Genomic DNA, 72,089 nt, shown 5'->3' with positions numbered 1-72,089 from the left:
TCTGTAAAGCCTAAAGCCGACGTTAAACACTAAATCATCATCATGTTGGACACTTCAGTTGGCATCCAACCTCGAGACAGTACCAACAGAAAAGACGTTCGTGCTGAAACAAGAGTCGACCTTATTAGTACAACATACTCAGTATATATTTGAAGATGGCAACCCAATTTGAAAATGATAAGAAATAATATTTTTTACGAAATCGATATCTTTTGACATGTTAACTGATTGTTCAGTTCACAATTACGTATTATCAAGTTTGTTTCTTCACTGTGAATTCGAATTACTTCGAAAATACTCCCCGTATTTCCCACACACATTAACATCCAATTAGTAGTGTTGAAATTACATTAGTGAGAAAACGCATGTGTCCGGTTTAGCGAGGTTCACTGTATACGTACATTTTGTTTGAGCGTTTGACATATTTCAAGAAGTTCTGTTTCAATCTCCTTGAACCCAGACCATTCACTCATCCAGATTAATTGACTGCCTAATCAAACATGTTATTGATATTTGAAACCTCATATCTAAACTGACTTTCTACAAGATACTAGTATTGATAATCTGTCTTATTATAAACGTCTCGGCGAATACAGTAATTCCACCTATTGGATGCATCTACACGAGAGCTGGGTGATTCCGAGTTACGTGACATTTGAGCAGAGAAATGAGTGTAGACTGTAGTTATGTGAAACCGTCTGATAAAACAGAGAAGTGTGGTTCACATATCTGACGCTGATTCTGAATCACTTCTTAATCAAGAAAAACGGATTTGTGTCATTGAATCATTATTTCTCGCAGGGTTTCGGTTTCAGTGGCATTTTGAATGTTTGTTGTGGAACAATACGAAGATGTGGTTTAATCTTAGAATGGATTAAATGAAGAAGAACGCTGTAAAGCGGATCATATCCTTAAGTACTAGTTGGCACCAGCAATACCTAGTGAGTGAGTTTAGTGTTACGCCGCTTTTAGCAATATTCAAACAATATCATGTCGGGGGACACTAGAAATGGGCTTCACAAATTATTAAGGAATCGAACCCGGGTCTTCAGCGTGACGAGCGAACGCTTTAACCACTAGGCTACCCCACCGCCCCTTCAATACCTAGAACATAGGGAGTGAGTGAGTTGTGTTTTACGCCGCATGGAACAGTATTTCAGTTATGTCATAGCGTGGCAGTTTCATGACATATGAACGCCGGGAATGATGTAAGTCTTATATATTATGTGTGGAAATTGGTGGAAATGCGTTGGAGTTTCGGCTAATATTTTGGGCGATAGTCACTTATCCTTGACAATATCTCAACCAGATGTGCACCAGTGTCATATACGTTTTAGGGCTTCAGCTTTCGTTGCTGATTCTATGCACGTTTTATAGGTTCTATGAAACCATGAATCATAAATCTGCTACATGAATATGTAATGAAGGTAGATGGGTTGTTATTAAGGTAAATTTAAGGCTTGCATGTGAACATTGGGAATGAACAATATTTAAGTTTGGAATGCGAATGTTATAATCATGTTTGCCAGTTGTATTAAACATCCCCCCACCCACCCACACACACACACACACCCCAATCCAAATACGTATAAGTTAAACATCTTACTGCAAATCTCCAATTACATGGAAGGTAATGGCCCGTATAATAGCTATTGCAGAATTTCTCTCTCCCCATAGTACTTCCCCACGACTAGGTTTGTTAAAGCTGACTCGTCGCCGCCCCTTGCTCTCCATCCCGCTCGTTTGCTATGACGTAGGAAGCTCTCTTTATTGCTTCAGCCACGATGCACCTGCCCTAAAACATAAATATAGACTTGACAAGATCTATTTAATGAATAAATATAACATTTATTTCGCGAATATGACTTTCGATTGATTAACATCCTTCTGAACTTAAACAAGATGTAATGAAAAACGTTTTTTATGTCAAGTGATCCAGTGACTTAACAATTTCTAGGTATATATTGGCGGACTGACTTACAAGGCCTGAATCCAAATGACAAGAAATGTGCAAGAGTACAGCATTAACATGGGTGTACGTATTCCGGACACGTTTATGACCTTCCGGCCATCATTAGTCTTCTAGTAGGACCCTCACAGGACACCTGGAACCTGCCCAGGATCAGAATACATGCTGGGTGTAGAGATACAAGTGATAAATGGGACTTAAAGGGACGCTAAGCTAAACTTTTCCGCTGTATACAGAAATATTCACTCTGTCTCTCTCTCTCTCTCTCTCTATCTCTCTGTCTCTCTGTCTCACACACACACACACATATTAACAGTTACATCTTTCGGTTTCAACAGTGATCTTTGTCACCCTGTTGTCAACGCCCCACCCTCCAACCACCCCCACTCCCCACCACCAATAAAAAAACAAACAAAAAACAACAACAAAAAACAAACAAGCAAATGAAACCCCAACACAACCCAACCAACCAACCAAGAGAACAACCCACAAAACAACCCAACAACACCCACAATGTACCAATAAGATATAACTTGATTATCGATGCATTTGTATGTCTCTCCTTTGGGTGTCCCGGACTACCGAGCTTGGGATTATCAAGGTTCTGTTGTATGGAGGTGTAACTGCAAACACACTAAGTGTATTACGGCGAGGTTTTAACGTGTAGAAATGAGCCTTCAGTCTGTATAGTACAGTTGAGAAAGGCGGCCTCGACAGGATCAATAACTGCTAAGAACGAGAGTGGTTTTATCCAGCCTGGAATCTCAGTCTGTATTGAGTTGCCAAGTAAGTGACACGCAGGGTTTGAGAGATTATACCCGTCTGTTAGCACCATCGACTGTTTGCCAAATACTTCAGCTCTGTACACAGTTGGCTGAAAGTACCATTGTCTTGCACAGCTTGCCACGCTCCGACTTTGGTGCCATTCATTAGCTGCATTTACTCGGGGTCAAAACGCGTTCATGGACGATTTAAGTTTGGATCGAAACTTAACGCCGAGGTATATTTGTTAACCTATGTATTGATGTGGCTCCAATTTGATTAACAAACTTGACAATATCTATCGAGGTTATTTAAGCGTAGAAGCGGTCGTAAAATCGCTTGTTTGAACGTGAATGGTTTTATTGCGTCAGTAAAATCTCCTATAGAAATAATGAGTAGTGTTTATGTCGTTTTAAACACTATCTCAGGACACTGCCGCGTGTCAGTGAGCATGAGAATCGAACTCATGAGCACCGTATTCTTGTTCAACAAAGGGAAGCAACTGTGCACTTCTGAAAGGATGAGCGTCTGGAATTATCACTAGAATCTTTGGCCTTCCTCCTGCAATAGGTTTCCGGTTGTTTTGATAAGTAACATGTGTTTGTGTAGGGAGGCCATATCCTGTCAGAAGTAAGGGCCGTAACTCAACGCATGAACTTGTGGCGTTTCACTAGGTAAGCCCGTGCCCCGACCTTCATCCGCACAAATTAATCGGGCAACAGTGGAAACATGGCAGCGTTTTGCTTTACCAAATTCGTCAACCAGACTGAGTCACGATACTGGACACGTGATGGACTTCGGCAAACAACAGTCCCTCCACAGGGTGTATCTATCAGCAGTGACGACGAATACTTTGACATAGGCGAGTGAGATTGCGACTAAAGTTTCTTGAGACAATCCCTCATATTCTGTTATTCCCTGTACCGTTTGCGCTGTTCCTCCTTCTGCTGTGTCCCCTCCGTTAAAGACGTCAACTTGTACACGTAACAACACGACGGTTTCTTAAACAACTTTTCCACTGATGGGTATTAGAATACCCCAAAGCTGAAATTGTTGGGAACAGGTTATTCATTTCCGTGTAACCTACTGACATTTAACGGACTATTCCAAAATTAATCATTTTGCAATTAATCGTTCTCATTTGGAGACGAGCGAATTGTAGTGTTCCATGTACGTTTTATAATTTGCCGAATTTTCGTTACAACCCATGCATTGTAATGTACTCGACAATCCTGTTATTTTCTAACGAAGCGCAACCGCGTCAACCATGCAGAATCCATATCATATTGCTGCAGGTGCCCAGTCCAAGGTGCTTGACCTGCCTTTACCAATTAGCTCCCAACTTGGTCTATAAATAATATATGTACCTCTGTGACATCTGGAAATGGGAAACACAGGGCGGTGGTGTTTCTCAAACGCCGTTAGGTGTTAAGGTAGCGAGGCAAGAGCGCCATCTCATGGCTGTGTGAAAGCGTTAGTCTTCATGAATCATGTATGTATATTTAACGCCGCGTTCGGCTAAATTTGGACCATATAACTCAGTGATTGATATCATGAGTATTGTCCGTTTTCATCTGTGTACCGATGACACTCACAACCAACTGTTGCAAAAGGTACTTGGCGATCTTGACGAGCGAATGTTTTACCCACGCTTGTGGGGAATATGTGTCTTGTTATAAGTTAAACGTACAAACATGGAGATTGGTGGTTTTGTGAATAACAATGTAAACAGTTCCGATGTTACTCCATTTGTGGCCATATAACGAGTGTTACTCGCCCACAACGGAGTCAAATCTGTTGACAGTTTACCAGAATGGAAACGAAAATTACCCTTCCTGAATCAAACTTTGTGGTAACACATCTAAACTTGAGAGATGATTCTTGGGAATTGAAAAGCTACATGACACGTCTCTATGACGGCTTTCAGTGAGTGAATGAGTTTAGTTTTACGCCATTTTTAGCAATATTCCAGCAATATCACGCCGAGGGACACCAGAAATGGTCTTCACACATTGTACCCATGTGAGGAATCGGACCCGGGTCTTCAGCATGACGAGCGAACGCTTAACCACCCCACCGCCCCGACGGCTTTCAGACAAAGGTATGGCTTATATTGGGGGTACACTGACACCCGATCAACCAAGTCAGCCAGCATGACCACCGACCCACGTTGCCTCATGTGTCGAGCATAGCATGCTGGGGCCTGTTCTTACCCGGAACAGTTTCTGAAGGCGGCACGATCTGGCCAATTCTGGAGGGTTTCGTAAAATCTGTATCTTTCACATAATCACGACTACCTTTATAAAGGTTTGTATTGTAGCCGAGCGATTAAGTACCAGATATAGTCAGACAAAAGATCGTTTTAACAAAAAGGTACACTTTTCTTGCTCACTCACTCACTCACTCACTCACTCACTCACTCACTCACCCAATCACCCACCCACCCACCCACTCACTCACTCACTCACTCAGGCCCCACATGACATTCCGGAGGCAATGCTGTATACCCTCTGACTGGTCCATGGTTTATAGATTATTAATAAATGTCACTCTTGACATTTCTACTTTCATTTCATTTCAAATATCTGTCGAATCCTCCACCAGCTTAAACGCTATTACACTCTCGCCCCAAGCAAATACACCCACCGTCATAGTTAATGGTAATTTGACATATAACATTTTAATCTTCCCAGATTTAGATTGACAACACACAACTGAAGGATGTCTTGTGGCAATGTAAGTGCTTAATTCACTTTACCTCACACCTAGTTATGAAACAGCAATACCATCAAATTCAAGATTTGTGCATTAATTTCTGATCTAGTTTGGATATGAATTGCAATAGAACGAAAGTGATTCGTTTTTTTACCTCAAAAGCAAGTAAATTGACAGCGAATCCCTTCCCGTATATTATAGAATTCATGACATGTTAATTTTTGTTTATACCATTGCAAATGTCGGAAGTCATTTTGGAAATTGTGTATTATTTATGTAGTATTAATGTGACATTGTATCAGTCATACAACAGCTGAGGGGTGGGACTTATTTTCGCCATCTAGTGAAATCTGACAATTTGAACGATTATATAACTCACTTGGCTCAATTTGTTTGGCCACCAAATGTTGGTATATTCATGAAGGTCACCAAATGTTGGTATATTCATGTAGGTCAACAAATGTTGGTATATTCATGTAGTATATTCATGTAGGTCACCAAATGTTGGTATATTCATGTAGGTCACCAAATGTTGGTATTTTCATGTAGGTCACCAAATGTTGGTATATTCATGTAAGCCACCAAATGTTGGTATATTCATGTAAGTCACCAAATGTTGGTATATTCATGTAGGTCACCAAATGTTGGTATTTTCATTTAGGTCACCAAATGTTGGTATATTCATGTAAGCCACCAAATGTTACTATATTCATGTAGGTCACCAAATGTTGGTATATTCATGTAAGCCACCAAATGTTGGTATTTTCATGTAGGTCACCAAATGTTGGTATATTCATGTAGGCCACCAAATGTTGGTATATTCATGTAGGTCACCAAATGTTGGTATATTCATGTAGGTCACCAAATGTTGGTATTGGTTCATGTATGTAGGCCACCAAATGTTGGTATATTCATGGTATATTCATAAGCCACCAAATGTTGGTACATTTCATGTAGGTCACCAAATGTTGGTATATTCATGTAGGTCACCAAATATTGGTATGTTGGTTTCATGTAGGTCACCAAATGTTGGTATATTCATGTAAGCCACCAAATGTTGGTATATTCATGTAGGTCACCAAATGTTGGTATATTCATGTAGGTCACCAAATTTTGGTTTATTTATGTAGGTCACCAAATGTTGGTTTATTAATGTAGGCCACCAAATGTTGGTATATTCATGCAGTGATCCAAATGTTGGTATATTCATATAGGCCAACAAATGTTGATACATTTATGTAGGTCAACAAATGTTGGTATATTCATGTAGGCCAACAAATGTTGGTATATTCATGTAGGGAAACCGAATGTTGGTATATTCATGTAGGGCACCAAATGTTGGTATTTTCATGTAGGTCACCAATTGTTGGTAGATTCATGTAAGCCACCACATGTTGGTATATTCATGTCGGTCACCAAATGTTGGTATATTCATGTAGGTCACCAAATGTTGGTATGTTCATGTAAGCCACCAAATGTTGGTATATTCATGTAGGTCACCAAATGTTAGTATATTCATGTAGGTCACCAAATTTTGGTTTATTTATGTAGGTCACCAAATGTTGGTTTATTAATGTAGGCCAACAAATGTTGGTATATTCATGCAGTGATCCAAATGTTGGTATATTCATATAGGCCACCAAATGTTGATACATTTATGTAGGTCAACAAATGTTGGTATATTCATGTAGGCCAACAAATGTTGGTATATTCATGTAGGGAAACCGAATGTTGGTATATTCATGTAGGGCACCAAATGTTGATACATTTATGTAGGTCACCAAATGTTGGTATATTCATGTAGGTCACTAAATGTTGGTATATTCATGTAGGGAAACCGAATGTTGGTATATTCACGTTGAGCACCACACGCTGGTATATAGAGAATCTCACCCGAGTGTCGTTTTGTATCAAATATATCACCACGAGTTGATAAAGTTACAAATATCCGAGGCTTGTCGAGGATATTTTTACTTTTATCAACGAGTGTTGATATAAATGTATTTGATATCAGAAGACACGAGGGTGAGATTCTATTTATCACAAAAATCACTCTTCATTAGTTTTCAATGAAATACATATGTACATATCTGAACACGGTACTGCCATTAGACTTGCAGTACAGCCATTAAATAACATTGTGACGTCATCAAGTTTATGATGTCATACCATTGTGATGTCATCAGGTTTCTGACGTCATAGCATTGTGAGTCATGCAATTGATGGGTGTCAGGGCGTTGAACAAAATCTAATGTCAAAACGATGTCCCCTAGCTCCTAGGAGATATCGTTTGATCTTACATAACCAATATCTCCTGTGGAACACACTTTTGGATGATAAATTCTTGTAGGATCTCAAATGATGGTACATTCACATAGATGTTGGTTTATTCATGTAGGGCACCAGATATTGGTATATTCACATAGGACACCCGATGTTGATATATTCATGTAGGGAACCAAATGTTGGTATATTCATATACAGCACCCGATGTTGGTATGTTCACCCAAATGTTGGTATATTGATATACAGCACCCGATGTTGGTATGTTCATGTAGGGAACCAAATGTTGGTATATTCATATAGGGCACCCGACGTTAGTATGTTCATGTAGGTCACCAAATGTTATTATGTTCATGCAGGTCACCAAATGTTGGTATATTCATGTAGGGCACCAGGTGTTGGTATATTCATGTAGGGCAACAGGTGTTGGTATATTCATATCGAGCATCCAATGTTTGTATGTTCATGTAGAATGATAAAACAGATGATATTCACAAGATAAACCACAAAATATCTTTGCCATATATATGTTTCAGTGTTGTAATAAACTTCGAGGTGACATTCTATTTCCCAGCTGTAAAGGAAATCAATCAACACAAAGTATACGCCATGTTTTCAGCATATAATAATAATAAACTAACATGTGAAGACGCACATATATACTGGACAAAATAAGTTAGGGATATTGGTAATTTTATGATTGATATTTTATCAGTGTGTCAATTAATACATAGATCATTATTCATAATTTCAAAATTTAAACATATCCCTAACTATTTTTGTCCAGTATATATCTGGACGGATAAACAGCACAGCTATTATATAGCTCAGCTCCTAAATGAGCGTCGAGTAAATATCGATGTCACTTGACACTGGCGTTTGTGGCGGCTAACGACTACATCTACACAAAGACTGTCTGCGAAACCCCAAGAGTGATCCACACGCCGGAAATACAGACAGTTTCAGTCACCTCTATATCTCTGGTCACTATTTCTTCTGTTAGGGATAGGCATCAGAGATTCGTTATGCAATGTTTAAGACGAAATGTACAATGCAAGGACAATGAAAATAAATAAACAGGTACCCGTAGAATCCCTTTAATTTCAATAATCTAGATTGTCATCGTATTGTAGACCTGCCCTTGGATATTTTCGGAAGTTTTGTTTCAGGTCTGTTTTGGAGATGACCATATGTTGATGTTCAGCGCCGCGCCCATCAATATTACAGTTACATGACGTCAGACATAATCGAGGACCAGACAATCCAGTGATCAGTATAGTGAGCAACGATCCATGCCCTCGAGGAACCATGACGCGAAACCAACCAAGCCAATGATCCTGAACACTTGTTCCACTGTGTGTCCACTTACCACTTATGACCAGCATTAGTGGATGGGGGGAGTGGCGAGGGGGATACTCTGTGATTCTAAGCTAGCATTCCTATGGTGTGACAACTTGGGCCTAAAGCAAGATCATAGAAGGTATAACAAGAATCGTGGTCTGTCATGCTTAAGGGAACAAGCATATTGAAGAATGCTTTCACTCAACCGCCGCTTGAATGGTTTTGATTGTTTACTGTCCAATTTACCAAACAATTCACAAACACATGACTCCTTTAAAACAAAGTTAGAAAGTTTGAAATTCAGTATATATTACATACAAAACCCGCTGTAAAAACACACCTTGTTGACTACACTTCATTTCATCACTGTATCATTTTCGTATGTGAAATTTAAGTTAGTATCATGTTAAAGCCACATTCGTATTCTGGACAATGTCCAGTTAATTTCTTTTACTGTCTAATTCGTTTGATAAAGAAATTTCAAATGAAATATGACACCTAATAGTATCAGTACATTTTAATATATGATAAGCCCCAGTGGACGCCATTAGAGACACATTTTGAATCCTTAAGTAATCAAATAACAGTACATATCGTTAACTGTTGTAAAATCGAGAGCTGAGATGGTTTAAAGTGTAATAAAATATTTTAGAGCCCACGATCTGCCTGCAAAAACACGTTATTAATACTGTGAAATATAGGATCAAGCCTCAGTTCTTGTTTTCAGTAAGATTAGAATGGCATTGGACTGATTACTATTGTGTTCTTTCTGTGAAGCATCACGATACAATAGTTTTAATTGTAATACGAAACCCTGAGCGGGAACGTGGGCGCGAACCAGAATTTATTTCTTCACGTTTAACAGATGTCCACAACATTGCCATTTTTCTATTCTATTCTTCATGTTCTGTTTACTAAACTCAGGGGCAAAAGAAACGCTGGTTTTATAAACGTTGACACAATTTTAATCCACACCTAAAATCATGGTTAGAGACATTATAAAAACATTCTCCCAAACGCAACAGTCTTTTCTTTGGACTCGTGGTGAATCTGCATCACGATCTTTCTGTGAAATATGGGTTGTTCGGGTTTTTTCGAGAAAATGCATAAGAAAATTCTGTGGAAGGATCGGGAATAAATCATGCCAAGAATCCTTCCTTGGCATTGAGTCGTTTGGATTTCACCAACAAGAATGCCACGTTTGACGTCTGAGCAGCGAGAGAGAGCGATAGGGATGTCGCAGATGGGGGCTACTAAGGCCAGAGTTGCACAGATCATGGGTTGCCACAAAACCACAATTGAGAGGCTGGTGAAACGTCTCAGAGATACTGGTCGGACATCAGACAGACCACGAAGTGGAAGACCACGGGTGACCACGGCCAACGAAGACCGCCATCTTCGTCTGCTGCACCTACGTAACAGGTTCCTCGCTGTGACGTCATCAGCACGTGATTCTTTACAACACCCCGTCAGCAGGAGGACTGTAGCCCGACGTCTCCGCCATTTTGGTTTGAGAGCTTACCGCCCCTTTAGGGGAATGACCTTGACCCGGCAACATCGGCTCAACAGATTGAGGTGGGCTCGTTTTGTGCAACGCTGGCAAAGACGTCATTGGGACAGAGTGCTGTTTTCGGATGAAAGCAGGTTCCAGCTTTACAGTGCTGACGGCCGAGTGCGAGTTTACCGGCGGAGAGGCGAACGAACGTCACGTTGCTGCGTCCAAGAAGTGCATCCACATGGCAGCGGTGGTGTGATGATCTGGGGTGGCATGTGTGGTGGCACTAAGACCGACCTGGTGGTTATAAATGGTACCCTCAACGCTGACCGCTACATCAACCAGGTATTGACACCAGTCGTGCTTCCATTCCTGCAGAATAACCCACGAACGCTGTTCCAACAGGATAACGCCACTCCACACACTGCACGTGTTACCAGAGAATATTTCAATGTCAACAACATACAAGTTCTTCCGTGGCCAGCCAGATCCCCTGACATGAATCCCATAGAACACCTCTGGGACCATCTTGGGAGACGGATTCGGCAACGTCAGCAACGTCCACATGACAGGACAGACGTTGACGCAGGCACTGCAAGAAGAGTGGCGTCACATCACTCCAGCCATTGTGAGGAGACTGGTAACGTCTGTACGACGTCGTGTCAGGGACTGCATACTTGCTAGAGGTGGACAAACTCGCTATTGATGACGGAATGTGACTGTTAACTGATTTGTGTAATGAAAACATGAAATGAAATGTGAACGAATTATGGACAATTCAACACCTGTTACAAGAATGCTCATTATTCTTTACAATGTCATCATGTGGTTGTTAAAGTAGGTCAACCTGATGTTAATTGTTGTGTCTGTGAAATACAATGATATCTGTTGCCATACCTTGTCATATGTTTTTTATTGGATGAGAAAATTAGAAGCCAGCGTTTCTTTTGCCCCTCAGTTTATGAATATGAAAGTACATATTATATAACAGAATTTATATATTTATCTATTTTAATAACGATGCATAACGTTTCTAAGTCCATGTTTGGCTTTGTGTTAAACATGTTAATAGTAATTATTTATAGGTGCTCTCAGCTGTATATGTTTGACGTGAGACGCAGACTAATTCTTTGCATTATACGAATGGTTTGAATAGATGGTGAATCTAGGCTTCTGTCAGCACACCATGTGACAAACATGAATCTAGTTTATAATGTAAATCGTTCATAGTGAAAGCGAGGACTACTCCCTGTCCTACTAATTAGGTGGAATCTGATCACTGGAGTCTGGGTAACGACACACGTCAGTCCATCCTGTTTACAAACGTAAAATCCATTTGATGTGTGGGTGGCATTTGGGTGTAGGGGCATTGCGTTAATGCTTGATATGAATTGTTTGAAAGACCAGTTTAAGTAAATCACCAGGCTTTCCTATTTCAGTGTTGCCAGCACACGAATCGTCCAATAATTTCAGTTAAAGTATTTATAAACCCTTTCAACAATAAACCCTCAAATAGGATTTAATGCTACGGCTGTCGCTGGATATTGTCATTTCGACAGAGTGTAAAATGCAAACTGTCACATTACATCGGCTTAAGTAGGGACATTTATTGGGCCCTTCCACAAATATATTTATATGTTTTTCTGGCATTGTAAATACGTGTTGCAAATAGGTTATGTATTCTATTTGTCATTTTTATTTCTAGTCAGGTTCAGCTTGAACACTTTCCCATGAAATTAGGAAGGAGCAAAATCGCACTAGTTAGCCAGCGAGGTTTAAACATTATTTCACGTACATTACAGCCTGTTTGAAGTGAAAATGGATAATACGTTTCTTAAATTTGTGAAATGTGACATGCTTGTGATTTTAACAGCGGATCCTGGCTAAACTAAGGCACGTAATTATATATATCTAATACATTTGTAGAGCGCCTAATATCCACCTAGTCACGATATGGCTGAAATATTGCCGACGTCACTATAAATCTTAACTCACTTATTAACATCCACCTAAAAGATGCTCAGTGGCGCTAAGGACAAATTATGCCCAAAACGGAGACATTTATATCCCGGTTAACCCAAGCAGCCTGTGAGGCGCTAGAAGGTGAACAGTCATATGATCAGCTTATCACGCCGGGTACCCATTCACTGCTAGGCGAACAGAGTTAGTTTTGAACAAATGCACTTTTCTAAGGTGAGACCACATCTGTCACATGTGAGACAGGACTGAAGTCAAATAGGGTCACCCATCCAAGAACTCTCCTTGACTTGATTTGTGATCTGGGTTCTATGGATACATATGTGTGAAGCCTATTTCTGGTGTCCCCACCGTGATATTGCTGGATATTGCTAAAAGCGGCGTAAAACCCAATTCCCTCACTCACTCTATGGCTTTACCACACTCCACCACTTTGCTTCAAGAACGTAGCGCTCCAAATAGTGTAGTGAGTGAGGGAATCTGGTTCAACGGCTGTTCAAAGCGTACGTCAGGAATGTGATAGATGGTAAATGTTTGGGAAAACGCAAAATAACACAAGGTGAAGACGCCTGTTTCAAACCCATGAACTCGTAATAATCGGACTCAACTAAGGGACGCAACTCTACTTCTCTGACTCGACGACTGCCATTACTAAATACCACGGCCTATTTTCCAGACGAGTTTATAAATAAAAGATAATCATCTGATTCGGATGGCCTAATGTCTCAACATTGCTCAAGGCAGTCACCGACATTATCATATTACTTCATGCAAACGTCATATAACTAGTAATATAATCAGCTTAATTTCGCTAGATCAATGATAATTGAATCTACATTCTTTACAGCAGATTACATGTCAGAACCAACCAGCAGCGAAAAAAATGAAACCATTAAGGACGAATGCGTAATGGTTAATCAGAGTCTCTTGCGACCTGATTCTATTAGGGCTTCTGGTGAGCGGCCCTTCGCCTAAATCATTGCATTTGTTTGATTTACATCATAATTCTATCAGTTCATGGTGTTCAGTTGAATAAAATTGCAGCTGACTGAGGGAACAGGGATTATGTATTGTAGGAGTCTGGGGGACAGAGTGTTTCAGAAGCAGGAAACCGTCACGTGAAACATCAAAATTCTAATTCTATTGCTCATCTGTACGTGTAAATATTTTATGTTTGAGAATATATAATATCTTTCAGCCCCCAAAACCTGTAACATGGACTGCTGATGTGAATGTAATTAGACACTCTAGACTAAGACTATTTTAATCTCTTCATTATGGATTTTTGCCATTGCAATGATGATTTGTGCACCGACGGTCTCTTCCCTACCGCTCACGCTCTTCTTGACCTCTGATCCAGGAATGGGGAAGGACACCACTGTCGGTCACTTCCCACACTCACACCTCGACCACGGTCCAGGAATGGGGGGAAGGAGCACCACTGTCTCTTGTTAGGGACAGCCACTCACCTCGACCATGGGCCAGAAATGGGGAAGGAGCACCACTGTCTCACCTCGCTTTCCACGGGCATCTCGACCACGATACCCACTGTCTCACTTCCCTGCTTTCCACTCTCACCTCGACCACGATCCAGGAATGGGGAAGGAGCACCACTGTCTCTTGTTCCCACTCTCACCTCGACCATGGGCAAGAAATGGGGAAGGAGCACCACTGTCTCTTGTACCCACTCTCACCTCGACCACGGTCCAGGAATGGGGAAGGAGCACCACTGTCTCTTGTTCCCACTCTCACCTCGACCATGGGCAACGAATGGGGAAGGAGCACCACTGTCTCTTGTACCCACTCACACCTCGACCACGGTCCAGGAATGGGGAAGGAGCACCACTGTCTCTTGTTCCCACTCTCACCTCGACCATGGGCAAGGAATGGGGAAGGAGCACCACTGTCTCTTGTACCCACTCTCACCTCGACCACGGTCCAGGAATGGGGAAGGAGCACCACTGTCTCTTGTTCCCACTCTCACCTCGACCACGGTCCAGGAATGGGGAAGGAGCACCACTGTCTCTTGTTCCCACTCTCACCTCGACCATGGGCAAGGAATGGGGAAGGAGCATCACTGTCTCTTTTACCCCTCTCACCTCGACCACGGTCCAGGAATGGGGAAGGAGCACCACTGTCTCTTGTTCCCACTCTCACCTCGACCACGGTCCAGGAATGGGGAAGGAGCACCACTGTCTCTTGTTCCCACTCTCACCTCGACCACGCGTCCAGGAATGGGGAAGGAGCACCACTGACGGTCTTGTTCCCCGCTCACCTTTACCCCTATATAACTCTCTACACTCTCTACCTCTTTTCAGAATTGTGTATGATATTGAAAAGGAGCCGGTCTTCAGTCTAGCTGCATTGACGCCTACACTTACGTAAAGACAAGCCGACATGGCGGGTGAAACACGTGAATATGTAACATTCAATCGTTGAAGACAAATGATGCACGACTCTGTGTTAACAAAAACTGGTTTTACCATTTCCGCTGTTTGACTATTTCGAGGCACACCACTCTGTTAAAGGCTATCGGATTCTTTGTGTAGGAGTTCCCCGGAGTCTGTGCTGAGTGAATTCCTGGAGCCGAAACACCTCTGTGTTGAGGGTTACATTTCATGCGTACCAGACCTTACTGTTAGTTTCAGTACATTATGCTTGTCGGCCTACTCTTGGAGGTGGGTGTCCAGGGTTTGTGGTGTGACACTGACTGATAAGTTCTGAGACTCACATAAGAAGATTTGAAATAAAGACACTAAAATGACCTATTTTTCAACGTAATCCGTTTCCACGTAATTTTAAATCAGCTTTTGCAAACGATTGCAAATGAGTGAGGTTGGATTTTCGCCGCTTTTAGAAACAATACAGCAATATCACTGCGGGGGACACCAGGAATGGGCTTCAAACCGGGATATCGGAGTGACGAGCGAACACTTTAACCACTAGGCTATCTAACCGACCCAAAGGTTGTTGAAGGGATCTTATCCCAGTTTCGTAGAAATCCTTAATATCCCCCAAAACGTTCTCCACGTCTCTAAAGCGTTTCACTTGGAATGGCTTGTCTTTATGACGGAGCCAGATTGAGCTTACGGTGGGTGCTGTGGGCGTTCCAAGCTACACTGTGGATTTTTGCCATGGTTATGACTGATTTGTGTATTGGCCTCGCGGAAGAGCATACGCAGTTCTCAGCTTCACTTGTCCTATTTACGTTGCCGTTATTGCCTCACAAATGTAGCATAATACCCTATAGCATATATACTCCATAATCCCAGACCACACAGTCCACGACCTTTCCGGCTGGGACAGTCTTTGCCATCATTGTAGGTGATGATGTAAATGCTTCCTCTGTTTTGATTGTTGCTGATGGTCGCACATCGTTGCAAGTACCTGTAAGGGTCAGCTTCAAACAGCTTGATTACATCAAGACTTTGTGTCTGGCGCTTTTTCTGAAGCCTTGGAACCCATCAAGATCATACTTCTTCTTGTTATTGCTATATACTGATACGCACATTGTAGAGATTTAAAAGTGCGCACTTTACACCATGAATTAAAAACTCCCCCTCTCATGTTACGCAGATTTCGCAAACCCCTGCGAAACGTTACAGGAAAAAACGACATTTCAGTGAAGAACACTGGGGACAAACATGCCAAACAAATAAAAATCCTTTTATAATTGTGATTTCAATATCCTGTTCTCGTATCATATGGTGGTGAGCTGAACAAAATATGAAACGAATATTAAAACCCTCGGTTTGAATTTCCAAATAGGTTCAGTGTGTGACACACTCCACTTCAAAACTGTGTTGGACAAACTTTACAAACGTTCGAAATGTTCCTTGGCTGAAAACGGTCGCTGAAACACTGAAACGTAATGTCAAAACCAAAACTGACTGACTGAGTTTAGTTTTACGCCGCTTTTAGCAATATTCCAGCAATATCACGGCGGGGGATACCAGAAATGGGCTTCACACATTGTGCCCATGTGGGGAATCGAACCCGGGTCTTCGGCGTGACGAGCGAACGCTTTAACCACTAGGCTACCCTACCGCCCAAAAACCAAAACAGTGATAAGCGTGTCTAATCATCCAATAATCATTTCTGATTTTTGACGCCGTCAAACATAGGTGCATATTTTCTTTTGTACGGCAGTGTAGGTCAACTTCTGGTTTGTATGGTCCTGCCAGATTACTCACAATCCCAGTGGTATCGCTGAAAATTTGGTTACCTTTTCCCAACTCAAGAGGCGCGAAAAGGATAACAGCATGTGTTTATTTCATGTTTTAGTTCATTAGCGTCTAAACACGTGTAGATCCGGGTTAGAATTGATCTTCAGCAACCCATGCTTGTCGTAAGGCGACTAACGATATGAGATGGTCAATCTTGCTAAATTGGTGGACACACGTCATCGTATCCCAGCTGCGAAGATCGAAGCTCATCCTGTTGATCACTGGATTGTCTGGTCCAGACTCGATTATTTACAGACCGCCGCCCTACAGCATGTTCAGCTTGACCTGGGCTACTCTACATATGCATGACCCGGGAGGTCAAATGGCGCAAACGGAAGGACGAGTTAACTTCATTAAATAGGGGAGCAGAGAATGTTATTAATGTTGCGTTCGTGCGAAGCATGAATACTAGAATTCGTTACAGAACCTGTCCCGGAAAACAACACTTCTGAAAAAAACAATCATTTCATGTTTTAATTGAATTGTTTATACAGTTCTATGATATCTATTTTGGTTTGCTAACTTTACAAAGTACAGACGTCAATTACTTTCACAAGCCGATTCACTCTTATCACTCTCTACACCCATTTCAGTTATCACTTTTTCTATTTCATGTTCAACTGCAATATTTCTGTCCCAGTAGTTAGGACATTGCTGACGATTTCTCGACACTGAGTTGTCAAACGGCGACCTGGTCTCCGCTGTTCGGACATGTTGACAATCAACTGACAAAGGTACACCCCTTCACAATAATAGACCCAACCAGCTGTGACACGGTCACGCAACACATTAGTATTCAATTGATCAGGTCAAGCTGAACAAGCTGTATATACAACGCCATGGCGTCATTAGTCATTCATCGTAAATGTCATCTATGTGTTTTGTTCTATGGAAACATCGCAGTTGTGTGTGTTAAGGTAGCAGTATGTAAACGTGTATGATACGAGTATGAACATTTTCTAAAGTGTGATTTGAAAAAGGGAAATGATTACAGTCATGTCCCGAGGACTGGTGAAGATTTGCATTTATCGAATATAATACATTTAAAACTAAAGAATGTGAATATTCATATTTAATCTTTAATGACAGATATATTTAGTTGGAGGTATGCATATGCCGGCCACTGTAGATTGTATGTATGCCGACCACTGACACACTTCCACATTACATACGCTACCATACAGATTCAAATTCAGTTCTATTTATAACACATGTACACATTGAAAACGGGGTAGAAAAAAACGTTTATAAAACCTATAATGTTTCAGTTAATAGTATAAAAAATACTGGATGAAAAAGGGGTACTTAATGTATTAGAAATATATTTTTCCTTCACGATACTGAAAAATGCAAGAATGACGAAAAGGCAATTGCTTTTCTAAAAGAAGAAACTGAACTGAACATTACACAATCAATTCTTCTCAGGACTTATATCATGTCTGGCAAACAATGTTTTTGTCTATTTTTTACTAGTGAGCCAATTTTTTCCGGCTATTTCCTGAACCAAAGGAAGGAAAAGAATCCACGGTATAAAGAATAAAGTCACAAGGCACTGGCGGCGGCTTAGGCTGAAATAGCTTCGGGAATACTGGAGAACAGGACGTTTCCTGAAGGGAAACGGAACCGGAAGCCTACTATGATTTGGTGCATTGTGTAGTGCACAATCAATAGACCCCCGGACAGACGCTCCATCTTGCCAGATAGTATGATAAGAGACGTGTGTGCAATCTCACCAGCGACATAGACCAGGCACAGGAACATGGATTTGTGCTCTATAAATACGGAACACACAATAGGACAAGGTCGAGGAAATAAATCTGCATTAGTTTCAGATGAAAAGGAAATATCCAGGGCAGCTTGGTTTAGGATACTTGCCACCATCAGCGGGTCCACAACACTGTATTTGATGTCTGGTAAATAACTACATAGCACTACAGAAATAGGTGACTGAGGACAGAAAGACAAAACAGTTATTTTTACCCCATTCCTATTTAGTCTTCTTAAAATAAAGTGACTGAGCAAGAGGTTTACACGTAAACGGAGGAACGTATGAGTACGAGTGAGAAAATGTACAAAATGAGGATTTACTTCCGGGAGAACGAAATTATTCCGGAATATGGAATCGACAGTATTCACAGGAAGCCGGCAGCATATCTCCACGTTGGTCATTAAGTGCGTGAGTGAGCTCGGTTTAACGCCGACACACCCTCTCAACGTATTCCGGCTATATCACGGCGTGTCAGCCTGAAGAATGTGGCAAAGATAGAAACATGATCGGGACGAAATGGGTGTCAAATCCACGATCATAGGATTCTGGCGAACTCAAGGGGCGCAACTCTTGACAGCAAATTGCATCACCTCAGGCACTGGACCACTCAAATTATCAAACGAGACCATATACCACCTTCGATGACGATATTCTCCTTACCTGAAACAGGCGGAATATTCAACGAATGAGATTAAAAGTAATCATATACTGAAACAAACCCTTTTCCCCGGACAAGAAGCGTATCAGTGAAATCATCCGAATTTTCGGTCGTGGTTAGCTGGACACGGTTTAATTTCACTTCGTAGGCATGTGTTTCCAGTCCGTATTAGCGGGGTCCGGATTAAAGAGGTTTCACTGGCCATGGTTGTCTCTTATAATTTCTCTAGGTATTTAGAAAGTGGCATACCCGTATCGTCCCAGCAACATGTTTGTATGTAAATATTCCTAATTTTGTCATGAAGAATGAGCAATGCTGACAAAGATTCTTTCCCTTGTCCAGCGTTTTCTGGACTCTTATTGTCTCTGAAACATCTAAATGTTCCACTCTTCCCTGCTAGTTATTTCCATTTCTGTAACTGAAACATCAGCGTCTAGTCTAGTCATGCAAGCACATTTTTCTGCTCTTTTTGACAACAAATCAGATCAGTCTCACCGGACAATTCTGCCCAATTGTTTACTGTCTGCTTGTTCAAATTAACCTGAGAGCGCCATACGGCAACAAATCACCCCTTGAGGTTGAATGTCACACTTGTGGTGTATGTAGTCATTGTCGTGTGAATACAATTTGCTCAGGGAGCACTTTTCCAGGGCAATCAAGTATTTAGCGCGATCACTCGGCGACCAAACAGGCCGGATTCGATTACCTTGAAGACCTTGCTTGTGCCGCCGCTTGTCAGATGGGAGTATGCGTAGAGTGCTGTAACACCACATTGCCAGCTTTCAAGCCATTCCTGGTGTGTGTATCTTTCTCTCTCTCCCTCTATGTGCGTGCGTACGTGCGTGCGTACGTGCGTGTGTGTCTTCTAGTTATCTATATACCACGTTCTCTTCCGGATGTCTCTAAGAAGAGCTGTATTACCACATTACCGCCTTTCAAGCCATTCCTGGGGTGTGTGTGTCTTTCTGTATGCTCTCACTCTCCATCCGTGACTCTCTCTCTCTGTCTTCCAGGTATTTTTATGCCACATTCTCCTTCAGATATCTCTGAGGCCCCCGCTGCCCCGTGTTTCTCTGAGAGTTCCCCTCGAAGACCCACCGTCTTTCTATCTCTCCCACACACCCTCTCTCCCATGTGCCTCTAAGACCAACCTCCTCTCTATCTCTCACACACACCCTCTCTCCCATGTGCCTCTAAGACTCACCGTCTTTCTATCTCTCACACACACCCTATCTCCCATGTGCCTCTAAGACCAACCCCCCCTCTCTATCTCTCACACACACCCTCTCTCCCATGTGCCTCTAAGACCCATGTGCCTCGACCTTTCTCTATCTCTCTCACACACACCTTTCTCCCATGTGCCTCTAAGACCAACCCCCTCTCTATCTCCCTCACACACACCCTCTCTCCCATGTGCCTCTAAGACTCACCGTCTTTCTATCTCTCACACACACCCTCTCTCCCATGTGCCTCTAAGACCAACCCCCTCTCTATCTCTCACACACACCCTCTCTCCCATGTGCCTCTAAGACCCACCGTCTCTCTATCTCTCACACACACCCTCTCTCCCATGTGCCTCTAAGACCCACCGTCTTTCTATCTCTCACACACACCCTCTCTCCCATGTGTCCCCGAGACTCACCCTTTATCGCAGGTATCTCCTTCACACACTGTCCAGGGAATCGGTAGACCTTGACGGGACGTTCTGCTACTGTGAGATTGGTAGATCTTGGTTTCGCCAGCATGTAATTATTGGACACTTTGACCTTACACTCATTTTTCTTCTGATGTTGCGGCACTAAATGTATCAGCTTATCACTCACCATCAACCAAAGGCCCGTTATTTTTGCAATCTGCGAGGAACTAATTTTCTCAAGGTTTTCTAGCACAGATCCAATGCCTTTCCATTGCTGGAAGCAAAGAATTTCTGCAGGTCAAGTACCTGTATGCTCGGGAAGTCAAGTCCTTCTATAAAATGTCCTGGAGACATATTTCAGGAATAGGTCGACAGTGTTAATTCCTCCTGTAGCCTTGTCTATTTACTCATTAGAGAGTGCCGAGGAGTTTATTGGTCACAGGTGGTTTGATAAGGTGCCTATGTGTCGTGCCCTTTGTGTTGTCGGGGTATTGGTTTAGTCACCATACGTACAGTATTGCGCGTTAAGTAGGTACCGAGACGTCTCTTGCGGTAAGTACGTCGAAATAAATGACGTTGCTGAGCGGAAATGTTGAACGATATCGCGTTGTCGACCCCAAATAAATTAGAATCTCTTTTTGAGGATAGTCAAGTCTGGGTGTTCGTAAACACTGACAATATAAATTAATCACAAGTTGCGTCTACTCAGTAACTCCACATTCGTTCACGGCTATGTCACGTAATACGTTAAGGCACGTAAATCACATTAGCAGTAGTAACTTCTGGTGACATGTCAAGATAAATACCTGTATCAATGCCTTGAAACTGTCCACTTTGAGACTTTATTTGAGAAAATTATCAATATGCAATCCATGCAATTTTCCTTTACATGATATCATGAAATTTGGTGCTAATTTATATAATATTGCTGATATTCATAATCCATGTTGGAAAGATGTTTTAAAAGCATGGACTATGTATTGTTCTAACATTACCATAGAGGAAAGCAACATTGATGAAATTTTAGCACAGCCATTATGGTTTAATCATAATTTTAAAAACCAAACTCATTATATCAGACATTGGGCAAATAAAGGACTATTAACCATCAAAGACATGTGTGATGAAGAAGGTTTGATGTCTTTTGAATCTTTGAAAAGTAAATATTCAATAAAAGGGACAGAATTAGATCATAGATATGTTTTAAATATTTTACCTGAATCATGGAAAAATACAATAACAAATCACAGATATATACATAACTATGACTTGAATCTAAATTCTTATCAAAAGAAATTTATGAAATCATTACAGGGATCAAGATTATTTTATGATATATTGCTATTTAATAATAATAACCCTCATATGTGTCATAAATGGGAGAAAGTGTTTGATGATACTGATTTTGATTGGCCAATGACTTTTATGTCTTACAGACAAGACATTAATGATGTAAAACTCTTAGATTTCCAATTTAAATTTTTACATGGTATTATCTATACCAAAAAGGAACTATTAAAAATGAACCTTATCCAAAGTGCCTCATGCAGCTTTTGTAAAGATGAGGATGAAAACTTGTGCCATGTTTACTGGGAATGTTGTGAAACTAAGACGTTTTGGAATGATCTTCAAATTTGGATTAACACCCATTTCATACAAAAAGTTAATTTGACAAAATTTTGGTGTATTTTGGTTCCTTAAGTAAAATCCCATTACTTAATCATATAATCATTTCAGCAAAAAGACATATTTATGTCTCTTCTTTGAAAAACAACATTCCAAAATGCAATAACTTTATAAAGACTTTAAAGATATTTTTTCTGTTGAAAGCTTCATTGCCAAAAGAAAGAATGAAATGAAGAAATTTGCAAATAAATGGCATCCATTATTCCCAGTATTTCAAACCTGACCTGTGTATGCAACAACCGCTTTTGTAAAATCTTGATCTTTATGTATTGATTAATTAGTTAACATATTTGTAGGTGCACTGATGTAACATTGGGAACATTTATTATAGGGCGGATATATGACGCAACATACAACACAATAAGTCGAATGTGGCGCAATATACAATACACATTGGATGTGACATAAGACGCAGCATGATATGTCAGATGTGGCACAATATACAATATATGTTAGATAAGACCTATATACAATATATGTCAGATAAGACACTATGTACAAGTGACGGACGTGACTCTATATACAACATGGTATGTCGGGTGTTGCGCTATATACAACATGATATGTTGGGTGTGGCTCTATGTACAACATGGTATGCTGGATGTGGCGCTATATACAACATAATATGTCTGAGGTGTATGCAATATAAAACATGATATGTTGGTTGTGGTGCATTATAAAATATGATAGATCAGATGTGATGCAATAGACAATGAGATACAAGGGATGTGATGCAATATACAGCATGATATGTCAGATGTGGTGCTTAAACAATATGACATGTCGTATATGATGCTATATACAACATGGCATGTCGGATGTAATTCTATAAAGCCTATATACTTTATGATATGTCGGATATGACGCTATATAAAGCATGATATCTCGGATGTTGCGCTATGTACAACATATGTCGGATGTGACCCCATATACTATACAATATGTCTGATATGGCGCAATATACAACACTGTATGCTTGGTGCTGTGCTATATACAGTATGATATGTCGGAGGTGCCGCAATATACAATACGATATGTTGGATGTGATGCAATGTACAGCAGGAAAGATCAGATGTGGCCCTATATACAATATGATATGTCGGATATGGTGCTATATACAACATGATAGGTCGTTTGATATGTTGTATATAATACGATATTTCGTATATGACACTTTATACAACTTATGTTGGATGTTGCGCAATACACAGCATATGTTGGATGTGACCCCATATACAATATGCTATGTCTGGTGTGACGCTATATGCAACACTGTATGCTGCATGTTGCGCTATATAAAACATGATATGTTGGGTATGGCACCACATACAACACCCTATACAGGCTGATATTTCACTGGTCTAACTATGTTACATCCTGGTATGTTGGATATCTGATATTTTCATGTATTTGTATGTGTCATTATGTAATGACCGCCGTTTATGACGGAGGACTTTGGTTTCATGAAAAATAAAATAAATTAAAAAAACAAACAAAAAACTTCTGATAAATTTACATTGTCAGTGCAGAAGAATACCCAGACTTGACTATCCTCAGAAACAGATTCTAATTTATTTGGGTCGACAACGCGATATCGTTCAACATTTCCGCTCAACTACGTCATGTATTTTGACGTAGTTACCGCAAGAGACGTCTCGGTACCTGCTTTATGCGTAATACTGTACGTCACATTGCAAAACGGTGCGCGACATCGCCATATACCCAAATATAACAGAAACTGTATCACTCTCACAACAGGTTTAATATAACGGGACGCGAGTGAGTTTAGTTTTACGCCGCTTTTAGCAATATTCCAGCAATATCATGGTGGGGGGACGCCAGAAATGGGCTCCACACATTGTACCCATCAACTTACTTAAAACCTCACGTCACGGTACAAAGGTTAAGCTATGACACGTCACGGCACGCGGACGCGTCATTATACGACACTTCAGATTACATGCGTCATGATTCGATACATCACATTACAAACGTCAAAATACGTTACGTCACGGTACTTACGTCAAGACGCAATACGTACATACTCACATACATACGTCAATAAACGATACATTCATATAGCATACCTTATGATACACACACGTTACGGTACATACATCAAGATGTCTTACTTCATGATACATTACGTCACGGTATTTCCCTACAGAAAATTATGTCACTGAAGTCAAACCATTATTTCTAGTCTCCATAATCACGCCTTGCTTTCCAAACAAATATAATTGTTAACTGAACGAAACATACCTGCTTTCTAAACGAAACCATTGTTAATTGAACGAAACAAGAATAGGGCTTCGCGTACAGCGCCTACTCCTGGAATCGAACCTGCCCTTCGGCGTAACGAGCGATTGCTGTAACTACTATGCTACCTCACCCTCCCGTAGTGTCAAGCTCTGGCCTACAGCTAGACTAACAAATAGTCTCTGAAATGAGCATATTTTACTGAAAAAAAGTTCATAGTAAAAAATAATAAAATATAATCAAAAAGGAGCCCTGAGACTTTCTTGATTTTAGACTTGCCACATTTTCTAGACTTACGTGGGCTTTCTTGGATATCTTTGCGTCAGGGTCTGTACGAGAGATTAGCCTACAGCTAACGGTACATTTTCTGCAATACCTCTGAGGGCAGTTGTAAACTTAAACAGTTAAAATACAACGACCAAGATGAAAAAAGTTTACAGTCAACATTTAACATACTAACATGGGTGTAAAATAACTTCAAACAGGTTACGCTTAAATTCTTGAAAGGGTTCATGGCGCGTGTTAACCTCAGACTGGGCGTAAATCTATAACTTTTAGGAAGAACTCCTTTGCACTTAGACACACTGGTTATTTGAAATCGCACTGTGTACTCCAAAACAGACGTTCAAAATAAATTACACTGCACGTTGTCATGTGCAACCACTGCAGCTGCGCTCCCAACATCCTCAGTAGTCGACACAAATCGGGAAATCAATGCAGCAAATCTCTATCGGATCCTTGTTTTAAGTTCGCTCGCTGTTTATCTTTTCCGTTTGCACTGCCGTTCTCAAATAGAAAGAAAAAGAAAAAAGAATCTAAACAAGCCTTCATTTTACGTTGAAGAAGAGAAAAGAGACTGGATTAAAATAGCACAAGGACACGTCAAGGGATTACAAAGTAATTATGAGTTTAATCCCCTTGTCGTGATGCTGTTCTGTGATGTCAGATACACGTCTCTACCTTAATAGAAATATGAAGCAACATTTTTATTAATTAACAACATTCACTGTCAATAATCCTACCTTTTTCTAAATTCTCTGCATCAATCTGTAAGACATTTAAGCAGTTAGTTAAATGGCCGATCGTAGTGTTGATACTGAGTGAGTGAGTGAGTTTGGTTTTACGCCGCTTTTAGGAATAGTCCGGCAATATCACGGCTGGGGACACCAGAAATGGCGTAATATTAATAAACCATAGTGATTTATGGAAAGAATTTAAGTCCCCAGCAACATGTGCTTGCAACGAGGCAACTAGTGAGTGTGTCGGGTTTTATGCCGCTTTTAGCAATATTCCAGCAATATCACGGCGGTGACATCAGGAATGGGCTTTACACAGTGCCCATGTTAAAAAAATCGAACCCCGGTCTTCGGCGTGACGGGCGGACGCACTAACCACTAAGCTACCCCAACGCCCCACAAGAAGCAAATAAGTGAATCGGTCAAACAGGCTCTGTGATTACATGTCATCGTATATCAGCTGCGTGGATCTATGCTCATGATGTCAATCACGTGATTGTCTGGTCGAGACTCGATTACTTACATACCACCACCATACAGCATTAAATAATAAACATTCTAAATATCAATAGCGTCCCGTTTTATTTTTAAGGTTTTAATGCATTTTATATGTGAAAATTATGTTACTGACACGATTCTGTCACAGACATTGTACATTTTGCTCAAATGTTTTCAACTGACAATACATAACTGAAGTATGTAATAATAATAATTAATTAATATAGCGCCTAATATCCATCGGACCAGTTTCTCACTGCACGCTGTAATCTGATTATTATTACCTTGGATAACCCAAGCTGCCTGTGAGGCGCTGGGAGGTTATAGTCACAAGACTTTATCCCACCGGGTACCCATTTTCTGCTGGGTGAACAGAGGCAGTTTTGAACACTCACTTGCCTATGGTGAGACCACATGTATCATATGTACCACATGTGCTTCTTACTGGTCCGTTATACATTCAGGAAGGAAGCTGGCCCACAGTTCATATGCGTTTTAAAAGTAAATTTCAACAGAAAATAGCATAGATAATATTATGAGCAAAAATCGTACTGAAAATATCTTTCAGGGCACATTTATATAAATTGTCTGTGCAATAAAAACTAAATTACCTCCTAATAGTATTCATTAAGCTAGCGTTAAAGAAAGCCAGCCCTTTCATCATACCTTTTGAGAACTCAACACAACGAATCGGTCATCTTTGGTTATCGATCAACAAAATCGGCCAAACTTTCACAGTGACAAGCTATTTTCGTAAAAACATTTCCGCCCAAGTCTCGGCTGCAGTAGCCCCGTTGTAACGAGTACACGGCAGCTTGGCAGCGTCCATGCAATGAAAAGCCAACATATTCCCAGGGGCTAGGCGGTATCTCTCCTCGCGCTCTTTCCCGCCAGCGGCGAGCTGTTGAGAGCCGACTGTCTCCACCGCCGGTTCAGTCGCTGAACGGTCTCTCATAGCCTCAGCCACGCGAAGTAGCCGTGTTATGTTTAATATGTACCACTGACTCGTGGCATTCCGTACCAGTGTAATACCTACCGCTTATACACAGCGGCGTATTGATGACGTGATGACCACGTGACGTCATTATTCCATATGACAAGTGTCTAATTGGCGCGAGACTGTGTGACCACCTGTCGCGTGGCCGTCTCCTGAAGATAAGCACTGCCGGATTACAGCCTGATCATGGACGCGTAGACATGGGATTTCTCGATAAGGTTGGTACATTTTCCCTTTATTTCATTTATGTAAACTTCCCAGAGTCCGAATGGCCAGTAGATGCTTGTGTCCGTTCATCATGCAAAACGTAAGCCTCGGGATAATCCGCCAGACCTCTTTAATGTTTACGCGAACGAACAGAAGCTGTTGACACAGTTTCTCTGTGCAAGCTGAAGTCTGGGACATGGCACTATCAGCTATTGGGACTAAAGCACGGACGTGTTGGCTGAACTCAGTCAGCACATGTACCTTCCAAACTTTAACCCTTCTTTCTAAATAAAACCCGGTCATGTGCAGGTTTATTTCAAAGAAAATGCCACGTCGCCTTACAACATTTGCAACTCTGATAATTACTGCATTATTAGCATTAATAATTTAATATTTTGATGATAATATGATGATCAATATACAAACAACGTAAGATATTTAACATCCGCGTTAGAATCCATAATCCGCTTTTATATTTCATTACTTGATAATTCCTGTTTTTGAATGAACCACATTGGGACGCGAGTTTTTTTAAAAATCGTTTTTCGCTTATTCGTTAAAGGCCATCGCATACTGTTTTATTGATTCGATGGAAGGTGAGCAAAGTCCTTCCGTAAATAAGTTAAGCTCGAGACATTTACTGATGCAAGAGCCGTTCCCTTTACAAACAAATAACTGGATTTGAAACCAACAACTATACGATGCAAGTGAGGGATTGAGGATGAATATTTCATAGCGGCTGTTTGTGTGACCTTTTCAGGAATCTGCATGCTTTTGTCGAGATACGACGACTTGCTGCCGGCTCCGTTGTATCAGTGCTTTCATTACCATCATCACAGCGTTGTAGGGTTTACGGTCCCTGTAGCACATGCATAGCGAACATGTAACCCGACTCATAATGGGTGACGCAGTAATTGTGGCTTTGCGACAATTCCCTTTAGTGTGATGTAATTCCAATACCGCAATAAGCTTGTAACGCACAATATCAAACACTAATGAGGTGGATAAGGGCATTATAGAAACAATATATTATATCGTATATATTACTCACTACCTTCTATTCCTGATAGATAGCATACGGCATTATAGCTAGGTATTTATAGATACCATATGGTTATTATTTCACATATAAACTATAGTGATCGTGTTCCGGTGTGCCATTGTCACGTAGTCCTACAGAAGATTGCACATACGTTTAAGATATAAGGATGACGGGTTGTCTTGGTGTGACTGAGGACCTGTGTGAAATATTGAAGTTATGTTCAGCCTCAATGGTCTTTTAGGCATGTGTGATGCACAATGCTAGATGCAAACACATTCTTGTATGCATGTGTGACGCGCAATAGTAGGTGCAACACGTTTTTGAATGCATGTGCAATGCGCAATAGTAGGTGCAACACATTTTTGAATGCATGTGCAATGCGCAATAGTAGGTGCAACACATTTTTGAATGCATGTGCAATGCGCAATAGTAGGTGCAACATGTTCTTGTATCCATGTGTGATGCGCAATAGTAGGTGCAACATGTTCTTGTATCCATGTGCAATGCGCAATAGTAGGTGCAACATGTTCTTGTATGCACGTGTGATGCGCAATAGTAGGTGCAACATGTTCTTGTATCCATGTGTGATGCGCAATAGTAGGTGCAACGTGTTCCTGTTTGTGTGTGTGATGCGTTAATCTAGTTGCAATATGTATTTTTAAGCATGTGTGATGTAGAAAGCTAACTTCAACATACTGTTTTATGCATGTGTGATGTAGAAAGCTAACCTCAACATGTATTTTTAAGCATGTGTGATGTAGAAAGCTAACTTCAACATGTATTTTTATGCATGTGTGTTGTAGAAAGCTTACCTCAACATGTATTTTTATGCATGTGTGGTGTAGAAAGCTAACCTCAACATGTTGTTTTAGGCATGTGTGATGTAGAAAGCTAACCTCAACATGTTGTTTTAGGCATGTGTGATGTAGAAAGCTAACCTCAACATGTTGTTTTATGCATGTGTGATGTAGAAAGCTAACCTCAGCATGTTGTTTTATGCATGTGTGATGTAGAAAGCTAACCTCAACATGTTGTTTTAGGCATGTGTGATGTAGAAAGCTAACCTCAACATGTATTTTTATGCATGTGTGATGTAGAAAGCTAACCTCAACATGTTGTTTTATGCATGTGTGATGTAGAAAGCTAACCTCAACATGTATTTTTATGCATGTGTGATGTAGAAAGCTAACCTCAACATGTTGTTTTAGGCATGTGTGATGAACACAGCTAACCTCAACATGTTGTTTTAGGCATGTGTGATGTAGAAAGCTAACCTCAACATGTTGTTTTAGGCATGTGTGATGAACAAAGCGAACTACAACATGTCTTTTAAACATGTGTGAGGTGGAACCCTACATAATGTACGTTTTTCCAAAGAAGGACCAACCCCTCGAAGTCCATTTCCAGTCTAGGTCTAGACGATGTAATCAATGAATTAATGCTTCATCCCCACGTATTTGCAATAGACATTAACTACTTGACTGATACAGGTGATATGGTTTGAATTCGCAGACAGTTGGTGTGTCAACAATGTGAATGAAACTTGCTTGGTTTGCTAAATGAACCGAGTCTTGCGCCCATGATAATGGTAGGTTCCTTAATGGCTTGGTGGACACCTAGTTTCAGTGTTTGTTGTTGATGGCGTTTCGTTGTGTCATTGTTTTATTAAATTTAATGTTTCTGGTGTAAGGTGATATCGATGTGATATCATTACTGAACCTCCTTCTAATGTAATGTATCACTCATGTTGATCCTGATGATCGATCGGGTGTCAATACTGGCCATCAATACTGACCATATATACGACAATAATATTGACCATCCGTGGGATATCCTGACCAGGAATCAGGTGTCAATACTGACCATCTATACGACAATAATATTGACCATCCGTGGGATATCCTGACCAGGAATCAGGTGTCAATACTGACCATCTATACGACAATAATATTGACCTTCCGTGGGATATCCTGACCAGGAATCAGGTGTCAATACTGACCATCTATACGACAATAATATTGACCATTCCGTGGGATATCCTGACCAGGAATCAGGTGTCAATACTGTCCATCAATATCCTTAATTTCCTATATCCATCCTTAATGAAAATCCTGGTATCGATATTGACCATTTTGGATATCAATTCCGGCTGTCAGTTGGATTTCAATACTCATCCATGAATAGGGTATCAGTTTTGACCATATACCGGTATCAATTCTGTCCATCCATCCGGTATTAGAATTGACCATCAGTCGGAGAGGAATGCTGACAATATGCCTGGCATCAGCTTTGACCATCCTTGGCATTCCATACTGACTTTCCGTCAGTACTGACTATTCATGGAATACCAAATTGGCGTGTCAATACTGGCCACAGCTGGGATTTCAATACCAACTATCCATAGAGTATTAATGCTGACAATCCGTCAGAATCAGTAATCATATTATGACAATTCATGGAATACCAAGACTGTCCATTTGTCGGATATCAGTACTTCCGATCTGTAGGATATCAGTTCTCACCATCCCTATTATTTCAATACTGGCCATCCTTGCATCGGTTCCTTGTATCAGTTGAGTCTGTCTCACATTCCCTGAACCACATTTTTTTATTATATTGCCTAGCCCTCCCTGCAATGCTAAAGCCCTAAATGAAGCAAGTCTAGATTTCTTCAGGTTCTGAATCTCCCATTTCAGTGGGGTTCCTTTTCAATATAAATGGGTTTGTTTGTTACCATCAAAATTATATATATTCAGAGACTAAGCGTTAGTCTATTGTCAGTACTGATCATCCGGTATCGCTCCGGTATGAAAGTGATAGTTCCAGCTCCTGGAATGACCCCTCTGACTTCTTGAGTGGCCATTCAAGTCTCAGACGTGGTTTTATCGGCGACCTTCAGTGTGCCGACGTCCAGTTGTGAATTATGTGGCTCAGTCTGACAGTCGCATCCTTCCTGAGCCCAGGGCAGCAATTACTACGACCCCGGCCCCTCCGTCGTATGATCTTTACCGGCAAGACATCGCCAGCCAGCCAAACCGTATCTGTCAACCCGGCCATCATAAAATCCGCCAATATCCGCTCAAATGATTCCCATTTTATCTTTCAGTGCCGAAACCTGTGCAGTTGCCTCCGATGCGAACCCCCAACAAGACAAAAGGTGGTGCCGGATTCAGAGGCTGATGGTGATCGCGGCCACGAAGCCACGTGTCGGGAACTGCAAAGTAAGCTTCATTAACGTCGGCGGCACAAAATGGCGACCACTGGTCACTAAGCGTATTATTGACACCAAACAACACCGGTTAAATTTAGCGTTATATTTCCGTGCACGACTCGATGCACTTTTTAATTCTGGTTGCCACAGCAACCTTGCAACGGCGGAGGTTCTGCCAAGAGCTACAAATCAGATCGGGGGATAATGGTATTTTGGTTTCATTTACAAATACAAGCTTATTTGTTTCATCAAGTTCACTACGTGGTTGGGGGTAGGTCTCCTGAAGCCTAAACTAATAGAATGACTTGTAAACTCACGGGCCATTTCACAAAAAGGTAATAAGGCAAACCACAGGCTTAATGCATAGCTTTTAATCACTTCATTTATCAGGAGATCCAATGAGATCTCGTCCCTTAATTAGAACGAGGCAGGGGAAAAAGACGTTTAGGCGTTACGTCAACATATTTATGCCTCCTGTGATGGGGATAAAGACACACACACATCAAAAACAGCTGAAAAGGGAAAACTTTGCTGATTGACGAGTCATGCTGTGCGGCCAATATTCACGACAAGAGCACAGCGATGTTAAAAACATACCGTAACATACATGCACGTCTCCGCCACAACGCCGTCATCCCCGCAAGGCAGTGTCAATCGATAAACTCAAGACTGCTTCCTGCCGGCTCGGAGGACAAAGATAGCCGCCAATAATTAACTTTTTAAATGAAGCCTTTTAAGTTTATCTAATACACCGAGGCATGAAAAAACACAACCCAAGGAATTCTCACGATGGAATGTGTCAGATGAGCTGGCCTTTCGCGGCCAGCAGTTTCCTTTCCATGGTTTTAATCGCATTGATTTTGCCCGATTAAGAACACACCCTCATTTCTGAGGCAAACACAGGTATTTATTGTCACGATAAATTGGCTCGCCCGTAAATATCCAAATATTAAATAATATTATTTTTAATGTTATTGGTAAAGACATAAAAACAATGGATCGCACTTAAACAAATCAAGCAGACTGATGTGTTTCTTGGTCATTTGACATTTATCGTCCAGTTTATGACAAGGAAACTTGCATTATAATTACCTGTGTTCATGCGTATATCTTTACGAGTAACATTTGGAGACAAAGTTTGTTTAAGATCATTCAGACTTACATGAATTAAACGAAATCAAGACCGCCTCCGTGGTGTAGTGGTTAGAGCGTCCGCCCGGAGAGCGGAAGGTCGCGGGTTCGATCCCGGACCGCGTCATACCAAAAGACGTTAAAATATGGTACTTGCCCTGACTGGCGTTCGGCATTAATGGGTACAACAAGGACTGGTCGGCTCGGAGTCAGTATAATGTGCCTGAGTGGGGTATTCATGCTTCTCTGCGGTATGGTATCTCAGTGGGCTAGCACTATAAAACCAGCTTAAAAACTTAAAACCAGCTAGTACAAGCAGTTACACATACACATACACACGCATGCACGTCGTCATATGAGCGAAATATTCTCAAGCACGACGTAAACCCCAATTTCACCTCACCTCACCTAAACGAAATCAAAGCTTCCACGTTTGGTAAGTAAGGAGTAATTGATACTTATTGTCGAAAGACTGGGATAAATTAGTATAAATATATTGCCTGTAATGTTTCTCTGAACTATCGTTAGCTGATATTAGAATATGTGAGAAATGCGTTGAATTATTGCAATGAACGATGATACCTATTTTGACATTTGAAATTAAGATTGTGCTCCGGTCAGTGCAATTCTGGCACATTTGATTATTTCTATTCGCAACCCTTCTCGTTTCTCAGTAGTTCATAATTTATGGTGTATATCAGTCAGTTGAAGAATACCCTACTGTCTCTCTCTCTCTCCTTACACACACACGCATGCGCACGCACGCATACGCACACACACACTAAATGGATCGGATGGCCAGACGCGGTGACTTGGTTGATACCGTGTCATTAGACCCCCAGGGCTTGGATGGCTTGGATGGCTGCTCACAATATTGATTGTCGATTATTGGCAGGTCACCGTCTTGGATATTGCTGAGTACAGCGTAAATACAGAAATAAACAAGACCGAAAATGACTACCAGATTGTTGAGCTTAGTGCCCCTTTAAGTCCCGTTTATTACTTGTATCTCGACCCCCAGCAATTCCGATCAAGGGCAGGTTCCAAATATCCTATGAGGGTCCTGCTAGAAGACTGATGAGGAACGGATGGTCATAAATGTGTCACCTGACAGAATCGAACCCGGAATACGTGCATCCATGATAGTGCTGCACTATTTCTTGTCACCCGTGAAGATCCGGATTAGAATTGGTCTTCAGCAACCCATGCTTGCCGTAAGAGGCGACTAACGGGATCGGGCGGTCAGGCTCGCTGACTGGCTTGACACATGTCACCATATCCCAACTGCGTAGATCGATGCTCATGCTGTTGATCACTGGTATTTTCTGGTCCAGACTCGATTATTTCAGACTACCGCCATGTAGCTGTGCGGCGTTAAACAACAAACAAACCAAATCTATCTTTTGTCATCCTGATTCAGGCCTGGTAAGTCAGTCCGCCAATATACACCTAGAAATTGTTAAATCACTGGATCTCTTGACATGAAAAACGTTTTTCATTACATCTTGTTTAAGTTCACAAGGAAGTTAATCAATGGAAAGTCATATCCGAGTTCGCGAGAAATAAATGTTACATTTACACATTCAACAGATCTTGTCAAGTCTATATTTATTTTTCAGGGCAGGCAGAGTGCATCGTGGCAGAAGCAATAAAGAGAGCCTCCGACATTATTGCAAAAGAGCGGGATGGAGAGCAAGGGGCGGCGACGACTCAGCTTTAACAAAGCTAGTCGTGGGGAAGTACTATCCACTCATCGAATATCATTTATTTCACGGAAGTGACGTGAGCGGCATGATACCTCCACTCCCTATTTCAACTAACCTGCAAATGCTACACAATACACGTCAAGAATACTGAGGATTCTAGAACCATGATCTCACTGGAAATAAGCCGTTGCGCAAATGGCAAATACGGTCCTCACCCAAGTCTCAGATCATTCCATGACCAGGAGATTTATCAGAAAGACGGGAAGGTTCTTCGGGGATTAGAAACGTAATTCAAAAAGAACCACGAGGAACTAATATAGTTCGTTTACAGTTTTGGTAAACCGTCACAAGGACATTGGTTTCATTAAAAACAGAGACTGATACCTGGATGATGCACACGTTAATTTGAAAGCCACGAAATCTAAGCCTGAAGAGCTTTATGTCTGAAAATGCTTGTCTGTTGGATACGTGAAAAACTCAAATGGATTTTCGTGGTAGAAGGTGTTCGGATTGAGAAGGACATTGGACAAAAGTAAGTGGTTTTCACAAGGATTACGTTTTGGATTTTTCAAGATAAACGTTAAACCGTGGGAAATTTGAATACTGTCATCGTGTCACTTCGGATTTGAATGGAGATTACTGGAAGGTTCTGCTTGTGGTGGATTTATGGAACATGATTGGAGTTTAAATATATGTTACCTGAATCAGATTAGAAATCCTAATGAAAGTATTCCAAGATAAGACCTGAATTTTAAAGAAATGTTAACATTCAGATAAATATATGCAGGACAGTGAAAGTAGAGGAAGACACGGCGTCAAAAGTGAAAGTAGAGGAATACGAGACGTCTAAGTGACACGTGTTTGAGTCGACCCTGCAATAACGATGCCAGTGTTCTGTCTATTTGGTGTTGGAAGTATGTTGTGCAAGTCCTGCATGTACGTGACAAAGCAATGTGACATTACCACAGCTCCCACTGCTTCTACACCGTCACGTCAGTGGACCGATCGCCACCAGAAGGAAACTTGTGCTTTGCTACCATTAGGTTACATATCACCGCATTTGCACACCATGATGTATTTTGTCATATCACACTTAATTATTATAGCACGTATGCTCTGTGCTATATTATCACGGCACAGTTAACGGCAGTCATGGAAACTGTAGTCAAATACTGGAATACCTGAAGACATATGTGACGTCTCCAGTGTTATAACGCTATAACTTCCTGATAAGATATATGTGACGTCTCCAGTGCTATAACGCTATAACTTCCTTATAAGACATATGTGACGTCTCCAGTGCTATAACGCTATAACTTCCTGATAAGACACATGTGACGTCTCCAGTGCTATAACGCTATAACTTCCTGATAAGATATATGCAGAGAATCAGTATTATAAAAACCTTATGTGGAGAAAATAAGTGTTATAACTTATCGGTAAGATAGACTTAGAGAAATCAAGTATTATAACTATCTGATGACATATATGTAGATATAACTATCTGATAAAAGAAAGCCACTGTTATAACTACTCACATTAATATCACAATAAGAAAAGCCGCAGTTGTAATCAACGTTCGATAGCGACCTCTAATGATCCTACCGGTTCTACACAATCTCGTTTATATGATTCCCAGGAGCTGTTATTTAACTGGTTATTTATACTGTCTGAGGTTCTAAGTCTGAGGTTCCACGCATCAACAGCGGCATCGATACCAGTAACGACGTCATACCCGGTCAACAACATCACCCTCTATTTGTGGACAATACCATTTTCATTCCTATTCCTAAAATAGGCAATACTTTTTATGCAATAGGATTGTCACAAGAAACCATTACCTTGCCACTGAACTAGAGGAAACGAACGTATCGTGTGGCTTTTCTTGAAGGAAACGTCTAAATATATTGTTTCCTTATATCTCCGATATAAACGATTTCCCAATGTCTTGTTTCCTGTTACCGAGTTTCATTTCACAGTGGATTAGTCGCCATGAAAACAATTTATTCATCATTTTAAGGGAGACCCATCGTTTTAAATGTAATATGACTTGTAACATTTCATGGTATGAATTTATTTAACGTTTCCCCCATGGCGTTTTCAGAATTTAAAGTTCTTCTATTGTAAAGAAGTGTTGAGGTGGTCTAGTGGTTATAGGGTTCAATCTTCACACCGAAAACCCGGGTTTGCTTCCCTGTAAGATTACAATGTGTGATGCCCTTTTCCGATGTCCCAGCTTTATCAGTTGATGGGGGCGGTGGGGTAGCTAAGAAATTACCGCGTTCGATTCCCCACATGGGTACAATGTGTGAAGCCCATTTCTGGTGTCCCCCGCCGTGATATTGCAGGTATATTGCTAAAAACGGCTAAGCACCATACTCACTCACTATTAATTGATGAAATATTGCTAAAAGCGGCGTAAAATCATTCTCACTCGCGGTAAGGATGTCCCACCCACTGGTGGGATGCTACGATGGCGCGACTACCTTTCATGAACATTATTGATTATGATTTTTAAGCTGCGTACGTGAAGGTATTCTGATGTAAAGCTCTGGTTTTATATCCGTATATAATACGATGATGAAGTTTAAGTTTAGATATACACAAGTACGTGAACATCATATGCAGAACACACTTGGTATATGAGTATTTCTTCGTTAAGTATGCGTTTAGTATAATGATTGAGATAGGAAAGTTTAAGGATTAACGAATTAACATTCTTAATCGTGAATCATGGTGAAACAAATAGTTTAGATTTCAATTACAACACTGGTAATTTTATAATGACTGCGTTAAGGAAAAGTGTTGAAGCGGCACCATTTGAAAGAAACATAATGTCCAGCATCAGAAGTAACACCTTCACAGTGAAGTGCATTTTACGGACATGTTGTATTCCAATACAAATAGTTGCACATATATGGCATTGTGTCGGGCAGAACATTCCTGGAACACAATGCCATTTAGAATGTGGTCAAATGTGACATATGTTATATTTGGCATTACACTTTCTAGGTAAAGTACAGATTCTAGTACCTTTTGGGTTGAGTCCCATCCGGGATTCGAACTTAACTAAGAAAATGTAATCCCAAATATAACATATGTTACATTTGACCACTTTCTAAATGGCACTGTGTAATCATAGCTTTCGGCCGTGGGAGCCGTGCCAATTCACACTTATCAGAGGGGTACACAAAGTCCGCAGTCTAGACTACCAGTTGTCCGACTTCCATTTTTTGTGGAAGTCGTGGTGACTGAATCCCAGATTGGACTCAACCCCAAAATACTACAATCTGTACTTTACTAAGAAAGTGTAATCCCAAATATAACATATGTCACATTCCTGGAACAAGTTGAAAAAATGGACATAATTGAATTTTTTCTCCATGCCTTATTAAAATTAGCTCTATAACAGAAGCACGTTTAAAAACATACACGTATCAGTCATGTTATGTACAATGTTGTTCATGTTATATACATTCTGAACCATGTTATATACATGTGCCAATCATGCTGCATACGCGTTCCAGTGATGCTATATGCATATGTCAATCATGTTATTTACAAGTTTATGAACACGTGTCAGTCATGTTTGATGTGAATGTGAGCGTGTTTGTTGGTATGTGTTATATACAATCAGCTACCCCATGTCAGGCACATGACCCTTTAGATACACATATTTTTATTATGCGTTGATTTACACTTGCTATTTTTGTACATGTCCTGCGTGTCCTTTGAACAGTCAAACCCCGTTAAACCGGACTGTGATGTGATGAAAACCTCACGAATGTTTTCAGTTGTAAGCAAGCATACTTGTAATGGTTTAAAGTTAGAAATATGAAAGAGACATGGAAAATAATATCCGGAAAATCCTGATCTAGCTGAAAATTCGGCAACAGTCAAGATTCGGAATAGTAATAAAACCCGGAAAAGTGAGATCAGGACAAAAAGATTCCGGAATTGTATGTACAGTAAGCTGGATACGCTGAATTAGGCCATCCGGAATATTTGAATTCTAGAATTAAGAGGTCTAAGCAATTAAAATACGGAATAGACAGGTTCGGACAACAATATACGGAGCAAAGTGTTTCAGACAGCTAAAGTCCGGACTAACGAGGTTTTGCTGTGTGAAATGTTCTACACATCTTTTGTAATGGAAAGCTTATAATCTGGTCAAAATCTGTGTCAGACTCTTTGTAATTTGAAGATAGAAACCTTTTCTACTAAATAATTAAATGTCTGGCTCAGATCAACTGTACGATCACATTTCACTTCCAGAGAAATGTGTCTGAGAAACCCTTGTCCATTGTTCTTCAATACAAAGTCCCTGGAGGAAAGTACTTTCTCCTCCAAACAATGCCATGAATCCATATACATTCACCTATCACAGGACCAACAACTGCTGGCAATGATGTATAACACGAAACCATCAGACAGGTCCACCAAAGAACATTAGATAAGGTCATGTTCTTTCTGTGCTTGGTTCTTAATTTCCATTAGCTGGAAAACATTCACGACAGCGTGCTATGGCATTGTTCAATTAAATTACAACATTTCAGATACGACGTGTTTAGAATTAATTTATAATTCGTCATCACAAGTTCACAATCCCAATTTGTTGCAAGCATGGTACAAAAATGTGATTTGCAGGTTAACACTGGTATTTAAAAATATAAACGCTTGCTTTTCGCTTTACAAACGCCTTAAAACTAAAAAGGGATTTGTAAAATCGCTTTAAATGACTCCATATTGTGATACTAATTTTTCTCATCTCAGAATGATATCTTTTGCCAGAAAAAAGCTTCCGAGTGCGTTATATTGGGTATTATATGCAAGTCATGCAAGTAAATGGTATTGGAACTGACTGTGAAGGTTCTTCTTCAAAGGTGTGACTTCATGTTATGTACTAGACTACATTATACAATTTTAACTTTATTCATTATTATACAAAATTTATTAAATCTACTCAGTATGTTCAATATTATTATACATAAACATTCTTTATGCTTTTTTATACCCCATATCTCTCGGAGATATATTTTATACGTATATTTGGGGAAATCTTTGTATTTTTCTATACTATTCAGTGGAATTTGACCAAAAACATAAGTAGTCTTCACTTGGAAGTTCTGCATTGTTAAAAACAGGCTATTATTCAACTTATCATCAACATTAAAAAGCATTGTAAACCTGAGTGTAGTATATGGCATTATGGTGTGTTAATTAGAATAAGATAATGGCTTTATTACATTTGTTGATCAGTGTCATTGTTAGGATTTGGGGAATGAAATCGTAAATGTGCATGATTGCTAGTGCCCTCCTAAAAGAGCAAATTCTTAAGAAATTAATGAAGTCTCCCTCAAGTATTTGGCGAATAACAGATAGTTACGTGTCACAACCCCCCTTGGTTTATAATATCTTACCGAAGTGCCAAAGTACTGTAAGTATTTAATGAAACAGCTGAACACAGAAAAGGTATTTGTTAAAGTCTTCCAAAGAAAACACAATTGAGCACAACAGCAACATAAACATGACAGTCTTTGATATTTCAAATTTTGATGAAGTCATAGAGCTGTGCAATAGGATTAGTGCCAACGTTCTTTTGTATTTGGCAGATAGTCAAGAACAACATAGATATAATGTAAAATGCCACTTTTAAGACACAAGGCTTGGTGTAATTGTTTAGCACAATAGTATGATAACTGTCAAAGTGTTTCTATTTCTATGGTGAAACGCTTATGCACAAACGTACGAAAAATTACAAAGTTTGCCTTTACAAATAAGGCCTTAGTAAAGTCATTGAGCAGAACATCACAATGTATGGCAAAGTGTTTCTTAAAGAATAAAGGCTTGGTGATATCATTGAGTACAATATTAAAGTAAACGTCATTTTCCCTTTTCGAAAAAATACTTTGTTAGGTTACAGAGCACAACAATAATACAAATGTCATCGTTCTAATTTAAGGATAATACCTTGCTGATGTCATTGAGCACAACAATAAGATAACTTACAAAGTTCTCCTTACGATCTAAATCTTATTGAAGTAATTGAGCAGACATTAAGTTTCACCTTTAAGAATATAGCCTTGGTGACGTCATAGGGCACACTGCTATACATGTCAAAGTTCCCTTTTAAGAATGAAACCTTGGCGAAGTCATTGATGACAATACGTTTATATATGTCAAAGGTCCCTTTTAAAATTGACATCTTGGTGATGTCATTGAGCACAATACGTTTGTATATTTCAAAGTTCCCTTTTAAGGTTAAAACTTTGGTCAAGTCATTGAGCACAACGCGTTTATTTATGTCAAAGTTTTAAGAATGAAACCTTGGCGAAGTCATTGATTACAACACGTTTATGTATGTCAAAGGTCCCTTTTAAAATTGACATTTTGGTGATGTCATTGAGCACAACATGTTTTTATATGTCAAGGTTCCCCTTTAAGAATGACATCTTGATGATGTCATTGAGGACAATACGTTTGTATATTTAATTTTTCCACTTTAAGAATAAAACTTTGGTGAAGTCATTGAGCACAACTCGTATATATGTTCCCCTTTAAGAATGAAACCTTGGAGACGCCATGGGGCACTAAGCTATATATGTCAAAGCTCCCCTGTAAGAATGAAACCTTGGAGAAGTCATTGAGCACTCCAGTAAGATACCTGTCTCCTTCCATGTCTCCAGGTCCACTGCCACTCCTACCGATACCCTCATTTCAACGCTCAAAGTGGCTGTATGCGTATTTATATTTTTGTGGAATCGTTTTGATAACAATAAAGCTATTTGAATCACAGCCATCAGAGTTTGTAATTACTCATCTCGGACAAATGGTATCGATATTACTTCCAATGCTTTTCTCTGATGCATTGATAAATGAAGAGATAAATGATGTGTGATTTTCTGACTTACGGGAGATATTGAGTGCTGTGCTGAATGGGAGTCTGCGCTGCAATCTGAATTTTGTAAAAACGTTGAATGGGATTTCATCTAGGAAATATTTCTGACTTTTCCCTTTTGATAGGTGTCAATCATAGTTTTAAAAGGTGTTTTGAAGGTAATCGAGACTGGTTATATATTACATTGACGTTTTATATTCATTAAAAACAACAACAAAAACAAACAAAACAAAAAAACAACAAAAAAAACGAAAAGAAAATATAATCAAATATACAGTCATGCAAACAAACAAAGATGAAAAAAGTCAACTTTTTCAATTTCATTTGTACCCATTTGACTCATAGTGACAATAAGACGTTACAATTCCTGAACATAGTAGGCTTCATGTCTGACCCACGAAACTATTGACAACATTGGTTCCTAACATATTCTTACAGTGTTATGTAATTAGTGAAAACAGCGTGTCTAAAACAACGTTTTCGTAGAAAGTGTCTTTCAGTGTGGCGTCGACATTCATTGAATCAGGCTGAAATAGAAATCGTTCAAGATGTGATGCTGAATTGAAATGGCAAGAATTTCGGTTACAAAATATACTTTGTGGCGACAACGTGGCACCATAATATTCCATATTGTCAGGGTGTTTTGCACTGTCTGATACTCTTTGAATATTTTATACATACACATGTTTTTGTGTATTAGAGGCATTTCTCTAAGGATATGTTCAAGTTATATGTCTCAGAAAAAGTACAATGTCCGTACAAACATGACGTTGCATCTTACCCCCGAAAACAATACAGATACAACACAATTTGTTGAAATTTATTGAACGTATTACTTTGACATATGTTTGACGATATGACGAAACCCGATGCACTGTCTACAGGATCGCTTTTTGAATGATGCCCAATCTGACGCTTGGGATGGCTTGATTTCAACAGAATTCGAACACTTTGTTTTAGAAGTAAATTCAAACGGTACAACAAAATGGAACATTCAACGAAGTTTGTCTCATTCCTTGGTCAAAGAATACAATGCACCATACAAACGGTGAGATGACACCACTATCAGAAATCTACTTCTACGTCAATATTGAATATCAAGCACATTAACCCAACATTTTCAACAGGTATCTTTTAGTTCTGCTGACCACACCAAGGACATCGCCATAAACTGGTTTTACGTTTAAGCGATTGATTACATCTGGGTTCCTTCACGTGTTCGTGTTCTTCAATGTTCGTGATACAGACATTAAAACGCGAAGTATTAACAGTATAATTATGAACCATCTCCAGACAGGTCAGGCAATTCACACTCCAAGGATTGAACATAAACGACACTTCATGTTATTTGTAGTTATATAGAAGAAGATAAATACATCTGACAGCTAATATAGTCTCATTGGTCCTGAAATAAGAAGGTTCTGTTATTAATGCAATAGAAATAAGATAGGTATATTGATTTGAATAAGCGTCTTCGCTATTCCTCTTTAACGTCAAGACGATGCTTTTCAAAAGTACGGAAGCGACAGCAGTGTGGCTCTGGCTGTGATAACATGTTGGCAATGTAATGTAAACAGTCCCTTTAGGAAAATTTAATTTTCGAATAAATTGTAACTTGGATGCGATAAACAAGATAATATGGGCAACACGGGGCATCGGGTTTGCCTAGTGGTTATAGCGTTCGCTCGTCACACCGACGACCAGGGTTCCCTTTCTCACATGGATACAGCATGTGAAGCCTATTTCTGGTGTCCCTTGCTGTGAAATTGCCCAAAATATTGCTAAAAGCGGCGTAAAACCATAATCACTCACTCACATGGATACGGTATGTGAAGCCATTTTCTGGTGTCCCTCGCCTGGATATTGCTGAAAAATAGTTAAAGACAGCATAACACTATACTCACTCACTCCCTGCAGCAGTGCATGCAGTAAAATATTCGCAATACGATAACTTTTGTTATTTAGTCAGGCAATGTTTTTAAATCTCTAAATAGTCATTTGTTTTCATGGACAAAAAATGTGTATTCTTGCAGAGTTGGGTTGAATATAAGCTCAAAATATAAAATTTAAAAATATCCTTGACGCGTAATCATGAACGTAATCAGAGTGCTTATGTTGAAAGTGTATCTTAAACTGAGTTCACGGCATTTTAATTAAGAAATACAGTTCACTCTACCACCATGTATAGTGTAATAAAGCACACTTTCGCCCTGAACTATTATAGTTAAAGCAAGAGGAAGCTGATCAAGTACTGTCAGCGCCTTTGATCCTTCACCAAAGCATCTTAGAATCAAAAACTTTATTTTAAAGGTGTAAAATGAAAGGTCGCAGCTGTCTTTGTGTCTTCAATACAGGTATCACTTATCAATTTGAAAATAAAGTTACATTAGTTGAGTTAACAATTAGACTTGGATTGGTCATCGCATACTTAGAAATAAAATATATGTTTCATATTACTTTTACACAAGGATTTCTCAGTATCTAGACAAAAATAAGGATCCTGAAGCGACTCATTGCTTTGTAAAGACATAATGGTGTTTGTTTATATTGAATTGAATTTATTTCTGAATAGGCCAGAGGCCAGTATACAAGTTACAATTCATATTTTGCAATAATGATACTAATGCACATGCAATAGGCACATCTACAATGGTGCTGGGTACTGAAAACTAAATGAACAGTATTGTCTGGTGACAGAATGTTAACAACAAATAAGGATATAAGGTTAGCAGCATTGCAGGGTGATAAGATCACATATTGCCAGTGTAAAGTGCTGAATAAGATGAGACACGGTGTCGACTAATCATAACATCATGCCCAATACTAAATATGGATGTTCGTGCTCTCCACTCCTGGTTTGTGTGGTTCATACCTCTTAAAGGCAACGACCCGTGAAGATCCGAGTTAGAATTGATCTTCAGCAACCCATGCTTGTCGTAAGAGGCGACTAACGGGATCGGGTAGTCAGGCTCGCAGACTTGGTTGACACATGTCATCGTATCCCAATTGCGTAGATCGATGTTCATGCTTTTGATCCCTGGATTGTCTGGTCCAGACTCGATTATTTACAGACCGCCGCCATATAGCTGGAATATTACTGAGTGCGGCGTAAAACTAAACTCACTCACTCTTAAAGGCAGCCGTGGTTTGTTGGTTTGTTGTTTAAAGCCTCAGCAATATTTTACTTATATGAAGGCGGTTTGTAAATAATCGAGTCTGGAGCAGACAATCCAGTGATGAACATTGTGTTTGTGTGTGTGTTCAATTGATTTCTTCAGGTGCATAAGCATTAAATATCGAAAAGGTAGTATCTCAAAACTTACTCCGCTGCTCAACGGCTCTTCACGTGTAATTACATTCCAAGGTACATTTGTCCTCTTTCGGCGTTCATAAAAAAATACAACACAGCACCAATGTACACATCTCGTTTCTTGCCTAACTGATTCTTTTAGAACGACCACAAGGCAACGTGGCAATAGAGTATATATTACTCTGTGAACATTAACCCGATTGTCTGTGTAATTCAGGAACCACGACAGAGCATCACGCAGAGCTTTTGATGTCCTCACATTAGTAATAAATGAAGTCTTCGAAAACTTAGAATGTTGTCTTGTCTTAACGTGTCTGGGTGGTTTCAAACTATAATTTGCCTTCCACTGAATATTTCCCTCCCCAAGAAATCGTTAGTTTTATGCTTAAAGTGGTGATCTGATCATGATTTGTCTACTGATATGTGAAGATCTTTTGAATAAACTATTAAAAGTATACAAGAAAGAATATTGCGAAAGTTGTTGGAAAGAAGATGGTGCATATTTCCTCCTTTAATATATCAAATATGTATTGAAATAAAACTTGCAGGTTTAAGACAAATACACCCCTTGTATTTTATTTGTTTCGTTCCGTTTAGATATACTGACAAGGGCAAATATATAAATATATATATATATATATATATATATATATATATATATATATATATATTGCATAGATAAATAAAAACAGAATGCCTTTTTTCTCAACATGTTTCGTTCTTTACTCTTCAGGAGATTGTAGCGGTTACAGTATGACGTCATTACATATATATTGTGACGTCATAATAGGGACAACATTCTAGAGCGACAAGGTCACAGCTTGCAATGGTTTAACATTGGTTTGTACTTGTCTATGAAGTAGTGTTCTTTTAAAATTCGTTTTACTTTGTCCGAATTTTGAACTTGATAAAAAGGAAATATTGTAAATTTAACATCGTTTCCTTTCGCACAGACATCTAGATGTTCACTCAGTGGGATACATCGGGTTTCAGGACACTTTATTTGTTTTTTTGTGGACACGAACCCGGGCTCTTAAATTTTCTGATTGACCAATATACTGTTCATTACAGCCTGTGCATGTTATGACATATATTATGTTTTTGTTTCATCGTTCCTGTCAAAAGATCGTCTCTATTAAGCTGTAAAGCTTATATATTCCGTCTTCAACAAGAGATTTTGGATATTCCCGTAATAGTAAAAACGGAGCACCTTTAGAATACAGCACCACAACTTCTCGTGAGGACGATCACTGCCGTAGGTCACATGTCATTAAGACAAGCAACCAGTTTGTGAGAACTCGTCGGACGCGAACCCGCGACCTTCGGATTGTTAGCTCGACAGCTAACCGACTGAGCTACGTCCACACTGTTGCACAATGTGCTAATTTATCGAGTCATTCCTGTGACGTCACGGAAATGAACGGAAAGAGTCGAATAGGTCACGGACAATTACGAAGGTTACGGGTAGACTTGGTGTCTCGTGATTTTATTCTCCGGACAATTGCCGAATGGATCCGATGCCATTTGGCACACTCGTCCCATTCCGTAATCTACAAATTAACGTGTGGCGTGGAATGAGCCGATATGCCTCAAACTGAAAAGGGTTGTTGACGTCAGGCGTCAGACGTAGATTTCACGGTGCATGCATGAATGACGCGCATTTATATAAATCGGTGATTTTGTGACAGAAAAGTGATGTAGGGAACACTGTAAGGATAATGTGGATCGCACTAAGGAACGATGGAGACATGAGCATGTGTAGTGACGGCACGAGGGTGAGTTAGCCTTCGAATGATTACTGAACAAAATTTTATGTTGCGTGTGAAAGAGGCTTGAGTGCAAATTCCAGGCCAATTTCCATTAGCCCAAAATTTCAACATTAACCCATTTCATAATGTACTTTCGACGTTTTTGGTTTCCCGTTTTTGTGTGAAAAAAAAGTATTAAAATGCAAAAAGGAAGAACAACAATGGTACTCACGTATTACACGGGACATGTACCTGCTATATTGGATTAGGTCCCTAACCCTAACCCTAACCCTAACCCTAAACCCTAAACCCTCAGCCCTAACCCCAATCCCTTGAATTAATCCTAATAAATAGAATGCATTGACCGAACCGGCACAAACACGACTGACGTGTCTAGTGTAATGCATTATTACCGCTTCGAAAAATAAAATACTAATAAAACACTTTTCTATGTAATGGTGCAAATTACTGAATGACAAAAATATATATGTAAATTAAAAAATTACAAAATACAAAATACACAAAACATAACACCTCAGCAGCCCGTAATACAAATAAATATGAGCGTATTAGTGAAAAAAGAAAAATATTTCAAACTGGTGCTTGCAAAATATTGCGCATCCGCCGGTATACAACTACTGGAAACTCTCAACATCGTTGGGCTTATGCAATGACATAGCTCGTAGAGATGAAACACCAGTGAGTGCTTATACGCACTCGCTGAGCCAGACAACCGCACTCATGCAGGCGTCATAGGCCATTGTATCGAGAACGTGCTTTCGAACAAAATCACATTACATTACGCAGGTATTATGACGTATGTTTAAAGTTTGTGGTGCTGTATTCTGAAGGTAGGCCGTAAAAACATATATAAAGCTTTACAGCTTCATAGAGACGATCTTTTGACAGGAACGATGAAACAAACCAATGAGGAAAAAGTAATTGCTTTTGTATCTACTTATAATCCGTTGAACCCAAATGTGTTCCAGAACATAAAAACAAATATGTGCATCTTAGAACAAGATGAAAAACTGAAATCAATCCTGAAATCTAGAAAAATAATAAATAGCAAAAGACAAAATCAGAATCTTCAAAAAGATACTAACAAAAGGTGTACCAAGGATAAAGACTAAACGTGTAGTCTTATCTAACATCAAGGCCGATAAACCGTTTGACAGTGTGAAACAGCTCATCACGACTATGCACATGCTCGCTATGTGCGTGTGACGTACACAAGACTGCTACGCAAGCGCTCATACTATGACGGAACAGATACCTACACAGTGCAGGTCAATATGGCGTGTGACGACTACACTGGTGATATGAACTTCTGGCCAGCTGACATCACATGTCGTGACTATGTACCACGACAGAGGAAACGGGACAATTATGGGCAATATAGTGATAATGGAAATTCATATCAAAATGAGTAAGTTTCTCCTTGTTTCCCTATATATCATGGCTTTAAGCTTAATATCATGGAATATTCGTGGCTTAACACATGATTGTCAAGATATTGTCAATAATATTCCAGATGATGTTGATATTGTTGCTGTGCAAGAACATTGGCTCAATCCAGATAATGTCCGCAGTCTCAATGATATTAATGGTTTTTCACTCATTTCATCTATATGTAACAAAACAACTTCTTCTCGAGGTGCTGGCGGCGTTGCCATACTGCGTAACAATAAGTCCACCTGAGGCTGCGCAGAATTGCAACCAAGACAGAATTTTTTGTTGCTGCAGTTGTATATGCACATGGATATCCTGATATGTATGTAATATCTTCCCGACTACCTTCTACTAATGTTCTGCACTCTGTGTATGTAGATGCAGTTGAACAACTCTTTGATATGTATGATATCCTTAGTCAAAAGGGTGATACTTTTATACTGGGTGACCTCAATGCAGATATCTGTAAAAACATATTATCCCCACGTGATAGTGTGCTTTATAACTATATCACAGAACGGCATCTTATACAGGCTGTTAGTACATTACGCAACCATGGGCCTGACCATACATTTAGAAGTAAGGACAGCAGATTTAAATCGCTCATTGATTACATACTCCTCCCGTCACACCTGACCGATCAGCTTGCCTATTGTTGTGTAATGGATGATTGTAGCTACGCTGTATCTGATCATTACCCATGTCTTGTTACTGTATCTAGACAACAGGAACATGTACGCAAATCTGATAGCCTCTATTTTCCAAAATGGCATAAAGCTGACCAATGTGACATTAACGTATACAGCGAGGAGAGTTCCCGACTTCTCTCAGAAATTACTATCCCCTCTCATCCCCTACCTCCCCATGAAATTGAATCATACACATGTAATGTTATAAATGCTTTACAATCCGCCAGTTTCCGGTGTATTCCTTCGGGTGTTTTTAAAGCACATTTAAAGCCATACTGGAAATCAGACGGACTAAACGATTTGCATTACAATATGCGTGTAGCTAGACGCGAGTGGTTGGTTGATGGTAAACCAAGGACAGGTAACTCGCCTTTGTATATTAATTACAAATCAGCTAAGCGGGAATTTAGACGATTACATCGTAAGTCTAAACGGAAACAGCGGTCAGATTTAAGTAGCGAATTAGAAAGGTGCTCCGATGCTGATATAGGTACTTTCTTTAAATCAGTTCGCAAAATGAGGCGACAGAGTCCAGTTGTTAAAGAGCTAGTATTTGGTCATAAATGTGCAAACACAGCAGAAGATATTTGTGAACTATGGGGTGATTACTTTGCAGATCTCGCCAAACCTCATTACTCTCCATTATTTGATAGCAACTTTCTAATAACAGTTGACAGGAAGGTTAGAAATATAAGCCAGAAACAATCCTCATGCAAAAAAGATATTTTATGTAAACATATTGAAAGTGATGAAGTAAAGGAACATATCAGTAATCTCCACAAAAATAAATCCCCTGGCCCGGACTGTATTCACAATGAACATCTTATTTATGCTGGTGATGACATCGTAAATACATTAACGGCACTTTTTAACTCTATTTTAGAATCTGCATATGTCCCTAGCACTTTCAGAAGAGGTGTAATTATCCCAATATATAAAGGTAAAAAGGCGAAAAATGATCCAAAAAATTATAGAGGAATAACTCTAACTTCTTGTATTGGTAAACTTTTTGAAAAAGTCTTATTGGCTAGACTAGAAATCTGGGTACAAGAATACATACCCTCATTTCCAGACAAGCTCCAATTTGGGTTTAGAAAGGAACATGGAGCAACCACTTCAGTCTTTACTCTAAACGAAAGCTTATCATATTATCTAAGCAGGGGTTCTCCAGTTTATACAGCCTTTATGGACAATGAGAAGGCGTTTGATCGCATATGGCATAATGGACTCTTTTTAAAGCTATATCAAATGGGTATAAAGGGCAAAATGTGGCAGCTCCTATATCAAAGTTATACATCAAGCTCTGCTTTTGTGCAATATTGTGGTCTGAGATCAAATGAATATGTTATCAAGCAAGGTGTTGGGCAAGGTAGAGTCTTGTCTTCCTGGTTTTTCCTTGTTTTTATTAATGATTTGATATGTGAACTTAGAGATTTGAACAATGGCATTTGTGTAAGTGGCATTAATATCCGATGTATTCTATTGGCTGACGACACAACACTTGCTTCCACCTCTCCAAAAGGTCTTCAATCATCACTTGATACTATTTATAGCTATGCTTGTAAGTGGCGTCTAACGTAAAACGGTTCTAAAAGCACTTGTGTCATTTTCTGCAAATATAAGAAACGTCTGGGTAATTATTCTTTCAAATTTGGTGACTCAGAAATACCAATAAGTGATTGTGTTAAGTATGGAGGCATTTTACTTTCGTCTGATCTATCCCCAAAATCTAGAGTATATTCATACTGCCAGAAAGCACGACAATCTGTAAATTCTCTAAAAAGTCTTGGTTTAAATGGTAAAGATCTCCACCCTACTTCTTCTGTTAAAATATGGAAAAGAATGATACTTCCAACGAGCTTTTACGGTTGTGAACTTTTACCCATTCTTCGAGGTAAAGATTATGACTTGGTAGAAAGTACACAGAGATATTTTGCCAGATGCATTCAGGGTTTCGGTAAGCGCTTTTCCTCTGCTTCAGTGCTAGGTAACCTTGGATTGTGGAGCATGGATGGTTATATAGATAAATGTAGACTATTATTTCTCGGCAAGCTGTGCAACAGCAAGTGTAACTCTTCATTTAAGGATATTTTCTGTGTACATTTAGCCACCTTTCAAAACAGAACAGCTGTCTTACACAGTATATGTGACACACTTATTCAAACCAGTTTAAAATACAATCTCTTCAATTATCTTAGTGACTATCTCGATTTTGGAAGGTTTCCATGTAAATCGTCATGGCGAAGAATAACTATTAATTGCATAAATAAATCTGAAACTGAACGATGGATTTCTCACGTGTGTGTAAGGCACGATATGAATAGATATCGCTTGACCCACAATTTCTTTGGTGTACATAGATTGTATTGTTTGATGTATTTTTACCCACAGTTTAAAGATATATTACAGTTTTGTGTACAAATCAGCTCAAGGGGAAAATTCTCAAAACATTGTGAACTCTGCAAAAGATATTGTAATGATTATGACTGCCATATAATTTTACACTGTGAACACTATATGTACAACAGAAATAATTTCTTTTCAAAACTTATAGATCTCTTTGATGTGGATGTTTATGTACAAATAGAATTATTATCTGAAGATGAAATGTTATCACTATTTTCTGGGGTGAACTACTAGTTACTAACGATATTGATGAAATGTCATGGAGATGTATGATTGTCCTCTTCTGTAAATACCTATATTCCTTGCTTCCCTCACTAAACTGTGCATTCTAGACCTTTCATTTTTCTTTGTACATATATATGACTATATGAATGTGTTGTGAATATATTGCTGTGATTATGTTGCTGTAAATATTTCATGTACATGTTTATAATGATCTTCGGAATATAATCTGGAGGAAATAAAGAGATTCATTCATTCATTCATTGTGACCTTGTCGCTCTAGAATGTTGTCCCTATTATGACGTCACAATATATATGTAATGACGTCATACTGTAACCGCTACAATCTCCCTGAAGAGTAAAGAACGAAACATGTTGGAGAAAAAGGCATTCTGTTTTATTTATCTATGCAATAATTATGACTGAACACCTGTACTACTTTGGACATTTTTGCGTATATACATACATATATATATATATATATATATATATATATATATATATATGTGTGTGTGTGTGTGTATGTAATTATGTGATACAATTGATGTATCTTGTCATTTATGTTACCTCACACATAAATGTCGCTTTCTGATTGGCTGAGCCCTCTTATTTTATTTTCAATGTACCCCGCTTACAAGCGAGTAACATTTCAATGTACCCCGCTGTCAATGGCAACTCATTTGGTACTTCGTGGTAGTAATTCTTTATCTCGAATAACACTGAATCACGTATGATGTACGGAAATTACCGATGTTTTACGAATGCAAATCGATGGAAGGGACATAACTCTATATCTGTTTTTCTTGTCAGCAAAATCTAGCGATGGCTACAAAAGATTTGTACCCCTGCTTCAAACAATGGAAGCACGGGCTCTCCACTCCTGGCCTTCGGGCTCAGGGAACATAAACAAACATCGAGGGTACATCAACCCATGTCCCCTCGTGACCAGTGAACAACCTATAATGTATATAGACAGGTATGTCAAAAGAGCATATTGCTACATTGTTCTATTGCTCTCAAAGGTTGTGAAAGGCTGCATCAAAGAATATTGCTCAACACAAATGAAAATATTGTATCATTGAAGTCATCCGTCTCGTATTACAGTCTTCTTGGTAGTTTATTGTCACTTTTAATCTTAATGCATAGATCTGATACTGAAACAGATGAAGTGATCTTCACTGGCCTCTGGTATTTCTAGTGCAAGTGGGCGAATCGGCGTGGTAGGATTTGCAACTCGTTAGTGACCTGTATCAGACCGTTAATGGAAGTGAAATGTTTGTTGGCAAAATTTCCTTGTTTTAATTTTTCCAGTCCGAACTGTAGTTCTGGCCGAAACAGGCCCCGAGTTCTCGAACCAAACTTATTAAGTCTGAGTTTTGACTTAAGATAGAGTTTTTACTCAAATTTGAGAAAATGCAGAAAAATGCATTTCCCAGAATGAACTGAAAGCGATGTTCAACTCAAACATAGTAGACACTTGGAGTTTAGTGGACAGATTACTTAAGTTGTTTGTGCTTTTTTATCATAAAACTGCATTTGAGTTAAAAATTCAACCGTTTCAAATTGTCAAACTCAGTTTGAAATTTGAGTAAAAGCTTAAGTTTGTTTCGAGAAATCGGGGCCAGATCAGCAAGAATAGGACCCCATATTGGTGCCAATGGGGCTGCTACTTCCTCACCCTGGTGTGTTATCCCCAAATTTCTCATATAGTTTTCTAAGAAACTCTCAGATGACAGTTTCTATTTTTCATATTTTGTCTATAGAAATATCACTAAACTAACAGACAAAATAAAGTACACAAATGTCCATGAGGATGGTATTTTTATGGGATAAATAAATGCAAATATCCAAGTCAATCTTCTAAAACTGTCTTGACTGTGACTTACACAAGCATTGCAATCGGATACCCCATTGATCAATGAGTGAAAAAGAAGAAAAGGCAGTCCAACAAAAAACCCAAAACAACCCAACCCCCCAAATCGTTTTGATTGCGACTTACCAAAGCATTGCGAACGGATGCACTTCTTTTTTCGTTTGTCGTGTGGTTGTGGTGGGAAAGGTTGGCAAAAATATCTTGTGACATACGTGAACTTGATTCTTTTCTGAGATTGCACAAATTCAAACAAATCCTTTAAGTTCACGAGAATTCGCCCAGTATAACTTCCACTTATTTCATCCCTTCGTTGATTGTATTGGGGATTATGGTTAATCCTGTGACAGGGATTTATGGGTACAGAAACCGCGACCCTATTACACCAAAGGTTCGTTCTTAAATGATTGACAAAAAGACAAACAACAACTTTCAGTGGGACCATAGCTTGAGCAACTTCCTGTATGTCCCTTCCATGATTCAATTGCAAAGCTGCAGAACGTCACGCACAGGATTACGTGGCCTTGTGTTAGGTAACGTAAGTGCCTCGACAAAATTAGAATATTTCCCTATTAATATCGGAAATGGAATCCCCTTTCTTTCCCTGGCCGTATATCTACAATGACATCAGCATTAATCCAGTTGGTTGTTTTTCTTTATGTGATAGATATCCCAGGAGTTATCGATTAGTATGCTCATAGTAATGCCTGCCCAATATACAACACAATCACGTCTTTAATGCATTAGCCTTTCATGTCGTCCTACCATTTTCAGTGAAGATAATAAATCGCTGAAGATTATGCCGAATTCCTTGATACATTAAACATACTACGCCTTCCGTCGAACGCATGTGATGACTTAAGTAGACATGGGCAAAAGGACAAAGAGTATCTGTGACAGTAACATGTTCCAGGCTCGCCATCTGAAAACCCGCGAATATATGTGTTAGAACTGGTCTTTAGCATCCTATGCTTGTCGTAAGAGGCCACTTATGGGATCGGGTGGTCAGGCTCGCTGACTGGGTTGATACATCTCATTGTATCCCAGTTGCGTAGATCGATGCTCATGATGTTGTCTGGTCCAGACTCGGTTATATACAGACCGCCGTTATATATAGCCGAGTGCAGCGTTAAACAACAAACAAACAAATACAGTTCTAAATATAATCTAATTATTTCTATGAAAAAAACCATGCACAATGGCAGTCCTGTTTTTGGACAACTTTATAATATCTTACCTTCTTAATACCAGAGACTATTTCAACTTTCAATTTTCCCGATCTCATCCGCATCATCAAAATTAAATTTTGAATTACAAATAAAAAATTATAATAATAAATAATTTTAGTAAGATTTTAGATATCGATTTAACAACCTTTACACCAAATAATTAAATGACGATCCATCTTTAGTTTCTTGTAAAAATACCATCGGTGATGTTTTGACATTTTTGTTTATATGATGTATTGTGGATTTGATTAAATATGAGAGAACGTCAGCGTCGATTATCGCCCGAAATAGATTCCAATGGTCGTGAAAGCAAAATAGCGGTGAAAATCCTATGAATGGATCACTGAAAATCGGTGATGAAGACGTGTGTTCGTGAAACATTTAATTCGCGCTTTTCCCCCAATGAATCCGTTCAGTGCGTTTCAATCATCATGTAACGTTTTTCCCCTGGCATAACGAGACCACAATCATGTTATAAATGAAATCAGCATAACAGATTTCAAATTGGAACGTGCTCTCCCGTCTCGCAAGTGCCATAACTATGAAATACAAGAAGGGACATTGTTGTGTTGTCACCACTATAAGGCAAGCAAAAAGTATCAAACTTAACCAAATCGCAACAAGTGACAACGCGACATTTTACACATTTAAATTGCTGAAAATATTTCACCAAAGGTCGATAATGCAACAACACGACATACTGAAAATTGTGTGGCAATGTCGCTACATGTAAAATGGCGTTTAAATGATTGACAGCGCGATAGAGCGATTTATTGATACTGTCAAACATCGGGTTGTCGCATTTGGTTAATTTTGACTCATTTGCTTGTTTTTGTAAGACAGAACACGCGCCAATGCGCAAATGACCATTTCACAGCAGTGAAAAGTTATCTTGCGAAGAATGTAAATATCACGTGTTTCTGGCATGCCCAAGGGTGACAAATCTGCAAAGCAAATTGCGGCGCTTTAGACAGTCTGTGCTTTATGCATTAGGTCATACAGTAGAAGAGTGCCACTTGAAACCAGCAACAATGGGTAAAGCGCCAACAAACCAACGACCTTTTTCGTGGCAGGTTGTGAAACAGGACGAAACATTAACTGAACTTTATTTACTCTGTCCATGAGGTATGTCATACAAAGCTTACAATGCGTATGGAATAAAATGTGTATATACAACATTGTTACAGAAATATAGAACATTGGGGAATATTTAAACAGTTGCAAAATGTACTTAGATTTTTAGGTGGATGGGTTGCGTTTAGGTTTACGAAGAGAACACACCTTCAGCACGTGGATGCGTCACGAAAAAAAGACAAAAACATAGTAGAATTTATATTCAATACAGTAATTACAGAGCGATTCCTTCATAGAAATGTACTATTTACCATATGCCTGTTTGTATTGGAAGCTAGTCGTTCATACAGACCATGAACCAAACACATGTATACCCAATGAAGTCCACGAAGTTTAGAATATGTGGCAAGTCTAGATGACCACAATTCCAGTTTTTGAAAACGAAGATAGTCTCTGGGCCCCTTTTTATTATGTTCTATGAATGTCTTTTTCTGTAAACTATGTTTATTTCAGTCTACTTGGAAACCAACGATTTGAAAATCTAAACTGTAACACTGTGTTTAAAATGTAAACATAGACTAGCTATATAGACAGCACATTTGTTCAACGAAACCGAGGAATAGTTACTTGGCAAAGCTAATCTAAACACAATTTATAGCGCAAATGACATTCTGTGTTTTTACATCCAATATACTTAGGCGTCCAAATGATATACACATGATAATATTTTCCAAACCTGTAAATATTTGTCTTTTAGTCTTTGGCATATACCAACTATAAATAGACATACGCTTTCCCACACGGCGTACTCAGTGAATCTTTACTTCAGAGGAAAATACAACGGGTTATAGAATTTTCACGTGAAAAGAATCTTGATTTTAAGCCAGACAAAAATCAACCTCAGTAACGAAGTGATTGATAAAGTTCAAAAGTTAATCGTAAAAATTGGTCTCACTTTAAAGCATGAGCTCCCTATCTATATTCAAAGTCACTCCTGACGTTCAATTATATATATATTAAAACACACCTGCCGAAAGAAGAAAACCATGTACATTGACTGTTGTCCATACGCGCCCCGTTGCTAAAAGTGTGACGTTTCACGGAAAAACCCCGAAGAGATCCTGATACTTTAAAGGGAAGCAATCGTGTAACATGAACTACGGGCTTGGAACATAGGAGACTTCTATTCCCATTAAATACTGGTACTTGAAATGGAACGTAGCGGAATTGCCTGTCTGTATTAAGGTGTTGGGCAGAGAGGCCTCGTTACATATAATTCAATTTGCATTTTGTACAAATATTGTAGATGTAATCTTCATCGATGCAGCACCAAATCAATACCTATCAGGGGAGGGGACGACTCCATCCAGACAGCCCGAATGTGTTGAATAACTGGCTTGATAGAAGTTCGTACTCGTTAGTTAGATGTGCCAACACTGCAAAGAAAAATGTTCAATATTAATGATGTTTGAAAGCGCAATATCCGTCTTCCGAATACAATTTGTTATCAGGGTTAATTTGATGTGGAAAAACTAATTCTAGAAATGTGAAATATACACATTGGATTACCATGTCCCTCCAGGGAAATCCTACCTGGTTTCGGCTGAAATGGATTTCACCAAACGAAATGTGAAAGTAAGACGTCTCTAAAACATGGAGGTCTCGCAGGGCACATACAACCACCGTCTGAGTGGTGATTCCTTGTGTAGAGTTTCTTTCTCACCTGCCAAACCACTATGACTTTGAGTTCAAATCCCAGACTGTGTTACAATTATCAATGGTATGTCAAAATTATAAAAGCACATGCTTATCATGTCATCGGAAATGACTTGGGAAAGGTTTTTGTGGCTTTCATTTTCACATCAGTGGGGAACGTTTACAACCTCCATCACTTTCTTACAAGATGAAACTGCGACGTCTTGGTGTTACTGAAATACTTCAAATGAACACCAAAGGCAACCTCAAAACACTCAGATACGTGGAAATGAAAATAACGTTTAAAATTAAATTTGCAAGAAACAGTTTGGATGTTTCATTTATGGCCATTTTTGAATTTCTTCTCCGAAGATAGGCAAACTGTGGGCAGCTTAATACACTGTGAAAAATAAATTGCCCAATTAGTTCAACTCGAGTACTTTCAACCCTAATCTGCCTGAAACGGTGTGTGGGGATTCGACTTCGATTTTCAAATGCAAGAGACATTTATTGCTATTTAGTGATCCTTCACTGGTCTGTCAATTTATTTCTCGTATTATTCGTCTTTTTGGGTTCAGACAGCATTTGGCATGTGGTTAAAATTCACCAGTCGTCTTGGCCTATATTGGTGAACCAGTTGAATCGTAGATAATTCATCAGCAGATAAGGCTTGGTTGCGAAATATATAACGTTATATATGTTTCTGGCCAGAAAACCAGTAGTTGAAAGCTTGATGAAGTGAGTGAGTGAGTGAGTGAGTGAGTGAGTGAGTGAGTGAGTGAGTGAGTGAGTGAGTGAGTGAGTGAGTTTAGTTTTACGTAGCACTGAGCAATATTCCCGCTATACGACGGCAGTAAATAATCGAGTCTGGACCAGTCAATGAAGTGATCAACAGCATGGGCATCGATCTACGCAGTTGGGATACGATGACATGTGTGAGTGCTGATTCACCAATCAGGAATGTAATCAGTAATGAGAAATCTCAGACAATTCAGGATTCCATTTTGTGTGCGAGTTTATGTTTAGTATCACATTTACCAGATAATCCAAGAATGAATTTTGTTCACGGGTGCAGGTACATTTCTTCTGTAGGAAGGGTAGCTAGGCGGTTGATGCCTTGGTTCGTCTGACCCAACCTTTAGGTTTGAATTCCTATATGGGTTCAGTGATTGAAATATATTCTCCTGTTACTTAATGTTAACATTACAAACATAAAAAAGCTTCTTTAAATTCGTAGTAAGTGAATGTAAGGTGGAATACGGGCACCAAATGTACCAGCTGAAACAAAATTTAAACAACATACATGTAGTCATTTCATTGAAACAGGGAATAAATAACGAAACACTATCACAAAACTATGATACGCTGATAACTTTTAAGAATTGTCATTTTTGCAAGAAGAATATGCAGTGAAGGGAAAAAATCGTCCGGTCGTCACACAAGTCTAAATTGCGGTGTTTTATATTTGTTCTCCAGGAATTATATTAATCACTGATAACGCTGGAGACATCCCTCGCATCTTCACATCACAGGAATTATAATGAGACGCATAGATCGTAACAATAGGCGCCTTAACATTGGCGACATCGGAAACAGCATGATGGAAGAGAGTAAGCGTCAGTTCTAATTAGTGGACTGGCAGCCAGAGAGTGGTAAAAACCTTCAATTTATGTCAGTCAGAATATATTGCCTCCTGAACTCACCCAGAAGAAAGTAGCGCCCAACACTAGGAAAATGTTGACGTTATCCTCTGGTGAATGGTTATTTTTTCTATCTGTCGTTATAGTGAGGCGATCAACCAGGACGATTTTCAGGATCACCAGTTCCAAAAATATTTCTTTTATACCAGCATACGTGTCAGCAATTGCACCTATCTTTTTATGTATTTCCCTATGCTTCATTGTTGAATATTGGGAACAGTTGGTTCCTGAACCCGAGATATATGACTGAGCAAAATGCGTTCAGTCTCGGTCATCGTATTAATCGATGTTTGTAAACCAGGAGCTGACGTTGCAACATTGAAGTGAACCGTCCGTACATAATGCTTGTGTCGCCTCAGATACCCCATCAATATTTCCATCCAGACTAAATCACTTCCCTTGATACACAGGCAGGAGATGTTTCCGCCCCACGAGAGGATGTTACTTACTTGGCGCCTGTGATGACATCCATCACGGGATAATTGTCAACATCTCTCCACGGTCACACTTTCAATGTCGCTAACAGTAGTTGCAACAGTAGGTTAAATGCGGTTAATGTTTCATGAAACATAGAGGAATATTTTCCAAATGCCCGTGCTTTCAATGTGCATTGAGCGTAAAATATCGTGTGGTCAGTTTAAGTGTCGCATACATGTCGCAACAACAGTGTGGTTAATGTTTCGCGAAATATAAAGGAATAGTTTCCAAATGCCCGTGCATTCAATGTGCACTGACCGTAAAAGACAAAATATCGTGTGGTCAGTTGAAGTGAACTGGGGGATTGCATGTCATCGCATACTAATTGCGTGGATAATATGGTCATGATGCCAATCATTGGAATATCCTGTACTCGAATATCTAGACCGTCTTACATTAGAAATAATGCTGGTTAAATCTAACAAAATAACGGGCAAATGCCGGCGTCACATTTGCAAACTAAACAAATATATACACTATACATAATTCTTTCATATTGCAAAACTCCATACTCGTGTGTGCTCATTAGCCGACTCCTAAAAAAGTAAAACCATCATGGAGTCTTTGATAGGCAACTAGACGTTGGATGAACATGAATACGTGACACTCTTTATGGATAATAACCACTTGAATTCTTCATCGTGTGTGTGTGTGTGTGTGTGTGCGCGTTCGTGCGTGCGTTTGTTTACGCAACACAAGGTGTGACGATTGTTCGAAAATATCCATATTATGACGACTGACAAAGCCAGTATGATAAGTTCAATGTACAAAGAAAACAATGTAATGGCGAAAGCACTACTATGTGATTAATGTACAAAGATCACAATATAATAACAGGAGATTGGCCGGAGGGGGGTCAGTTAGGTTATTAAATATACTGAAGGTGTAGTGGTAACAATTATGAAAAGTTGATGAGATGACACCATGAAAATGCTTTTTATACAATGATGGCGCATTTAGAACACATCGGGAAGACATCACAAACAGGAAATTCCAGACTTCTACAACTGAATAAAGCTGCCAAGCTATATATAGTTAAACTGTCTTGCTGTTTTAGCTCATTGTGAACCCGCTCACAATGTTTAATAATAATTTTAAAGTTTATCTGTATGTATATATCTTTAAGTTATTGTTAAACATTGGGTACCGGGTTTCGTTTTGAACGCTAATACAGGAGGTCAGTTTTTACCATTTGTTGATACTGTTTGCTGAAGCCTGGAAATCCCTATCTGCGATGTCAGAAGCTTTAAGTGATGGACCTGTTCCCCCAACAACTGATGAACAGTGATTGAATTTTGTTACCATAACCAAACAAACGAGTGTGCCGGTCAGTTAGATACGCTGATACCACAGAGTGGAAGCAATCATATTTGAATTATGTCTTTTATCATTTTGACATTAACATTTGAAAAAGGAACTCAAGGCAATAAAACTGTCTGTTATTAAAGCACACTGGCTTTGTTAGAAATACTATCACTGATAAGTAAGTACAAATCTTAGTTAACTCATCTTTAATTTCTTCCTTGCGATTGTTTTACATGGAAATGAAGCTGTAATCAGAAACGTTTGAGGGAAGGATTTAATACGACGCATCGTATTCATCAAGAAACTGATCAAAGTAATATGATATTATGAGTTTTGTGGAATATATTATATGACGCTTAAACCAAACAATACAAGGAGTGATGACATTGCACATTAAGCAGGACATATTAACTGATATCATCGGGATATTTATTATCATACGGGATGAAACTTCCTTTGGACATTAAAAAAGAAATACCTTCTCGCAGTAATTATTTTGCCGTGGACAACGGCGCCTAATCATGTATATGACGTAAGGCAACTTTGTAACTGAATTACGGAAAGAAGTCAATATTAATTGATGGAAGAAGGTCGTGTGATTGGTAGCCTGGAAACGGATATAATGTGTTCCGTCTGAAGTGTTTTTGTTAATCAGAACTGGTCTGTTGTTCAAAGACTCTTGTTATTTATTCCTAAGGGTAATACTTGTAGAGGTTCAATTCAGGTACAAAATGATGTTAAAATATCAGATATAACACTAATTATGCTTATAAGATATAAGTTACCAGATACATTTATCGAAAGGGTATCACTTAACTGTTAACCAGTTAGCTTATTGCATTGGAAGAAATGTTTTGGACCAGTTGCCCATACATCCTTAATATCCAACTTACATTATAGTTAAGGTTAAATAATTATGGTGTTGAGAACACTGCAATGAACAAGGCCATATGTTATGATTGAAAGTACATGTATGTGCACAAAGGAATATTAGTTTGTATCCCTGTGTGTGTTTGTGCGCGCATGCGTAATTGGGTTTTAATGGTTTGGTGCTTAAGTATAACGGTTATCGTGTTGCCCAGTGATTTGGAATAGCTACTTCTTTCATGTAAGCCAGAGTTTGGCTAGGACAGAATGAATATATTCCAACTTTGTTTCATTTTGTTCAGTTGTAGTCATACTTATGTAACACACGAAAGTTGTTATTGTCAATAATAAAGAAGTCACTTATGATAATCAGATAGGTACCAGGTGATCAGCTTAGATTAATGGTGTTCGTACAGAGAAATGGTATTGTTGGTTGTTCCTGACATCTGAAATATTAAGGGAGATTCAGGGAAACCGTCTTTGGCTCGTGACTGTCAAAAACAGTTAAGTTAAGTTCAAAACATCAGTCACCTTTTTCTGCATATTTCCAGTTCATTAATATTCTACTTGTTTATATTTAGTAAAGCAGTTTCTTTCAACGATACAAAGCATAGTATTGTTCTTACAGTACAATGTTTCATGAAGGAGAGGAACAAAGTCTCCTTCGACCTTTGTCCTTTTTGTGACTATGGTTACAGCAGCAGCATCTGTGGAATGTGCATGTCTTATTCGGGCCAATCTCACCTCTCCCTTATGCATGATGTTTTGGATCGATGGTAAGATGTTCCAAAGGCCCTTCTTCCTGAGTTACTGTAGGAATGGAAAACGTTCCCAAACGTTATATCCACGTTGTCTTATCAGTTGCCAATACCCATGAATGGAAAATAGGGTAGTGAACTTGTGTGAATGTATGGATGCTCTTTAACATCTTATTTCAACAAACGTATGCTCGAGAATACCGTTGACCATTTTTTTGCATGTATTCAACACGTTACCTACCGGTGTAACAGAATACTGCACTGAAGGCAATACGAGAGGCAGCGTCCGTTTGATTAGTGGCAAAACGTCTATTTATGTCACATGGAATCTATTCCCACCTCGGCTCATCTAAAAAGAATATCGTCCTATACAAGGCAAATAAGGACGTTATCCTCTGATGAATGCTTTCTTCCTTTGTCGTTGTAAAAGGCGCTGTGACACCATTCGCGTCTTTGAACGACAATCCTGATTCTCTGGAAACTATGGAAACAGGTTATTCTCGCACTGCTAATTTCAGCACCTCCAGTTTCCTATCATGACGTGTTTGGACACTGAATTATATCATGTTTTTCATATTACACTACTTGATTGAATATTGTAAACATTGCATTTTTTTGGATTGGGCAAGAAGCAAAAAAGGTGATGTTGTTACCCTCCGCAGAAACCATGCATCAATTGGTCCATTAACAAATCCCTTCCTTGACTCCCAAGCAGGAGATGTTTCCACCCCATAAGATGATTTCACTAACTTGAGCTCCATCAGAGGATAATTGTTAAACATCTCGCGAATGTCAAAGCCAGGAGAACTTAAAAGTGTGTTGACCAGGAAAACTTGTTTAAAAAGAAAAGTTCAATCCGATTATCCTTTTGACATGCAAAGCATACACTCAAAAACTAATATACAAATGTCGTCAGAAATGGCACCAAAGTGTCAATCAGTCAGAGTAAAATAATAATAACTTCTTTGAGATAAATTGTTTGCGTCCATATGCTATACTAAATATTTTTGCTGAAATAAGGACACAAACAGATATTTGTGGATCCACAACACCATATATATTTCCTTTTCAGTGAACAATTATGTTTGGGCTATAAATAATGGATGGGAAATAAAAGGGGAATATTGTGTTGACAAGAAAAAGTGTTGTGTGAAACACCTTCTACAATAGCTATTGGTTATCCAGTGGACAGGAAGATATGTTACTTTCCTTCATTGCCTAAAGGAAACGTTTGTGATGGTTGCCTTCTTGAGAAGACTGGTGAGATGGGTGTCGTGCTCAACCAATTTGGTCTGATGAATCTGATGAAGGCGAAGCTTCTTGAACTCATATCTGCTTGTTAATATGAGTAGGTTTGGTGACTCTAGCACACGACATGAATTAGTATTAGGCACATTATTTGTGTAACAGCACTAGAGCTTGTTGAAGCACAATTGTAAATTTGGACAGCCGATTTGGCAGTAGTTACTGTCATGGTTTAACAACGAGCGCAATGCAATGAAAGCACGAGAAGACAATGCAATATCAATATCATAATGGGTCACATTTGCATAGATATACCAGTCTCTTTCATTGGTGCCACAGGGTAATTATTTGGTGGTGTGCAGATTGTAATAACGAATATGGTTTCTATCCATTCTTCAAAGCTTGAAACCATTGCTCTTACATATAACTTGACCCAGCCATTATACGGTTGTAATTCTCTTGTAAATATTGAACGTGAACGCCAGAGAATAACCAGTCTGGATCTAGTCCGAATCGAAGCCCTGAGGATGTTTGTTATGAATATGGTAAAGGGTTAAAAATATTAGCAGTTACACAATTATTGCAAAGACAACATTAGCAGGACCTGAGTTCTAAATTGTGTGTTGCATACATTCTTAGACAAGCTAAACAATTGGTTTTATTCATCAGTCTTTTGATGTAAATAGTAATAACGAGTTGAACGCAGTATCGATCTGACATAAAGAGGAAGATCAAAGGTATTTTGTTCCCGGACTGGTCATGTATTTACGTCAGACAGATCAAAAGAAGATAACATCCATGTGAGAAACGTAAAGCATCTTCAAACACTTGGCATTCCGATGCTTAACCAAGTCAAGGATTTGACATTAAGATGTATGGTAATGTGGAGTTTCAAACAACTGAATATATATGATCCTAAATTCAGTTAAATTGGTGCCATATCGTCCATACATTGAAGGATTCATTGGTTGTGGGTTCAAAGAGAATGAGAATGCTTCTTTCAAATGATTCCGTTAAACAGTTCTCAAGTGGAAGGAATAATTGTTCGGAACGTGCATGAATACATGATTTTGTATTCCGTGCAGCAATATGTCTTAGCAAACACCCGGTGTCATCGCTGGTGTAATGAGATCTGTACATATAATGTTCACCACTATTTCACCTTTTACACCCGGTGGAATCTGTTTCGGAGATAACCGGCACTCATTATTCTCCGATGGTGACGTTTCATGTTTATATGTTGGCCTGTAGCATGGTCTTAAGTTAAGGTGTGCGGTCATCGTGTTATCGCATCAGGGCACCTGCTGCTGATAATATTATCGGACACAGATATCATTGGGTATTTCGCCTTTCACGTGGAATAGAACCTGTTTCTTCAGATAATCGGGACTGATAATTCTTTCACATAAACGTATTTTCGAGAATACAACATTGAGGTAATGAATATAAATCATTATTCAACATGAGTTAACCTTATAGACATACGATTTGGGCTGCTGGACAATGGTCCAATGGTCAATTCCACATGTAAAGTATTCATAATCTTGGTACATAAAACAAATCATTGAATAGAATTTACTTCTTTTCTCTGAAAGGAATCAAATGAAGAGGTGTTTTATGCATTTAAGATTTTCTCAAAGTACATTCTAAAACAGGAAGGGATAAAATAATTGTATCATGGATTGCGTATTGCCTGGACAGGTTTTACAATCTCTGAACATGTCAAGGGATTAATAATTGAGAATTTTCACATTTACAAAATCCTTGAGATCTTGATGCTGCTGAAGGATGCAATTCTGTATTATGAGCTATGGTGCTCTAGAACCTTCCTACTCATTAAATAATCACGCGTGAAATGCAACACAGCGGAATTGCCTCTCTGTACATAGGGTTCTGCACTGAAATTGTAGACGATACACAACACAGTGGAATTACCTGTCTGTATTTAGGGTTCTGTACTGTAATCGTAGACGATACACAATACAGAACATTCAATTTACATATGTTGTAGTTGTGTTCTGCATCGATCCAACACCAGATCAATACCTGTCAAGAAAGAATGCGACTTGATCCATCTAGCCTGGATGTGTTGAATAACTGGCTTGAAAGAAGTTCGTACTCGTTAGTTAGATTTGCCAACACTGCAAAGAAAATGTTTAATATTAATAATGTTTGAAAGCGCAATATCCGTCTTCCGAATACAATTTGTTATCTGGGTTAATTTGATGTGGAAAAACTAATTCCAGAAATGTGGAATACACACACTAGATTACCATGTCCCTCCAGGGTAATCCTACCTGGTATCAGCTGAAATGGATTTCACCAAACGGAATGTGAAAGTAAGACGTCTCTAAAACATGGAGGTCTCGCAGGGCAAATACAACCACCGTCTGAGTGGTGATTCATTTGCAGAGTTTCCTTCTCACCTACCAAAACACTATGACTTTGAATTCAAATCCCAGGCTATCTTAAAAGTATCAATGGTGTATCAAAAGCATGTTAATGGATATAGATAATGCTCAAATACTCAACGTTATTCCAACATGCCCAGCCTTTGGCTTTTCTACATTTCATAGTTTTGATGTGCAATCTAACATGAACTTTTCATGGTGATTTGAAAGCTTGTAAAACGGCTCATGCTCAAACGTTATTTGATCAGGGATGCAGCATGAATGTCCTCAATACATTTCTTTCAAAATGATTTATGTTAGACATGCGGACCAAAATGACCAAAATGGTGTCTGATACCATAATAATTGTAAACTATATACCTGTTTTCAGGTTTTAAGGTACAATGGAACATGATCTATCTATGGAGATTTAAGAGCGTGTAAAAGACTCATACCCAAACGTTATTTGAACAGGGATACGGCATTCAAAATGTTTTGTGTTAGACATGTTAGGGACATTTCCAAGTTTGATGCCCCAGTGAGCAAAATGATGTCTGATAGTATAAAACTGTAAACTATATACCAGTGTTAGTTCAGGTAAACTAACTCTGCAAAAATAAGTTTTAGTATTCCATTTATTGGTATTTTATGTAATTTCTTTTCCCGAAATAGGCAAATTGTGGCTAGTTTAATACAGTGTGAAATAGAAATTGCCCAATTATTTCAACTCAAATACTTTTATCCTCATTCTGCCCTACATGGTGTGCAATGATTTGACTTCGATTTTCAAATGCCACAGACATTTATTGCTGGAGATCATTCATTTGTCTGTTGATCTATCTTCCGCCTTTTTCGTCCCTATTTTGGTGCATTTTAGGTCAGGCAACATTTAGTGTGTGGTTAAAATTTAATAATCCGCTTGGCACATGCTGATGGACATATACCACCGCAGACAACACAGAAGCACAGACGGTTGCCAACTATATCACGATTCTTGCTTTGCGAAATCCCGTCACTCCTGTTTTGTTTTGCTTACGAAGTAATATATTTAAAACAAAATCTGATTTTAAAGAAATGCACCCATAAGAGAACCTTTGATGGAGATTTAAATATTCATGTCTGGAACAGGGAAAACAGTGACGATTTACCCTACTGGGGCGTGATGACACGCCTTCAGTGAATTTATGTCATGGTGGATATGCAGTGTTCAAAACTGCTGTGGCTGGACTTACTCCCCCAAATACGGTATTAAAGGACAAAAACAGCCAGTAACGTTCTCTGAACAGGCCACTTCAGTAGACGATACTATCCATGTGTCGTCAACGTACCGCGTCCACAGAGGGAACATATGGTGATGGTGAAAGTGACTGGAAGTTGTTCAACACCGCGGTCAGCACCAGCACTTCTATCTCAGCCTTTGAATAGTCAGTGCTAAGTCTTGACAGAGTCTGCCCATCTGATTCGCATTACAAGTCGAAACACCAGGGAATTATTAGTCTGGACTGTTTTGATGTAACGAATTCCAATAGGCCAAAATGCCAAATGGTATAAAAAATACAAGAACTAATCACTGAAAATCGTTGATGACTCCAGGTGTTCACGAATAGGGTAAACATAACCGACTCTACTGGTGCCATCCACCGCACCGTGTCCATTTTGTTTGTTTGTTGTTTAACGCCGCACCGTCTGTAATCGAGTCTGGACCAGACAATTTAGTGATCAACATTATGAGCATCGATCTACGCAGTTGGGAATTGGGATACGATGACATGTGTCAACTAAGTCAGCGAGTCAGACCATCCCGTTAGGAAATAGGGAATGGGGAAAAAGGGATGGCGTATGAGATAATAACTGAGTTTTGATAAATTGCAACGCACTATCCCAACACTGTTAGAAACAAGCAGTTACATGTATCATAATTAATCATTGTCAATTTTGCGAGAACAATATACAGTGGAGGAAGAAATCGCCCTGTTGTCAGACAAGCAGCATATTTATTTTCAAAGAATAATATTAATGACTGATAGCGCTAGAGACATCCCTCGCATCTTCACACACAGGAATCATAATGAGATGCATATATCGTAACAATAGGCGTCTTTACATGGTCGACATCGGAAACAACCTGATGATAGAGAGTAAGCGTCAGTTCTAATTAGTGGACTGGCAGCCACAGAGTGGTAAAAACCTTCAATTTATGTCAGTCAGAATATATTGCATCTGAACTCTTCTGGAAGAAATTAAAAGCGCCCAACACTAGGAAAATATGGACGTTATCCTCTAGTAAATGCTTATTTCTTCTCTCTGTCGACATAGAGAGACGATCAACCAGGAGACTTTTCAGCACCACCAGCCCCAAAAATATTTCTTCTATACCAGCATACGTGTCAGCAACTGCCCTTATCTTTTAAATTTATTATACGATGCCTCATTGTTGAATATTGGGAACGTTTGGTTCCTGAACCCGAGGTGTGTGACTGAGTGAGTCGCCTTCAGTCTCGGTCGTCGTATTAATCAATGTTTGTAATCCAAGAGCTGACGTTGCAACATTGAAGTGAACCGTCCGTACATAATGCTTGTGTCGCCTCAGATACCCCGTCAGTACTTCCATCCAGACTAAATCACTTCCCTTGATACACAGGCAGGAGATGTTTCCGCCCCATGAGAAGATGTTACTTACTTGGCGCCTGTGATGGCTTCCATCACGGGATAATTGTCAACATCTCTCCACGGTCACACTTTCAATGTCGCTAACAGTAGTTGCAACAGTAGGTTAAATGCGGTTAATGTTTCATGAAACATAGAGGAATATTTTCCAAATGCCCGTGCTTTTAATGTGCATTGAGCGTAAAATATCGTGTGGTCAGTTTAAGTGAACTAAGTGATTGCATGTCGCCGCATACTAATTGCGTGGATATGATACTCATGATGCCAGTCAATGGATGTCATGTAGTCGGGGGCCACCCGAAATGGGCTTCACACATTGTACCCATATGGGAAATCGAACCCGAGTCTTCGGCGTGACGAGCGAAAGCTTTAACCACTAGGCTACCCCATCGCCTCGTAGGAATTAGACGACGCATTGTATTCATCAAGGAATTTATCACAAGTAATATGACATAATGAGTTTTGTGGAAAAAAATGATATGACGCTTAAGACAAAGGAATGCATTGAGTGATGACATTGTACATTATACGGGACATAAATAATTGATGACATCGGGATATTTATTATCATACGAGGAGAATTAACTGTCGCGATTGAAGGTGACGTAAGCGATGTCAGGAGAAATGGGGGTAGGGGGACTTCCTTTTGAACATTTAAAAGGAAACATCTTGTCGCAGTAATTATTTTGCCTGGACAATGACGCCTAATCATGTGTATGATGTAAAGCAAATTTGTAATTGAATTACACAAAAGAGTTAATATTAGTTGGTGGAAAGAGGTCGTGTGATTGGTTGCCTGGAAACGGTTTAACGTGTTCTATCTGAAGTATTTGTTAATCAGAAATGAATGTTGTTCAAAGGCTCTTGTTAATAGGTAATAGTTGCACAGGATCAATTCAGGTACAGAATGGTGTTACAATATCACGTCAGATATAACAATAGTTATGTTTATAAGATATAAGGTACCAGATATATTTATCGAAGGGGTATCACTTTATAATTGTTTATCCGGAAGCTTATTTCATTGGAAGAAATGTCTTGGACCAGTTGCCCATACATCCTTCTTATCCAACTTCTATTTAGTTAAGGTTGATTTTTTTTTTTCATAGTGTTGAGAAAACGACGTTCTATGCAATTAACCTTCTCCAGATCATATGGTATCATTGAAAGTATGTACACAAACGAATATTACTCTGTATCCCTGTGTGTGTGTGCGAGCGTGCGAGCGTGCGAGCGTGCGTGCATGATGTGAGCGTATTTCAAATGGTTTGGTGTTTATGTATAATGTTGCCTGGTGATGTGGAACAGCCATGTTAGCTTGGCTAGGACAGAATGAATTTATTCCAACTCATTTCATTTTGTTCAGTTTTAGTCATACTTATATAACTAACGAAGGTTGTCATTGTGAATAGTAAAGAAATCATTTATGACAGTCAGATAGGTAGCAGGTGATCAGCTTAGATTAATGGTGTTTGTACAGGGAAATGGTATTGTTCCTAACATCTGAAATATTATGGGAGATTCAGGGAAACCTGGCTCGTGACGGTTATCTAAATTAAAAACATTATTCACCTTTATCTGCATATTTCCAATTCATTAACATTCTGCTTATTTCTATTTAGTGAAGCCGTTTCTTTCAACGATACAAAGCGTAGTATTGTTTTTACAGTACAATGTTTCATGAAGGAGGGGCACAAACTCCTTTCAAAGTCTCCTTCGACCTTTCTCCTTTTTTGTGATTATGGTTACAGCAGCAGCTGTGGAATGTGTATGTCTTATTTGGGCAAATCTCATCTCTCCCTTATGCATCATGTTTTGGATCGATGGTAAGATGTTCCAAAGGCCCTTCTTCCTGAGTTACGGTAGGAATGGAAAACGTTCCCAAACATTATATCCACGTTGTCTTATCAGTTGCCAATACCCATGAATGGAAAATAGGGTAGTAAACTTGTGTGAATATAAGGATGTTTTGTGACATCTTATTTCAACAAACGTATTCTCGAGAATGCCGTTGACCATTTTTTGCATGTATTCAACACGTTACCTACCGGTGTAACAGATACTGTACTGAAGACAATACGAGGGGCAGCGTCCGTTTGATTAGTGGCAAAACGTCTATTTATTTATCTATTCCCACCTCAGCTCATCTAGAAAATAAAATATCGTCCTACACAAGGCAAGTAAGGACGTTATCCTCTGATGAATGCTTTCTTCCTTTGTCGTCGTAAAAGGCGCTCTGACACCATTCGCGTCTTTGAACGACCATCCTGATTTTCTGATGGTACTATGGAAACAGGTTATTTCTGCACTGCTAATTTCAGCACCTCCAGTTTCCTATCATGGGCACTGCATTATATCATGTTTTTTTCATATGACGCTACTTTGTTGAATATTGTAAACATTGCATTTTTTTGGATTGGGCAAGAAGCAAAAAAGGTGATGTTGTTACCCTCCGCAGAAACCATGCATCAGTTGGTCCATTAACAAATCCCTCCCTTGACTCCAAGGCAGGAGATGTTTCCACCCCATAAGATGATTTCACTAACTTGAGCTCCATCAGAGGATAATTGTTAAAATCTCGCGAATGTCAAAGCCAGGAGAACTTAAAAGTGTGTTGACCAGGAAAACTTGTTTAAAAAGAAAAGTTCAATCCGATTATCCTTTTGACATGCAAAGCATACACTCAAAAACTAATATGCAAATGTCGTCAGAACTGGCTCCAAAGTGTCAATCAGTCAGAGTAAAATAATAATAACTTCTTTGAGATAAATTGTTTGCGTCCATATGCTATACTAAATATTTTGCTGAAATAAGGACACAAACAGATATTTGTGGATCCACAACACCATATATTTCCTTTTCAGTGAACAATTATGTTTGGGCTATAAATAATGGATGGGAAATAAAAGGGGAATATTGTGTTGACAAGAAAAAGTGTTGTGTGAAACACCTTCTCTACAATAGCTATTGGTTATCCAGTGGACAGGAAGATATGTTACTTTCCTTCATATGTTACGTTTGTGATGGTTGCCTTCTTGAGAAGACTTCATTGCTCAACCCTAAAGGAAAAGGCGTTTGTGATCATATCTGCCTTGTTTATGAGTAGAAGACTGGTGAGATAGGCACATTTTTTTTTGTGTGTAGAGCTTGTTGAAGCGCAATTGCTCCGATTTGGCAGTAGTTACTGTACAATGCAATGAAAGCAGGAGAAGACAATGCAATATCAATATCAATAATGGTTCACATTTGCATAGATATACGTCTTGTATTGGTGCCACAGGGTAATTATTTATTGAATTGTGAACGAATATGGAGAACAAAATAGCTTGAAACCATTGCTCTGGATATAAGACCAGCCATTATACGGATGTAATTTTGTTATTGAATATGGTAACCAGTCTGGATGTACCGAAAGGATATTATGCATGGTTAAAATATTAGCAGTTACACAATTATTGCAAAGACACATTAGCAGGACCTGAGTTCTAAATTGTGTGTTGCATA

At 39.2% G+C, this 72,089-nt stretch overlaps 1 long non-coding RNA gene across 1 annotated transcript; it reads left to right on the top strand.

The window, feature by feature from the left end:
• The first annotated feature begins 37,859 nt into the window (after positions 1-37,859).
• LOC124261502 lies at positions 37,860-41,378 on the top strand. Its single transcript, XR_006894337.1, has 2 exons — positions 37,860-41,124; positions 41,179-41,378. It is a non-coding gene; the product is annotated as an uncharacterized LOC124261502 (long non-coding RNA).
• The last annotated feature ends 30,711 nt before the right edge of the window (positions 41,379-72,089 follow it).

The sequence above is a fragment of the Haliotis rubra genome, unplaced genomic scaffold, assembly GCF_003918875.1.
Source record: "Haliotis rubra isolate DU_JTF1 unplaced genomic scaffold, ASM391887v1 Scf8, whole genome shotgun sequence".
Lineage (NCBI taxonomy): Eukaryota > Metazoa > Mollusca > Gastropoda > Lepetellida > Haliotidae > Haliotis > Haliotis rubra.
The sequence above is the reverse complement of the archived record's forward strand: the minus strand, read 5'-3'. Positions and strand labels throughout refer to the sequence as shown.